The 69,757-nt window shown below is 44.2% G+C and overlaps 1 long non-coding RNA gene across 1 annotated transcript; it reads left to right on the top strand.

Annotated features, from left to right (window-relative positions):
• The first annotated feature begins 12,799 nt into the window (after nt 1-12,799).
• On the top strand, nt 12,800-31,643 carry LOC117520599. Its single transcript, XR_004563700.1, has 4 exons — nt 12,800-12,940; nt 15,977-15,979; nt 23,389-23,395; nt 31,632-31,643. It is a non-coding gene; the product is annotated as an uncharacterized LOC117520599 (long non-coding RNA).
• The last annotated feature ends 38,114 nt before the right edge of the window (nt 31,644-69,757 follow it).

The following is a 69,757-nucleotide window of genomic DNA, read 5'->3' as shown; positions in this document are numbered from 1 at the left end:
CCTAAAAGCCTTCAGTTAATTCAAAATGCTGCAGCTAGAGTACGGACGGGGACTAGAAGGAGAGAGCATATCTCACCCATATTGGCCTCTCTTCATTGGCTTCCTGTTAATTCTAGAATAGAATTTAAAATTCTTCTTCTTACTTATAAGGTTTTGAATAATCAGGTCCCATCTTATCTTAGGTGTTGTGTGGGCCGCTGAAGAGGAGGTACTGCTGGCCCACCACCAACAGAGGGCGCCCTGCCTGGAGTGCGGGCTCCAGGCACCAGAGGACGCTGCCGCATCATGGGAGTAGCCTGGGTGACAGCTGTCACCCATCACCAGACACAGCTGTTCTACTCAGCACCGAGGTATATCAGGAGGACGGCGTCTCCACCTCAGTGCCGAGATATCGCCTTGAGATAGAGGTAAACTACTCTGCAGCATATTCTGTATATTTGATAATACGTGTTAAACCTTTCAGGACAGCTGACTACCGAAAGCCAATTGCTTGGATAAGTACTCACCTTCCTGTTTTAACGTGACGAGAGGTGGAGGCGGCTTCTTCCCTCTCCGTGTTACTGGGTGCAGCCGCATCCACACCTGTGTGTTTGTTGCTCTTTCTTGCCAGCAGTACCGGATCCGACGAGCGGAGGCAGTGGCCACCTGGGACTTCGGGACTTGGCGGTTCCAGTATTTCCAGGGTTCGGTGGCAGAGGAGATCTGGGTGGTTCCGGTTCGACTCGGACGGACGTCTCCTACCTTCGAGCCTGCCCACACGACACCAGCAGAATTCGGCTTAATCTCAAATTGTTGATTGTTGTATTGGTTGTGCTCGTTTCACAACAGTAAAACTTGTTATTTACCTTCTCCATTGTCCGTTCATTTGCGCCCCCTGTTGTGGGTCCGTGTTCCTACACTTTCACAACAGGATATCTCGGCCAGCGTCATGGATCCCGAGGGGCGTCAACCGGCTGTTGAACGGCCAATGGAAGACCAAGGCGCGGCGGAGGCTTCGGGAGGGGTAATCGGTGAGTTGCAGCGGATCCTCACCGCTTTCACCTCTCGGATCGACTTAATGACCGAGCAGCACGTTCTCCTAAACCGCAGGGTGGAGGCTCTCGCCGCACAAGTGGAGGCGCGCCCTTCGGGCGCCGCTGCGGCTCTCCCTCCCGAGGACCCTGCGTGCGAAAGTAACGTTCCACTGGTCGTTCAACGGTCCCTTCCTCCGTCCCCAGAAGCATACATAAGCCCTCCAGAACCGTACGGAGGCTGTGTGGAGACGTGCGCGGACTTTCTTATGCAGTGTTCGCTCGTCTTCGCTCAGCGTCCCGTGATGTACGCGACTGATGCTAGCAAAGTAGCTTATGTGATAAATCTGCTTCGCGGGGAGGCACGCGCTTGGGCTACAGCGCTCTGGGAGCAGAACTCACGGCTCCTTCATACGTACACTGGGTTTGTACGGGAGCTCAGAACGGTGTTCGATCATCCCAACAGAGGAGAGTCCGCTTCAACCGCGCTACTGTCCATACGACAGGGACGTCGGAGCGCAGCTGCCTATGCAGTCGCCTTCCGCATCGCGGCGGCGAGATCCGGCTGGAATAGCACTGCCCTCCGCGCTGCCTTTGTAAACGGACTGTCTCTGGTCCTAAAAGAGCACCTGGTGGCTAAGGACGAACCGCGGGATTTAGATGGGCTCATCGATCTAGTCATACGACTCGACAACCGGTTAGAAGAACGCCGTCGGGAACGAGGCGAAGGGCGTGGCCAGGCACACGTCGTCCCTCTCCCTTCCGGGTCCGATCGAGCTCCGCCCTCCCCACGCTCCTCTGTTCCTGCATTCCGTGGGGTCACAGCTCCCCCTACTGACGAAGCTAGGGACACGAGTAGGGCAACATTTAGGGCACCAGATGCACAGAGGAGATGGACCCACGGAGCGTGTCTTGGTTGTAGTTCAATGGAGCACCATGTGAGAGACTGCCCTGAGCGGTCAAACGCCAAACGCCCGCCCCTAGAGACTGGGCCAGGGGTGGGCCAAAACATTCACGTGGGACACACCCACATTGCTACACGACTCCCAGTCACGATCCTTTCTGAGGATTCAACCCTGAAGGCCCCAGCACTGGTAGACACGGGCTCTGAGGGGAATCTGCTTGACAGTAGATGGGCCAGGGAGATAGGGCTCCCTCTGGTGGCTCTTACCTCGCCTGTGCAGGTTCGGGCGCTAGATGACTCCCTACTCCCACCAATCACACATAAGACACCTCCAGTAACTCTGGTGGTGTCAGGTAACCACCGGGAGGTGATCGAGTTCTTTGTGACTCAGGCCACCTCCCGTGTGGTTTTAGGGTTTCCATGGATGCTAAAGCACAATCCCCGGATTGATTGGCCGTCCGGGGTAGTGGTTCAGTGGAGCGAAACCTGCCATCGGAAGTGTCTAGGTTCCTCCCGGCTCCCAAGCTAAGGAGGAGGTCCGAGTCCCGCCCAATCTGAAGGCGGTGCCAGCGGAGTACCATGACCTCGCTGATGTGTTCAGCAAGGATCTGGCTCTTACGCTTCCTCCTCACCGCCCGTACGATTGTGCCATTGATTTGGTTCCAGGCAGTGAGTTTCCGTCCAGTAGGCTATACAACCTCTCACGGCCGGAGCGTGAATCAATGGAGACCTACATCCGGGACTCATTAGCTGCCGGGTTGATCCGGAATTCCACCTCTCCGATGGGTGCTGGTTTCTTTTTTGTGGGTAAAAAGGATGGCGGGCTTCGTCCATGTATTGACTATAGGGGGTTGAACGAAATCACGGTTCGCAATCGATACCCGTTGCCCCTGTTGGATTCGGTGTTCACCCCCTTGCATGGAGCCAATATCTTCACCAAACTTGATCTTAGGAATGCGTATCATTTGGTTCGGATCCGGAAGGGAGACGAATGGAAGACGGCATTTAACACCCCGTTGGGCCATTTTGAGTACCTGGTCATGCCGTTCGGTCTCACTAACGCTCCCGCGACCTTCCAAGCGTTGGTAAACGATGTCCTGCGGGACTTCCTGCACCGGTTCGTCTTCGTGTATCTGGACGATATACTCATCTTTTCCCCGGATCCTGAGACTCATGTCCGGCATGTCCGTCAGGTCCTGCAGCGGTTGTTGGAGAACCGCCTGTTTGTGAAGGGCGAGAAGTGTGAGTTCCACCGCACTTCTTTGTCCTTCCTGGGGTTTATCATCTCCTCTAACTCCGTCGCCCCGGACCCGGCCAAGGTTGCGGCGGTGAGAGACTGGCCCCAACCTACAAGCCGTAGGAAGCTGCAACAGTTCCTCGGTTTTGCTAATTTTTATAGGAGGTTCATTAAGGGCTACAGTCAGGTAGTTAGCCCCCTGACAGCCCTGACCTCTCCAAAAGTTCCCTTCACCTGGTCGGACCGGTGCGAGGCCGCGTTCAAGGAGTTGAAACGGCGCTTCTCGTCTGCACCAGTTCTGGTGCAGCCCGATCCTAGCCGCCAGTTAGTGGTTGAAGTGGATGCCTCGGACTCAGGGATAGGAGCGGTGCTCTCCCAGAGCGGGAAGACCGATAAGGTCCTTCACCCGTGTGCCTATTTTTCTCGCAGGTTGACCCCCGCTGAACGGAATTATGACGTCGGCAATCGGGAACTCCTTGCTGTGAAAGAGGCCCTCGAAGAGTGGAGACATCTGTTGGAGGGAACAGCCGTGCCGTTCACGGTTTTCACTGACCATCGGAACCTGGAGTACATCAGAGCCGCCAAGCGTCTGAACCCCAGGCAAGCCCGCTGGTCACTGTTCTTTGGCCGTTTTGACTTCCGGATTACCTACCGTCCCGGGACCAAGAATCAGAGATCGGATGCATTGTCCCGGGTGCACGAAGATGAGGTCAAAATGGAACCGTCGGATCCCCCGGATCCCATCATCCCGGAGTCCGCTATCGTGGCCGCCCTCACCTGGGACGTGGAGAAGACCGTCCGGGAGGCCCTGACCCGTGTCCCGGACCCCGGGAAACGGACCAAAAAACAGACTATACGTCCCACCAGAGGCTAGGGCTGCAGTCCTGGACTTCTGTCACGGTTCTAAGCTCTCCTGTCACCCAGGGGTGCGAAGGACCGTGGCAGTCGTCCGGCAACGCTTCTGGTGGGCATCCCTGGAGACCGACGTCCGGGACTACGTCCAGGCCTGTACCACCTGCGCCAGGGGCAAGGCCGACCATAGGAAGACCTCAGGGCAGCTACAGCCATTGCCCGTGCCTCATCGCCCCTGGTCCCACATCGGCCTGGACTTCGTCACGGGTCTCCCGCCGTCCCAGGGAAACACCGTCGTCTTCACGATAGTGGACCGTTTCTCCAAGGCGGCCCACTTCGTGGCCCTCCCGAAGCTCCCTACGGCCCAGGAGACAGCGGACCTCCTGGTCCACCACGTCGTCCGTCTGCATGGCATACCATCAGACATCGTCTCCGATCGCGGTCCCCAGTTCACCTCACATGTCTGGAGGAGCTTCTGCTGGGAACTGGGGGCCACAGTCAGCCTCTCGTCTGGGTACCACCCCCAGACCAACGGGCAGGCAGAGCGGGCGAATCAAGAACTGGAGCAGACACTTCGCTGTGTGACGGCCGCGCACCCGACGGCCTGGAGTACCCACCTGGCCTGGATCGAGTACGCCCACAACAGCCAAGTGTCATCAGCCACCGGCCTCTCCCTGTTTGAGGTGTGCTTGGGGTATCAGCCCCCCTTGTTTCCGGTGGTTGAGGGAGAGGTCGGTGTGCCCTCGGTCCAGGCCCACCTACGGAAGTGCCGTCGGGTGTGGCGGGCCGCCCGCTCTGCCTTGTTGCAGGCCCGGATGAGGGCGAAGAGACATGCAGACCGGCGGCGAGCCCCGGCCCCCAAGTACCGTCCTGGGCAGGAGGTCTGGTTGTCCACGAAGGACATTCCCCTACAGGTTGATTCTCCAAAACTGCAAGAACGGTACATCGGACCTTATAAGATCCTCAAGGTCATCAACCCCGCCGCAGTGAGGCTCCAGCTTCCGGCCTCACTGCGGATCCATCCAGTCTTCCACGTTTCCCGGATCAAGCCTCTTCACACCTCACCCCTCTGCACCCCGGGTCCGGCGCCGCCTCCTGCCCGGATCATCGACAAAGCACCGGCTTGGACTGTCCGCCGGCTCCTTGACGTCCGTCGGATGGGCCGGGGTTTTCAGTATCTGGTGGACTGGGAGGGGTACGGCCCCGAGGAGCGCTCCTGGGTGAAGAAGGGCTTCATCCTGGACCCGGCCCTCCTGGCCGACTTCTACCGACGCCATCCGGACAAGCCCGGTCGTGCGCCAGGAGACGCCCGTTGAGGGGGGGGTCCTGTTGTGTGGGCCGCTGAAGAGGAGGTACTGCTGGCCCACCACCAACAGAGGGCGCCCTGCCTGGAGTGCGGGCTCCAGGCACCAGAGGACGCTGCCGCATCATGGGAGTAGCCTGGGTGACAGCTGTCACCCATCACCAGACACAGCTGTTCTACTCAGCACCGAGGTATATCAGGAGGACGGCGTCTCCACCTCAGTGCCGAGATATCGCCTTGAGATAGAGGTAAACTACTCTGCAGCATATTCTGTATATTTGATAATACGTGTTAAACCTTTCAGGACAGCTGACTACCGAAAGCCAATTGCTTGGATAAGTACTCACCTTCCTGTTTTAACGTGACGAGAGGTGGAGGCGGCTTCTTCCCTCTCCGTGTTACTGGGTGCAGCCGCATCCACACCTGTGTGTTTGTTGCTCTTTCTTGCCAGCAGTACCGGATCCGACGAGCGGAGGCAGTGGCCACCTGGGACTTCGGGACTTGGCGGTTCCAGTATTTCCAGGGTTCGGTGGCAGAGGAGATCTGGGTGGTTCCGGTTCGACTCGGACGGACGTCTCCTACCTTCGAGCCTGCCCACACGACACCAGCAGAATTCGGCTTAATCCCAAATTGTTGATTGTTGTATTGGTTGTGCTCGTTTCACAACAGTAAAACTTGTTATTTACCTTCTCCATTGTCCGTTCATTTGCGCCCCCTGTTGTGGGTCCGTGTTCCTACACTTTCACAACATTAGGGACCTTGTAGTACCATATCACCCCAATAGAGCGCTTCGCTCTCAGACTGCAGGCTTACTTGTAGTTCCTAGGGTTTGTAAGAGTAGAATGGGAGGCAGAGCCTTCAGCTTTCAGGCTCCTCTCCTGTGGAACCAGCTCCCAATTCAGATCAGGGAGACAGACACCCTCTCTACTTTTAAGATTAGGCTTAAAACTTTCCTTTTTGCTAAAGCTTATAGTTAGGGCTGGATCAGGTGACCCTGAACCATCCCTTAGTTATGCTGCTATAGACGTAGACTGCTGGGGGGTTCCCATGATGCACTGTTTCTTTCTCTTTTTGCTCTGTATGCACCACTCTGCATTTAATCATTTGTGATCGATCTCTGCTCCCCTCCACAGCATGTCTTTTTCCTGGTTCTCTCCCTCAGCCCCAACCAGTCCCAGCAGAAGACTGCCCCTCCCTGAGCCTGGTTCTGCTGGAGGTTTCTTCCTGTTAAAAGGGAGTTTTTCCTTCCCACTGTAGCCAAGTGCTTGCTCACAGGGGGTCGTTGGGGTGTACATAATTATTGTATGGCCTTGCCTTACAATATAAAGCGCCTTGGGGCAACTGTTTGTTGTGATTTGGCGCTATATAAAAAAATTGATTGATTGATTGATTGATGTGTGGTTGAGTTTCTTGTTGTTGGTATGGTATAAGATGTTGTTGACTGATGTTGGTCAGTTCATGTTGATGTTGATACTGTGTTTGAGTTTCTTGTTGTTGGTATGGAATAAGATGTTGACTGATGTTGGTCAGTTTCTTGTTGATGTGTGGTTGAGTTTCTTGTTGGTATGGTATAAGATGTTATTGACTGATGTTGGTCAGTTTCTTGTTGTTGGTATGGTATAAGATGTTGTTGACTGTTGTTGGTCAGTTTCTTGTTGATGTTGATGTGTGGGTGAGTTTCTTGTTGTTGGTATGGCATGAGATATTGTTGACTGCTGTTGGTAAGTTTGTTGTTCATGTTGATGTGTGGGTCTGTTTCTTGTTGTTGGTATGGTACATGATATTGTTGACTGTTGTTGGTCAGTTTCTTGTTGATGTTGATGTGTGGTTGAGTTTCTTGTTGTTGGTATGGTATAAGATGTTGTTGACTGATGTTGGTCAGTTTCTTGTTGATGTGTGGTTGAGTTTCTTGTTGGTATGGTATAAGATGTTGTTGACTGATGTTGGTCAGTTTCTTGTTCATGTTGATGTGTAGTTGAGTTTCTTGTTGTTGGTATGGTATAAGATTTTGTTGACTGATGTTGGTCAGTTTCTTGTTGATGTTGATGTGTGGTTGAGTTTCTTGTTGTTGGTATGGTATAAGATGTTGTTGACTGTTGTTGGTCAGTTTCTTGTTGATGTGTGGTTGAGTTTCTTGTTGTTGGTATGGTATAAGATGTTGTTGACTGTTGTTGGTCAGTTTGTTGTTGATGTGTGGGTGAGTTTCTTGTTGTTGATATGGTATAAGATCTTGATGACTGATGTGAGTCCACTTCTTGCTCACTTGTGACTGTCCAGTTCTTCTCCTCTTGGCTGTGCTTCTTTTTGCAGAGGGTTATAGTAAATGCAGTAAATGATGTTGATCAGTGGGAATGATCCATAAATCCAAATGAAAATGTAGCCTCTGGCTTTTAGTCTATAAATGGATGGATTTTCTGAGGTCTCTAAAAGCACAGTCAGAAGAATTATAGGTTCCACAAAGTTGTGTTGCTGTGTGTTTGTGTGCATCTCTGTGTGTGTGTGTGTGTGTGTGTGTGTGTGTGTGTGTGTGTGTGTGTGTGTGTGTGTGTGTGTGTGTGTGTGTGTGTGTGTGTGTGTGTGTGTGTGTGTGTGTGTGATGCTGTGCACACTGAGCACGTCCGACAAAGTGCTGCACATGCCGTGTGTGTGGACATGTGACATGAACATCGCATTGTGACAACAAAGCTTTTATGTTGCCAGATATGTGGTCAGCTGTCAGAATCTGGCCCTTTAGGGCCATTTGTTATTAGTCTGCCTTCGTCCACGTCTGTATTTTCTGCCTTTAGTGTGTTTATCCATGTCTCGTCAGGTTCATGTCATCATCAGTCTTGCTCCTGTTATCCATGTATTTTCCATTCATGTTAACTTAGTCACTCCAGTCCTAGTTTGCTTCTGTTCAGTTCATTTCTTGTATAACACTTTGGTCTGCAGTTCGGTTTATCACATTTTTGGTATTTTGCTTTTGTTTCAGGTATTGGTCATTATTTATCTTCAAGTATCTTCTCTGATTATATTCTGTTTATTATTTATGAGTTTAGTCCTTTTATTTATTGCACTATTTTGTAGTCACCCGTTGTTGTCATTTTGTTCATTATTTAGTCTTAGTTGATGCTGTCATCACGCCATTGTTTATTGCATTCACTTTTATATTTTTATCCCTCTCTCTCCAGTTATAGTTTTGTTTTAGATCATTGATTTCCTTATTTTCTGTCACTTACCTACTTCTGTCAGGTTGGGTTAATATATTATACTGTTTTAGCTTTGTTCATAGTTCAATGTTTCCTTCATGCCTGTCCAAGTAAGTTCCCACTCCATATCACTGCACCAGCTATTGTGTTTTTGTCTCACACTTTGTGTCTGTCTGCTTTGTATTTTCACTCACTCCCGCTCTTGCACTTGCTCACGTGTCTATGTTACTTTCATCACTCCACTGTGTTTTCCTGCCTTCACTCTCTTGCACGTACCTTTGTCTTCCCTGGTCACACCCCCTTCCAGAACCTTCACGAACACCTGTGCCTTGTCACACTAATTACTTCACCAGTTATTTAAGCCCTCACAGTCTCACAGTCTCTTGCTCGATTGTTGAATGATTTCACTTTCCAGCACTCATGACCTTGCCTTGTTTTGCCCTGAATTCAGCCTGCTGGTATTTGACTTTGTTTTGTCCGTGACCACGATTTTGTCTCAGCCTTTGATTGCCACCACGCTGTGTATTGTGACCTCAGCCTGTTTTTGCGACCAAGCCTCAGCCTCGCGTCCGTCTGTACCTTTGCTCTGCTGCTGGACCTTCTGTGAACCGAACCCCTGCCTGTTTCAACGATTAAATCTAATTCAAACCACACCTGCTGTCAGTTTGCATTTGTGTCCACCCTGTTTGTGCCCCGCCTTGACATCAGCAAGCACCAATTTGTAACACTTTAGAAAATGTCACCATAAAACTAGTTTTGACCCTGTTATACAAGTTAATGTTGTTTATATTTACCGGTATAATTGGTGTTAATAATTGATTGTGTCTAATAGATTGCCATTTTATTACTGCTGTACAAGTTTGCTGTGACAGCTATAAACACTCAGTGTATTGACATGTGTTAAATGTTGTATTGCAGAACAATGCCACATATGTGGGAAGTCGAGTATAGATAAGACTGATGAGGCGAGACATTCGTTAATCAGTGCATGATGAAGGGAGAAACAGAAAGGGTCTATGAGACTGATTGGCTTATGCTATGTGATGAAACAAGACATTATTTCATCATGGTATGATGAACGATCGATCAGGAACAGACTTTGAGACTGACTGTCTTATAATCAATCAATCAATCAATTTATTTATATAGCGCCAAATCACAACAAACAGTTGCCCCAAGGCGCTTTATATTGTACGGCAAGGCCATACAATAATTATGTAAAACCCCAACGGTCAAAACGACCCCCTGTGAGCAAGCACTTGGCTACAGCAGGAAGGAAAAACTCCCTTTTAACAGGAAGAAACCTCCAGCAGAACCAGGCTCAGGGAGGGGCAGTCTTCTGCTGGGACTGGTTGGGGCTGAGGGAGAGAACCAGGAAAAAGACATGCTGTGGAGGGGAGCAGAGATCGATCACTAATGATTAAATGCAGAGTGGTGCATACAGAGCAAAAAGAGAAAGAAACAGGCTCTATCATATCTATATACTATCAAATGATTTCACTGAATGGACTTTGGAACACGTTGTGACTGTATATAAGTGGCATGGCATTGTCTTCAGACCTACACTCTGTATGGCATCTACCTTTAAAGCTTTAAATAACAAAAGATCTTAGAAACTGAAACCTGTTTCCTCTGGTGTCTCATTTGTTGTCTGTGTCAGAGTTTTTAGGTAATTTTCCTAACAGCCCCAAATTTTGACCCTAATGTCTGCAGAAATGAAAATTAGTGAAGAAAAGTATTCAGTACAACTGCAACTCCAACAATGACTTTCTGGGGCTTTCTGAAACCTGGCTATCACACACCTCTCCAGATTCAGTGGTAACTATGCCAGAGTATAATGTTTATAGGAATGACAGGGCACATGGGAGGGGTGGAGGTGTTCTTCTCTATGTTAAAAGCACTCTAAAATGTAGACGGATAAACTTGCCAGAAGAAATCCAGCTCGAGTATGTTTGTGTAGAAATTTCACTCTCACCTGCAATGTCTTTCATTGTTGATCAGGTTCAGAGCTCAACTCAAACTATGGCTGAAAACAAACCAGTCATGTGACCACTAGACTTTTAACATTCCCTTGTGTTGATCAATTATACGAGGTCTATTAGATAATAAACTGACCCTTTTATTTTTTTTTAACTATATGGATTTGAATGACGTGCAATTACACCAATCATACTTGAACCCTCGTGCGCATGCGTGAGTTTTTTCACGCATGTCGGTGATGTCATTTCCCTGTGGGCAGGCCTTGAGTGAGATGTGGTCCCGCCCTCTCGGCTGAATTGCTTTGTTTCACACGCTGCTGGAGACGGTGCGCGTTGCTTTATCAAAATTTTTTCTGGACCTGTGAGGAATATCCGAGTGGACACTATTCGAGAAATTAAGATGGTTTTCGGTGAAAAGTTTAACGGCTGATGAGAGATTATGGGGTGTTTCTGTTGGTGTAAGGACTTCCCACAGAGCGGGACATCGTGCAGCACTTCCAGGCGCCGTTGTCGGCCTGTTTCGACCTGAAAACATCCTAATTTAAGGCTTAATTCACCCAGGACATTGTGAGAGAACAGAGAAGATTCAGAAGAGGCCGGCATGAGGACTTAATGCGGACATTCCACTGTTTAAGGACATTTTTTAATGAAAGACATGCGCGCAAATTCGCTGAGTCGTTTCCGTGACGACTCAGCAAATCTGTGTGCGCCACGACAAGAAAAACACCTCCGTGTTGAAAACCATTTATAAAATTCAGGCGGCTTTTGATGGCTTTCAAGAAGTGAGTAACTGAGAAATTGTTTAACAGCTTGGACATGTTCCAACTTGCCCGTTAAGGTTTCCAACGGAGGTGTTTTTCCTGTCGCGACCCCCCGCGGTCGGGTCCGGCCCGACATGCGACTCTGCCCGCACGTTCTTTCATTACAAAATGTCCGTTAACAATGGAATGTCCGAATAAACTCCTCATGCCGACTTCTTCTGAAAGTTCTCTGTTCTCTGACGACTTCCTGGGTCAACAGAGCCTGAAATGTGGAAGTTTTCAACTTGAAACGGCGACACTACCAGACCAAAATCTCTCATCAGCCGTTAAAATTTTTACCAAAAACCAGCTGAATTTATCGAATGGTGTCCACTCAGTTGTGCCTTACAGTTTTGAAAAAAATTTGATCAAACAAAGCAGCAGTCTCTGAGCCATTCCTAAACAATGAAAAAATCGACGAGAAGGTGGGCAACTCCTCACTCAAAGACTGCCCACAAGTGAATGACGTAACCGACAGGCGTGAAAAAACTCTCGCATGCCCACGAGGGTTCAAGCATGTCTGATGTAATCACACGTGTGTTATGTGTGGGACGCGGCTCGAGGAGTGGTCCAGCGTCTGACTGAACCCAGCGCTAAATAACCAGAAGCAGCTCCAAAAGAAACAATTTTATTTTCTTATCACCCATCGGTACTGTACAAGAAATACAAATTAAATAATACTGGTGGGGTGAAGAGGCTGCGCGCTCTCTCAGTGCCTCAACGGACCGGAGGCCGAACGTTCTGGACTCAGGTTTTCCGCCGACACCCCCCAGGTGGCTTTTCCCAGAACTGTACTCTGTGGAGGGGGAACAGAGGTGAGATTATTCGATACTATTACCAGAAAGCTATTAAAGGCACACTTATCAGCAACACGTTCAGTTCAGGTTTCAGAGTTAATTCAGATGAACAGCTGCTCACGGCTTGTGTAGGTTTATTATTCCGCACACCACAGCCGCGAGGAGCAAACAAGACAATTTCTTCAATGTTCAAATTTAGCTGTGCAAAAAACACCACATTATATTCACAAATAAGCCTTTAAAGATAATCACCTCTGACGTGTGCTGACAGCTTTTGCCTCTCACCCTAGTCCTCCTTCACAGATGTAACGTCAAACTCTGGAGCGGCCCTCAGCGTCCCCAACGGTCGATACAAGGTCGTAACAAGGTTGTATTCTCCGGCAAACAGCCCTCATCACTGCTGGCTTAAATGCAACTCCTCATTTCTTCATTGACGCCAGCTGAGAGTCCTTAGTCTGCACGTGAATGTCACAGGTGTTGCAGATCATCCTGATAAAGAGCCGCACAAGGATGCAACAGGTGCAACCAATCATCACAGAGGTGAGAGACTCTTCTGCAGCACAATTTTCCCAGAGGTCAGTCCCAGACCACCTCGGAAGGAAAACAAACACAAACTCAACAAAACAGTGTCCAGCCAAGCCCCCCCAACACACAACAACGTGATTCAAATCCATATGGTTTTTGAAAAAAATAATAAGGTCGGATACTTTTCTAATAGACCTCGTATTTTCTTTCTTATGTATTTGCCTGCCTAGGGACTATGGATGAAAACTAGCTTTGTAGCTATAATCTGGCATATTTACATTTGTTTTTATACTGATGTTCATTAATGTGCATTGTCCCTATTCAAATAAATAAATAAATAAATAAGTTAATCTCTTAATTACTGTTATTTTAGCAGTCACATCAGTCGTATAATCAAAGACAAGCATAAGAAGCACATATCTAATACTAGATTTAAACAGACACAACTCATGTGGATTATGCATATTTACAGAACTCCTTCCTTGTTGCATTGCTTTAAGATTAACCTTTTTGTGTTAAATGCAGCCTAGAATAAGGTATATGCTTTAATTGCCTTTGGTATTGCTCTAAAAATGTAGAACTGTGGGAAAAGGTCATACATTCAGGCTCTTTTCCATGTGGTTGTCTGCTTCCCCTCAGATATTCATCATTGGACTATTTCCACAAACATTAAGGCACCTTCACAAATAACACAAAGTTGGGTGAAAAAAGCAGGAACCAGATGAAAAACCATGACAAAACGAACAGGGCAACCACAAAAAAATTCCATCTGCTGTTGAGAGGGACACACGGTTGGACAAGCATGAACAACACTGTGGTGATGGATTTGTGCACGCTCGTACGAGTACATGAACAGAGTGAAAGAAGGTAGAATGTGTTGCACCACATTGCGCTCCCACAGCAGCAGAGCAATTACATGCTAGACATACAGTGAGGAAAAAAAGTATTTGAACACCCTGCGATTTTGCAAGTTCTCCCACTCAGAAATCATGGAGTAGGCTGAAATTTTCATCTTAGGTGCATGTCCACTATGAGAGACATAATGTAAAAAAAAAAAAAAAAAATCCAGAAATCACAATGTATGATTTTTTAATAATTGATTTGTATGTTATTGCTGCAAATAAGTATTTGAACACCTGTGAAAATCAATGTTAATATTTGGTACAGTAGCCTTTGTTTGCAGTTACAGAGGTCAAACATTTCCTGTAGTTTTTCACCAGGTTTTCACACACTGCAGCAGGGATTTTGGTCCACTCCTCCATACAGATCTTCTCTAGATCTTTCAGGTTTGGAGTTTCAGCTCCCTCCAAAGATTTTCTATTGAGTTCAGGTCTGGAGACTGGCCAGGCCACTCCAGGACCTTGAAATGCTTCTTACGGAGCCCCTCCTTAGTTGCCCTGGCTGTGTGTTTGGAGTCATTGTCATGCTGGAAGACCCAGCCATGACCCATCTTCAATGCTCTTACTGAGGGAAGGAGGTTGTTTGCCAAAATCTCGCAATACATGACCCCATCCATCCTCCCTTCAATACGGTGCAGTCGTCCTGTCCCCTTTGCAGAAGAGCACCCCCAGAGTATGATGTTTCCACCCCCATGCTTCATGGTTGGGATGGTTTTCTTGGTGTTGTTCTCATCCTCTAAACATGGTAAGTGGAGTTTATTCCAAAAAGCTCTATTCTGGTCTGATCTCACCACATAACCTTCTCCCATGCCACCTCTGGATCATCCACATGGTCACTGGTGATCTTCTAATGGGGCTGGACATGTGCTGGCTTGAGCAGGGGGACCTTGCTGCCCTGCAGGATTTTAAACCATGACAGCATCATGTGTTACTAATGTAATCTTTGTGACTGTGGTCCCAGCTCTCTTCAGGTCATTGACCAGGTCCTCCTGTGTAGTTCTGAGCTTTCTCAGAATCATCCTTACCCCACAAAGTGAGATCTTACATGGAATCCAAGACCGAGGGAGATTGACAGTCATCTTGTGTTTCTTCCACTTTCTAATAAATAATCAGAACAGTTGTTGTCTTCTACCAAGCTGCTTGCCTGTTGTCCTGTAGTCCATCCAAGCCTTGTGCAGGTCTACAGTTTTGTCCCTGGTGTCCTTAGCTCTTTGGTCTTGGCTATGGTGGACAGGTTGGAGTGTGATTGATTGAGTTTGTAAACACGTGTCTTTTATACAGGTAACAAGTTCAAACAGGTGCAATTAATACAGGTAAAGAGTGCAGAATAAGAGGGCTTCTTAAAGAAAAATTAACAGGTCTGTGTGAGACAGAATTCGTGCTGGTTGGTAGGGGTTCAAATACTTATTTCATGAAATAATTTTTTTTTTAGATTATGTCTCTCACAGTAGACATGCACCTAAGATGAATAATGAATATGAAAATATGTTTTTTTTTCTAGGTACAGGGAAGGGAAGGGTAATGAGGGTTAGGGTGTTTTTGTTTTTTTGCTTCAGCTTATAAATATATAGTATTTTGTATGTAAGTAGGTATGTGTAGGTGTATATTTATGTTTGTATATATATATATATATATATATATATATATATATATATATATATATATATATATATCGGTTTAGGTGTGTAGGAATCTATGTGTATATGTGGCAAAGGGTATTACTGGTTGTGGGGAAGAAGGGGTAGGGCTAAATAAGATGATGCTTCACCCTACCCCTTTTCAGACATGTTGGGTACACAGTAGTAACTTTTTTGTTGTTGTTTTCACTGATCTATCTTGTATTTGTTGTTGTATCAAATGTTCAAAATAAACAATTTTCATTCATTCATTTTCATTCAAAATTTCAGACCCCTCCATCATTTCTAAGTGGGAGAACTTGCAAAATCACAGGGTGTTCAAATACTTATTTTCCTCACTGTATGTAAATCAACCAATACATGGAAGCCCACAATAATGGGAAGCACAGATTCAGAACATTAGAGAAACAATGAATGTACTGTTTAAATATAACACAATGATGAAACTGGTCATGAATCTGTTATCACTCTAAACAAAAATAAAAGACAGCAGTTTTTAATAATTAATTCCTGTTATAAAGAGCGGAGAACACAAGTATCATCCTCCTGTTCCTCTCTGGACATGGCATGATCCATGGTCATGCACATAAACACGCTGATGGACTGACAAGAATGAAGCCATGCTCACATAATGTGCACACATCAGCCAGCGCTGTATGTCCAGCCGGCCCCACGTATCCAGGTGTCTAGTGAGTGGTGCACCAAAGGACATCGCGTCATATGGCCCATAACTCAAGTGGTGGACATGACAGTCCGATTGCCAGCTGTGTTCACATGATAACATGGAGCTTTTCACATGGGTGATGCTGTGCATGCTGCCATGTTTGCTGCTGCCCATTGCAAAGGCAGTATGTGTATTTGATGTATTTCCACATGAGGACAGCATGCCCATGCACTTGCCTTACGGTGGAGTGTTGTAAGTTGATGTCCTTCATAACACGATAGTAGAGAAGCTTGAATCTTCGACTGGACTGGTTGCTTGACGTGAGGACGTTTTGCTTCAAGTCACAGAAGCTTCCTCAGCTAAAATTCTTGCTCTGGTAGTCTGACTTCTGTCTTGACTCTTATAGAGAAGAATAAACCAGAAGCCAACAAGTCAGACTTGTCAGACTAAAAGTCAGACTAGACATTACAGCCTTCCAGATGTGCACTGTGCTGGACAGCAATCGCACTCCAGTGACCTCAGAGGCACCTGAAAATGTTGGTTCATGGTGGGGGGGAGCACCACACACTCGCACGCCACATATATTGAGGGGGTGACACACTTGCATGACGTGTATTACTTGGTAATGGCACATCATGGGGCACTTAAGCTGTGTTTACACTTAACAATGGCAAGTCACGAATGCCATGAAGTATACATTCTTGGCCGCTGATCACGAATGTGATGATTTGAGGCAGATGCATCAGGTGTCCTCAGGAACTGCTGCAACCTGTTTGCAAGCATTACGATTAATGGCATGTGTTGCAGGAGAATTATCAGGAACCTTTACGCATGGTCGAGAATAATGTTCTGCATTGTTGTGTGCTGTTGTGAGCTATTCAGCGTATCGTTAAGTTCTGTCATGTTGTGAATGAGGCAAATTGTCTCCACATACCCCATATTCATCCAACCGTCAGTTGCTGAACAATTCAGGTCGCTCCAGTTTGCTCCACAGCAGAACTCTGTGACTGCATGCTTAATTGGGCTCTGGGCCATGGATTGGCACAGAGAGGAGGAGGAGATGGAGAGAGCCAGATGTGTGGCTCCACGCGGCTCTCATTTCACTCGTTTTCCCAAAAATCAGGCACATGCAGCAGGTGGAACACCTGCAGAAGTGTGCTGAGGAGCACTGGAATGAGACTTTTAGCCGATTTGGCCTCACTCAGCATACTGCAGCAATGAAACTGAATGCGGTGCAGCAGGGTTTAATTGTGTGCATGTCAGAGAAGAACGCTGTCACGCTCTATTAAGGATCAACACTAATCAAGATGGATCAACATGCTCAACTTGCTACCAATCACTTCAGCAGGTGATTTCATTAATGATAAATTTTCTCAGCAGGTGATTTCATTGATTATCAGGTGTTTAGTTTCAGGGGAGAAGCTCATCAGCAACCCACCTGCTGAGGTGATTGATTGCAAGGAAAACCTGCAGTGTCTCAGCCCTCGTTGCCCACCCCATATTAGCCCACGGAAGAATCCATTAAATTTTGTAGGTGATCCAGATGAGGATTCTGGAATAAAAATTCACTTTTTATAGGTTTTGAAAATTATGTCAAAACTACAACTACAACACAATATTATTGTGCTAACTTACTAAGCCTCAAGCAAATAAAATCAAATTTATTTTCAAAATGAATACGTACAGGACATCCAGTACATATTCACAGCACCTCACTTTTTCCACATTTTATGTTAAAGTCTTATTCCAAAATGGAGTAAATTAATTTTTACCTCAAAATTCTACTCACAACACCCCACGATGACAACATGAAAAAGTTCCTTAGAATTTTTCGCAAATATATTAAAAAAATAATAATAATAATTAAAAAACTAAGAAATCAAATGTGCAAATACAGTCACACCCTTTGCTCAATACTTTGTTGATGCACCTTTGGCAGCAATTACAGCCTCAAGTTTACTTGAACATGATGCTACAAACTTGGACCACCTATCTTTGCACAGCACTGACACTCCCCAAATCTGAGATTTTCAGAGCTCCCCAGGATGGATGGGGAGCATCGGTGCAGAGCTGTTTTCAGATCTCTTCAGAGATGTTCAGTCGGATTCAGGTCTGGGCTCTGGCTGGGCCACTCATTCATTGTTCCCTCAATCCTGACTAGTCTCCCAGTTCCTGCTGCTGAAAAACATCCCCACAGCATGATGCTGCCACCAAGATGCCTCACTGTAGTGATGGCGCCTGGTTTCCTCCAAACATGACGCCTGGCATTCACACCAAAGAGTTCAATCTTTGTCTCATCAGACCAGAGAATTTTGTTTCTCATGGTCTGAGAGTCCTTCAGGTGCCTTTTCAAAAAACCACAGGTGGCTGCCATGTGCCTTTTACTAAGTAGTGGCTTCTGTCTGGCCACTCTACCATACAGGCCTGATTGGTGGATTGCTGCAGAGATGGTTGTCCTTCTGGAAGGTTCTACTCTCTCCAGCAAGGAGTGCTGGAGCTCTGACAGAGTGACCATCAGGTTCCTGGTCACCTCCCTGACTAAGGCCCTGTCTCAGAGGTCTACAGACTATTCCTTTGACTTCATGCTTGGTTTGTGCTCTGACTTTCAACTGTGGGACCCTATATGTAGACAGGTGTGTGTCTTTCCAAATCATGTCAAATCAACTGAATTTACCCCAGGTGGACTCCAATTAAGCTGTAGAAACATCTCAAGGTTGATCAGTGGAAACAGGAGGCAGCTGAGCTCAATTTTGAGCTTCATGGCAAAGACTGTGAATACTTGTACATGTGATTTATTTTCTTTTTTATAAATTTCCAAAAAATCTAAACAAACAAACAAAAAAATCACATTGTCATTATGGAGTGTTATTTGTATATTCTTGAGAAAAAAAAAATCAATCATTTTAGAAAATGGCTGTCACAATAAATAAAAATGTTTGAAAAAGTGAAGCACTGTGAAAACTTTCTGGATGCACTATAACTGTATCACTGCAAATGACATCAGAGACATTCATAACCAGACCGCTTTAAATGTCAGCCCGAATGTCTTCAGTGCTGCTGATAGCAAAAACTACCCCATAACATCAGTTATCTGTTAGGGCGTTTCTTCTGAAACACTGCCAACATCCATATTTTTTCAGCGGTTGTGGAGAAAACACTGACCTAACATACTGTACCTGCCTGAAGAACACAGGTGACACAGGTTCAGAAAGACAAGTTTTTTTTTTTCTTTTTTTTTCATTTAACCTTTATTTAACCAGATAAGAAAACCCACTGAGGTCAAGACCTCTTTGCAACAGCACACACCATCAGGCAAACCAATAATAATACAATAAAAACAACACAACCACCATAAAATACAACCACAAGCAGCTAACCAATGGACACAATTATTTTAAATAACAATGCAAACTCTAACACAGTAAAACTCAGCATTTAAAGACAGCGTTTAAAACATACACATTGTCCAAAAGATTTCCGTTGATGGTTTTCTAATAGTGATTGGAAAGTTGTCAGTTAACCAGCCCAGGCAGTTTCAATTCTGTTTGGAAGGCATTCCAAGAAAAGAGAGAGGCAAAACTAAAAGCTTTCTTTCCCTTTTTTGTTGGAACATCGGGAACAGAAAAATACAAAGTGTCATTTGAATGTAAGGCATAGAAGCTTACAGTTCTCTGCAGAAAATTGGACAGATAAGTCGGAACCAGCCCAACAAGTGCCTTATATACCAAAGTCATCCAGTGCATGACTCGCCTTGCTTCCAAAGAGGATATGCCAGCCCTGGCATAGAGTTCGCTTTGATGGGTAAGGTAGCTACTACCAGTGATAAATCTGAGAGCACAATGATACACAGGAGACAAGGACTGCAAACACATGCTGGAAGCACATACTGTAAATACACAACAAGATCTGACAACTACACCTAACTGTCAACCAGACCTTCACAACCAAATAAGTGAAAAATGAAGAACCTCACTCACTCATTCATCTTCAACTGCTTTTCTGGGTTCAGGTCGTGGGGGCAACAGCTCCACCAGGGGACCCCAGACTTGTGTGGAGATATAATCTTTTCACCTAGTCCTGGGACTTCTCCAAAGTCTCCTCCCAGATGGATGTGCCTGGAACACCTCCCTACGGAGGTACCCAGGATGCATCCTTACCAGATGCCCAAACCACCTCAGCTGGCTCCTTTCAATGCAAAGGAGCAGCAACTCTACTCCGACCTCCCCACGGATGACCGAACTTCTCAGCCTATCTCTAAGGGAGACACCAGCCACCCTCCTGAGGAAGTCCATTTCAGCCGCTTGTACCCGCGTTCTAGTTCTTTTGGTCATGACCCAACCCCCACGACCATAGGTGAGAATAGAAATGAAGATTGACCAGCAGATTGAGAGCTTCACCTTTTGGCTCAGCTCCCTTTTCATCACAACAGTACGGTAGAGCGAATGCAATACCGCCCCTGCTGCACTGATTTTCCGGCCAGTCTCAGGCTCCATTGTCCCCTCACTCATGAACAAGACCCTGAGGTACTTGAACTCCTTCACTTGGGGCAAGGCCATATTCCCTATCTGTAGTAGGCAATCCATTGGTTTCCTGCTGAGAACCATGGCCTCAGATTTAGAGGTGCTGATCCTCATCCAAGCCACTTCACACTTGGTTGCAAACCGATCCAGTTAGTGTTGGAGGTCACCGGCCAATGAAGCCAACAAATCCACATCATCTGCAAAAAGCAGTGATGAGACCCTGAGCCCACCAAACTGGAAACCCTCCTACCCCCGACTACACCTCGATATCCTGTCCATGAATATCACAAACAGGATTGGTGACAAAGTGCAGCCCTGGTGGAGGCCAACCTCCACCGGAAACGAGTCCAACTTACTGCCGAGCACCCGAACACAGGTCTCGTTTTGCGAGTACATAGATTGGATGGCCCTGAGAAGGGACCCCCTCACTCCATACTCCCGCAGCACCTCCCACAGTATCTCCCAGGGTACCCTATCGTACACTTCTCCGAGTCCACAAAACACATGTAGACTGGGAGGGCATACTCCCAGGCACCCTCCAGGATCCTTGTGAGAGTGAAGAGCTGGTTGTTCCATGACCAGGATAGAACCCACATTGTTCCTCTTCAATCAGAGGTCCAACTATCAGCCAAACCCTTTCCTGCACCCTGGAGTAGACTTTACCAGGGAGGCTGGTAGTGTGATGCCCCTGTAGTTGGCACACACTCTCTGGTCTCCCTTTTAAAATATGGGGACCTCCACCCCAGTTTGCCACTCCTTAGGCACTGTCCCAGACCTCAACGGAATGTTGAAGAGATGTCTCATCCAAGAGAATTCCTCCACACCCAGAGCCTTCAGCATTTCTGGACGGATCTCATCAATCCCCGGGGCCTTGCCACTGTGGAGTTGTTTGACTACCTCAGTGACTTCCACCAGGGAAACTGATGAAAATCCTCCATCACCTTCAAGCTATGTCCCTACTATAGAGGGCGCTTTGGTCTGATGCAGGAGTTCCTCAAATTGTTCCTTGAGCAACTCCTCAGTTGCGTTAAACAGAGTCCCATCCTTACTGTAGACAGCTTGGATGGTTCCCCATTTTCCCCTCCTGAGGTGCCTCACAATCCGCCAGAAGCACCCTGGTACCGACCGAAATTCCTTCTCTATGGTTTCTCTGAAATCCTCCCACACCCACTGCTTTGCCTCCCCCACAGCAGAGGCTGCTGCCCTTCGGGTCTGTCGGTACCTTGCCTCTAGAGTCCTCCAAGATAACATATCCCGGAAGGACTCACCTTCAGACATGTGGATATGGCGTGTATGCCCTGTTAGCATATTGAGCCTCACTGCATAGTGGACAGATGGACATAAAAAAAAGCCATTCTACACTCACAGAAACACTCTGGTTCACACACAGCAGCTGCAATTACATCCACTCTTGAAAACATGTTTGACAAATGGAAGATAGCAAAGAGAGTTGTGCACATCGTGAGAGAGAAGTGGACCATTTCAAGCACAGACATTCACCTACAAAATGTACAGAATGAGCTCAGGATGCCAGTTCAAATAACTTCAACAGGATGTTGTCAAGAGGTGGAGTTCAACATTTGATATGAGGCAGAGCTTGGAGGAACAGAAAATGGCATGAGGTGCTTGTGTTGCTGGCCCTGAGCTCTCTGCAGGTTTACAGCAAACCCCTGGAGAATTCCAGAAAATATGACTGCTCTTCTCGCCCCCATGGAGAAGCTGATCATAGAGATTAGCTCTGCAGAGGCCTCTGCTGCTGGTGTGATCCCTGAGGATATGGCACTGACACGACTGCCCAGTGGCATGTGGAGGTGTCCACAAGCTGTGAGGTGTGTGTGTGTGTGTGTGTGTGTGTGTAAGCACTGCAGTGGTGTGCAGCGTGAGGTGCTTTATTCTGTGACAGCCATGCTTGATGCCACCACGAAGACCTGTATGTTTATTTATGAGACTGAGATGGCCACTCCAGATCCTTCAGCAACATTTTTCACTCATGTTTAGTGGTTGTCTGAAGCCATTTATTGTCAAACAACTGTTTGTTCTTTTTAAATAAAAAATGATAACAGAAACTGCCCAAATGACCTTGATCAAAAGTTTACATACTCCATTTATTAATACCGTGTGTTGCCCCCTTTAACATCAATGACAGCTTAGAGTCTTATGTGGTAGTTGTAGATGAGGCTCTTTATTTACTGTGATGGTAAAACTGCCCATTCGTCATGGCAAAAAGCCTCCAGTTCCTGTAAATTCCTGGGCAGTCTTGCATGAACTGCACATTTGAGATCTCCCCAGTGTGGCTCAATGATATTGAGGTCAGGAGACTGAGATGGCCACTCCAGAACCTTCACTTTATTCTGCTGGAGCCAATGACAGGTCGACTTGGCCTTGTGTTTTGGATCATTGTAATGTTGGAACGTCCAAGTATGTCCCGTGCACAGCTTCCAGGCTGATGAGTGCAACTTTACCTGTTACATTCATCCTGCCATCACTTGACTATGTTTTGTGTGTCTTTTTAGCTCATACATTCCAAAAACATCGGCAATCCACCTCTGTGCTTCACAGTAGGAAAGGTGAACCTTTCATCATAGGCCTTGTTGACTCCTCTCCAAATGTAACATTTATTGTTGTGGCCAAAAAGTTCAATTTTGGTCTCATCACTCAAAATTACTTTATTCTCTGTGCTGTTTGACATATTGTAAGTGGTATACTTTGTAACATTTGCATAGTAATGGATTTCTTCTGGTGACTGGATTATGCAGCACATTGTTCTTCAAGTGCTTCCTTATTGTGCATCTTGAAACAGCCACACCACATTTTTTCAGAGAGTCCTGTATTTCAGCTGAAGTTATTTGTGGGTTTTCTTTGCACCCACAAGGACTGAAGGAACAGAAGAGTTATGAACTTTGGATGGAAACAGAGAAGGTTGATGACCATAAACAACATGAAAAGGGGAAAAACCAGAAGATGCAGAAGGTAGGCTGTTATGAGTGAGTTCTATCCAAAGCAGTTGAGATGACCATGAGGCAGGATGCTGAAAGGTGAGAATTCGGAGTCCTTTTTCGAGTTCCTGGTTAAGGCATTCTGTTTGGCCATTGGATTGTGGATGGTAGCCTGAGGTTAAGCTGGCAGTGACCCAGAGGAGGCAGCAGAACGCTCTCCAAAAGTTGGAGACAAGTTGAGGACTCCGATCAGACACGATATCCTGGGGAAAACCATGCAATTTAAATACCTGAGAGAGCATTACCTCAGCTGTTTCTTTAGCCGAGAGAAGTTTATGCAGAGGGAAAAAGTGAGCCATCTTAGACAATCTATCTACTGCAGTTAACACAACAGTATACGCCTGCCTATATCTTGTCTTATGAATAGCACACATTTGGCAAGCATTAACATAATCAGTTACATCTTTTAATAACCTGGGCCACCAGACTGGCTGCATGGGCTCTTTGGTGCTGCAATGTGGTGATTCGGCTCTGACGTGGTTGGAGGAGGATGAGCGGTTCAGTGGTGTGGCAGGGCATTGAGCAGATAATCGAGTTGCATGGCAAGGACGATCCAGTAGATGTCGCTCAGTTTGGATGGCCAGTGCTATGAGCTCATCAAGATCCTCGGGGAGGTTTACAGGGAGGAGCTGGTCTTGCATGTTGTTTGACAGCTCCTGGAAGATGCCTAGGAGTGCTGCTGGGTTCCACTCACTCTTAGCCACCAGGATTCAGACGTCTATGGTGTAGTCTGTGACTCCAAGGCTGCCCTGCTTAAGCCTCATAAGGGAGCGTGCAGCTTCACGCCCCATAGACGTGTTGGAACAATGGTTGCAAGTGAAGCACCAGTGGGGTATTGATGACCCCATTCTGCTGTGGCCCACGCTGCAGCACACCTGGTCAGGTGAGTGATCATGAATGCTGTCTCCGTCCGGTCAGTGACATACATCACACTGACAAAGTGAGGAACCTTGGGGTAATTTTTGATCCTGCATTGTCCTTTGACCCCTACATTAGAGATATTATGAGGACTGCTTTCTTTCACCTTTGAAATATAGCGAAGATTCGTACCATCCTATGTATGGCTGATGCTGAGACCCTGATTCATGCATTCATTTCTTCTAGGCTGGACTACTGCAATGTTCTATTTTAAGAGGGGGGCCGAGAGCCAAAACCATTGACAAAGTGACCAGAGAAAAATAAGATAAGAAGATAGATAAAAAAGAATGAGATGAATAATGCTGTGATATGAACAGACATGATACACTGGAGAGACGACAGGGTGTGGTACAAGAAAAAGAAACTGGGACTGACTGTGAACAAAGCATACACAAGTAAGAAATGAAAGGGAGCGAGAGAGAGGGAGAGAAAGGGGGGGGGGATGCTCACTCATACACCAGACAGAACAGACACATGATCCAAAGACCTAAAAGAATGAGGGGATCCAGACCACACGAACCAAATCCCAAAAAGAACCCGACCAAAACATAACCCTAACACACTGATTACAAGCAAACAGATCACAGGTTGTTAACATGCAAAAATCACCAGATTATGTAAACTTATAATCAGGGTCATTCGGTTAGTTTCTGTTGCCATTATGATTTAAAAAGAGCAAACACAGTTGTTTGGCAATAAATGGCTTCATGCAATCACTAACCATGAGTTAAAAAAGAAAAGGAAAAAAGAAGACTTTTGTGTTATTCATGTTTGCTGAAAAATGGCCAAAAAAAAAAAAAAAAAAAAATCATACATTCTGCTGGGGTATGTAAATGTTTGAAGACAAATGGAGACACCAGCAGTTCATATTAACTCATCATGTCATTCTTATTTTGTGCTCCTTTTAATTTGGTGAGTTAAAAGACTTCTTGTTTTCGAGCTGTTGTCTGTGCAAGGTGGCTGACCTGGACTCACTAACTCACTCGCTCACCCACTTACTCACTCACCCACTCACTGACTCATTCAGTGTAATTTTTCCATTGTTGCCTTTGCAGCGAATATGTTGCTTTGTCATTATTTTATAAAGACTACTGAATATATGAAGTGTTAAATATAAGAAAATATAAGAAATTAAAATATCTCATTCAAGATAAAATTAGTTCACTATGAACTAAAGTTGTCTTTTCAGAGTATTTCCTCCTTCTACATCACACAGACAGCACACTGAAAGAAAACAGGTTAGCAACAGAAGTTTTTTATTGCAATGATTTTCTTTGGGAGTGAAGAGGAAGGACATATTAGGAATGAACATATAGAGACAGTATGGGTAGGAAGGTTTGGGGACAAACTCAGAGAGTGTGGACATGTGCAGAGGAGGGACCCAGGGCACATAGGGAGAAGGATGCTGAGGATGGAGCCACCAGGCACAGGGAGAAAAGGAAGGCCAAATGGGCCTTTTATTTTCAAAAACTGAGCTAAAAGCGATATTTCACCAGGAGCATGCATTGCCACTGGTTGTCAAGCCGCCTAAGCCGTCAAAGTTCAACCCAATCCAACTTTCGCTGATGTGCGCTGTGGCGTACCTTCGCACTGCTGAATAGAAACCAGGCATCAGGCCAAAACACAGAAGACTGCAGTGCAGAAACCACTGATCTGTATAAAACACTGTGTTATATACAGATCACTGCAGAAATGTCTCACAGAACTGCTCATTTATACACAGCGGTTTTCTGAAGAAAATCCAAATCTTTTTTAACCTCAAATTAATTTATAATTACTGTAAAATAAGTTTATAATATTTAAAATTGTAAAACAATAAAATATTCTTTAGAAACCTTTCTTCATTTGTCAATTAAAACCATAAATTACCTATTATCCACCCAATCCATCATGGACAACTCCTCTCACCCTCTGCACCAGACTGTAGTGGGGCTGAGCAGCATCTTCAGTGACAGACTGAGGCACCCTCAGTGCAAGAAGGAACGATACCGCAGGTCGTTCATCCCTGCTGCTGTCAGACTGTACAATAACACTGTAAAATAACCATATGCAATAATATGTCCACAAATCACGTGCAATATTAATGTGTTCACAAATCATGTGTAATAACAAGTTGTTTACAAATCCCAGCACTAGTGTCACCTTATCACATCTAAATTCCACTTCACATATTGTAAATAAGATGCTCCTATTTTTTTCAATTCCAATCATTATATATATATATATATATATATATATATATATATATATATACATACGAGGGCTGTCCGTAAAGTATAGGTCCTTTTTATTTTTTTCAAAAACTATATGGATTTCATTCATATGTTTTTACGTCAGACATGCTTGAACCCTTGTGCGCATGCGTGGGTTTTTCCACGCCTGTCGGTGACGTCATTCGCCTGTGAGCACTCCTTGTGGGAGGAGTCGTCCAGCCCCTCGTCGGAATTCCTTTGTCTGAGAAGTTGCTGAGAGACTGGCGCTTTGTTTGATCAAAATTTTTTCTAAACCTGTGAGACACATCGAAGTAGACATGGTTTGAAAAATTAAGCTGGTTTTCAGTGAAAATTTTAACAGCTGATGAGAGATTTTGAGGTGATTCTGTCGCTTTAAGGACTTTTCACGGTGCGAGACGTCGCGCAGCGCTCTCAGGCAGCGTCATCAGCCTGTTTCAAGCTTAAAACCTCCACATTTCAGGCTCTATTGATCCAGGACGTCGTGAGAGAACAGAGACGTTTCAGAAGAAGTCGGTTTCAGCATTTTATCCGGATATTCCACTGTTAAAGGAGATTTTTTTAATGAAAGATGTGCGGACGGGTCCGCGTGTCGGGACGCAGCCGACGCGGCGCAGGGGCACAGGAAAAACACCTCCGTGTTGATAACCATTTGTTAAAATCCAGTTGGCTTTTGATGGCTTTCAGTGGAGTGAGTATATGAGAAATTGTTTAACAGCTGGACATGTTCCAACTTGTCCTTAAGGCTTTCAACAGAGGTGTTTTTCCTGTGACGGAGCGTCGCGGCGGCTGCAAGCCGATGCTGCAATCCACCCGCACGTCTTTCATTAAAAAAATCTCCTTTAACAGTGGAATATCTGGATAAAATGCTGAAACCGACTTCTTCTGAAACTTCTCTGTTCTCTCATGACGTCCTGGATCAACAGCCTGAAATGTGGAGGTTTTAAGCTTGAAACAGGCTGATGACGCTGCCTGAGAGTGCTGCACGACGTCTCGCACCATGGGAAGTCCTTAAAGCGACAGAATCACCTCAAAATCTCTCATCAGCTGTTAAAATTTTCACTGAAAACCAGCTTAATTTTTCGAACCATGTCCACTTCGATGTGTCTCACAGGTTTAGAAAAAATTTTGATCAAACAAAGCGCCAGTCTCTCAGCAACTTCTCAGACAAAGGAATTCCGATGAGGGGCTGGACGACTCCTCCCACAAGGAGTGCTCACAGGCGAATGACGTCACCGACAGGCGTGGAAAAACCCACGCATGCGCACGAGGGTTCAAGCATGTCTGACGTAAAAACATATGAATGAAATCCATATAGTTTTTGAAAAAAATAAAAAGGACCTATACTTTACGGACAGTCCTCGTGTGTATATATATATATATATATATATATATATATATATATATATATATATATATATATATATATATATATATATATATATTCTACAGTATTTATACCTCATTTTCTTATTTTATTGTATTGTTACAAGTATTATTATGTATTGCTTATCCTTGCACACGCTGGTTGATGCACATTTTCCTCTACTCACACCCATCTTGTGTGTTTTTTAAGAGCTGACGTGAATTTCTCCACTGTGAGATCAATAAAGTCTTATCTTATTTCAGATTAGATGATTTCTTGTTTAACATAAGGAAACTTGGACATTTATTTTTAGACAAATAAAATAACATGGAAATGTGTCAATTTTTAAGTCTGGTAGATTGTTATCTGCATTTCAACCGGAAAAACAGACACTGTAAATAAATACAAATGTTTATTATAAATGCAACAGATGATTTAACAATGACTGCAGTGTGATTATAAAGTAAGATTTCTTAATGTGACATTAACCTCATGATGAAATCATTTTTTTTTTAATTGAGCCATTAGGGCCCAAGTAGGACAAAGTCCTATGAGGACCCTATTATAATTTCAACGTATAATTAAATCAGAATATGTGATTGCTTTTAATGTTGTGATCAGGACAGAGTAATTTCTGAAAAATATAAATTTGTTTTATTTAGATGCGCAGAAGCAGGTGTTGGTTTGCTGGATTTGCGGGACATTTAATCAGATGAATGTCTCTTCTGCAGCTTCGACCTCTGGTGGAGTTGTTGAAGACACTTTTCTCCCATTTTGAAGAGCACAGATGTTTTCTTCTGGCTGGACTTCATGGTGTTCAGCTCATCAATGGAAGTTTTTGAAGTGTGTCTGAATTTCAGTTGCTTGCACAGCAGCCACTTCCGACATGACTGACGTCACTGATGCGCATTAAATTCCGCGGCTGATGCCTTCAATCTGAAAGGCCCTAAAGAGGAGGTTTATATAGATGTGCTGAGGGAGAGCATGCAGGTGCTTGGTGAGACATAGAGAGATGCAGAGGACAGGGTGGGACGGAAATGATTGATTTGATGTCGTGGCCTCGAACAGGAGCTGCTGAAAGAAAAAAAATTATACAGTGGTTATTTGAAAACAGTTTGACAACCATTGTCACACGCACACAGACACACAGATCAATATGACACATGCAGTAAAAGAGCTGAGGGCTGGGAAACCTCCAGTGGTCTGCAGGATCAGAGCTGAACTCAGGTGGGCAGACCTGCTGCTCTCCTGGCACTGAACCATCTTTGTTTCATTCTGGGAGACGGGACCGGGACCAGGGTGAAACCCGTCCATGCTCACAGACTTCACCTCATTTATGACTTTCCCCCGATACTCTGCCTGTGCTTCAGCTTCTACAAGTATATAGAAAATATGTTCTCACTGCAGTGTTGGCAAAAAGCTCCTTAAATACATAATAACAGCAGTAGCAATCCATTAAATGTGCCACTTTATGTGTTCTAATGTGTAATCAGAACCATGGACAGCTCACCTTGAGAAGCTCTTAAGAGCAGCATCTCACTCTTAGCAGCTACTTTGGAAAATGCATTCAAACACACACACACACACACACACACACACACACACACACACACACACACACACACACACACACACACATTCTCATAAGCATTTGTTGAAAACACTCAACATTTAAGACCGATCCTTTCAGAAAATGAGGCTCTGGTCAACACCAGCTGTGGAATGTGGCACAAACACGGTGATAAGAACAACTACACTGTAAAAGCTGTTAATTTAACTCAAACAGTTAACTTTAACCACTGAAGAGGAGTTCATGCAAGTGAGCAGCAGAGGAGTGAGTGAGCAGCAGAGCAGATGATCAGTGTTTGTACCAACGGCCGTACTATTTGTTACAACCCGCCGCCACGTCCGGAGTCCGCTGGCAGGGCAGCCGTGTTGGTGTCCCCATCAAGTCCCGAGACCCGTTGGAGGCATCCAGCCAGAGGTGCCCAGCCAGGCACGAGGCTTGTCGCAGCCCATTAGAGGTGTCCAGCTAAGCCCGCGGCTCATCGCTGCCCGTCGGAGGTGCCCAGCCAGACACGAGGCTCGTTGCGGGCTATCGGAGGTATCTACCCAAGCCCGAGGCTCATTGAGGCCCGTTGGAGGCTACACTAAGCTAGCTTAGCCTTGGTAAGCTAGCTTTTGGAAGTTCGGGAACAGCAGTAGTGTGATTTGTCTTTAATCAAGATCTACTGCATCCCATAGGCAACATGGCCGTAAAAAATCTTCAAAAAGACATGGACGAATTAAAGGAGTCCATGAACATGTTATCTGCAGAAATGGATTCTTTGATAAAGCAGAACCACATCATCACAGAACTGCTGGGTGAAATCAAACAGCTAAAGTGACAAAATACTGAATATGAACATAAAATTTTATATCTGGAAAATCGGGTGTCCGACTTGGAGCAGCATTCAAGAATGAACGATGTCATCATCTCTGGATTAAAAATCAAACCAAGGTCCTTTTCACAAGCGGTAATGGGAGTTACTTCTGAGGATGGCGATCATGACGAAATGGGAGGAACAGGTGACTGCATTCCTCCATAGTAAACATATTGACATTTGTATTTGTAAAGAGGTTGAACGATTTCATAACTAAACATCACATACTCATTGAACAACAGTATGTTTTAGAAAAAAATTGTGCTACTTCACTGGCTTTAATTGATTTTGTTGAACAAGTTACACACGCAATAGAGAAGAAGAAATACACTGTAGGAATTTGATTTGCAGAAAGCATTTGATACCATAGATCACACGTTACTATTGGACAAATTACAGAAGTATGGTATTAGACGACTGGCCCTTGATTGGATAGCTAGCTGTTTAAGCAACAGGTATCAGTGTGTCCATTTTGGGGGGACATATTCTGAATTTTTGAGGATTACATAAGGGGTGCCCCAGGGTTCAGTCCTTGGGCCGTTACTCTTTCTGTTGTGTATTAATGCTATAGGTTTGGTTTCCACGTCTGTGAGATGTATTTTGTTTGCTGATGATACAACTGTGTTTGGTACTGGGGATCATTTGGGACAACTCCTGGACATGATGGAGAGAGAACTACAAAAAAATAAATGCTGGTTTGATTCAAATAAATTATCGCTTCATTTGGGTAAAACAAAATGTATTATATTCAGAAATAAGTCCAGGAACTTAACTAGAAATGTATTATTGAATGATGCTGAAATTGAAATAGTAACCAAAACCAAGTTTGTTGGAGTTTTTATCGATGATAAATTAAGTTGGAAAACTATCAGTTATGTTAAATCCAAAATGTCAAAAGTTATCGTGATTCTGTATAAAGCTTTCCCAGCATTCATTGGTTACACTGTATCATTCATTGCTTGTAACATACATGACCTACTGCATTGAGGTTTGGGGAAACACATATAAAACAAACACAAACCCAATATTTATGTTACAAAAGAAAGCTATAAGAGTTCTAAGTAAAACTAGGACTGCAAGCAGTCATATACGGGCTCTTGTTCCGCGCAACCGCCTGCCGAGGCCAGCGCATCCCCTTGTTGCAAGATGTGGGCATGTGCATACAGGGGCAACCACTCATCACACAGTTCAATGTATGAAGGAGTTATGACATGTTGATAGTTCATCCACTCAGTGTACAAACAGAGGGGCAAGGTGTGGTAAGCGACTGACCCTCATTACACATGTGAAGTTTCAAGTCAGTCAGGTAAAGCTTGAAGGAGTTATGACCAGTTGATTGTTTATCCACTAGGGGGCACTCAGAGCACAAACAGAGGGGCCAGGTGTGTTCAGGGGCCAACTGTCATCACACATGTGAAGTTTCATGTCAATCAGGCAAAGCATGAGGGAGTTATCATGACTTGATGTTCCATGGCGAAGGGTCAAAATGGCGGCGCCATAGCGGACACACCCTTCGACATAGAGAAAAGCTTTCGATAATTTTTGATCAGTATCATCTCTGGATGCTGAGAAAGAAATTTGAAGTGCATTGGACAAAATCCCTAGGAGGAGTTCATTCAAATACAACGTGTAAAAATGACCGACTTCCTGTTTGGAGTAGACCAACGGTGCAAGAGACTTTTTTGTACATCTATGCAAGTCACACATGTACCAATTTTCATCTCCCTACTCCAAAAAAAAACTCTATGGGGAGGGGTTTTTGAACGTTTCAAGGGGGCGCTATTGAAGCATTTTGACCCACCTATGGGTGACGCCCCTATGAATTGTAAGAGGTTGTCATGCTTGACATGTCTATCAATTTTCATGACGATATGACAACATTAAAGCTGTCAAAAGGAAGAACGTAATTTCATGGCGAAGGGTCTATTTTCAGCACACTGCCACACAGATGCCGTTACTCGTAACTTCACAGCGATCATCGCCTTCATTCACCAACTTGTTCTGCATGTTTTAGAAGTGGAATGAAGTTGATTGGGTTAACTATGTGACATCAGGACCTGTTAAAGTAAAAATAACCCTACCCCTAATAAATAATAATAATAAACAGCGCAATTACAATAGGGTCCTCGTAGGACTTTTTCCTACTCAGGCCCTAATAAAAACCATATCATGAGCAAACAAACCCACTGTTTGCTTGCTTACACATTTTGAAATTTTGGGACTTGGTTGATTATATTACGATACAGACCATGTATAAAGTTAACAATAAACTCTGACCTCAACATGTCCAGGAACTGTTTAAAATGAGGGAGTCCTGAAAGGAACATTAGTATTTGACAGCTTAAAGATTCAAACTACTGTAAAAAGTCACTCCGTCTCTGTAAAAGGTGTTAAAATCTGGAATAGCTGTTCCGATAGTATTAAATTATCTGGTACTTGGTATAGTACAATAAATCAGGTTAACTGACTTTGTTACTGTTCTTCTGTTTTATCAGTGCGTTATACTGCTGTTTGTTCTGCTGTGTACAGATATTTTAGGTTACTGATTAATCTATATTGTCTCTGCTTGTCTTTCTTGTCTTTTTTTTTCTTTTTTCTTATTTGTTGTTATGCGTATACATATATGTATATAGCAACTGATGAAGGGGGGTGGGCGTTTATAAGCTTATAAGCGTTTATAAGCCTACACCCTTTCGGCCACACAAAACTCCGAAAAGACGTGGATATCAGCACTTTTTCGGCACATTGAGACAGACGTGCAGAGGAATTCCGCTCGTCGCGGCGGTGCCGCATGGCGCACAGCAACGCCGTGATGAAGCCTCACGGGACATGTTCTGGCATGTCCAGGCACATCCACAATTTCTCGGATAATCACTCGATGGAAAAACCACCGACAGCTGTCTGAACGCCATCTCAAAGCCGTCCTGTGAGACCAAAACGGAGGTGGTTTTGTCTCGCTCCAGTAGCGAATCCATCGTGACGCGCGAAGCCTCCACTCGGCTTTCCATGACAAAATCTCTTGTTAAAAGTGAAATCTGCCGGAAAATGGTTGATGTCCAGCTCTTGTGATAACCAGAGAAATGGCACACGATGGTCACGGATCCAGACAGCCATCCGTTTAGAAATAAAATGGTCGTTCAGCCTGTCGATGGCGGCTTTGGAGCGCGGCGCGCCCCACAGCTGCTGGGGGCCATCCTTAAAGCGACAGTAACACTCCTTATTCTCTACCAAGCCTGTAACATTTTCACCGAAAGCCAGATAAATTTTTCTAATGGTTTCCAGCTGCCTGTCTCTAACAGTTTCTGAAAAAATTCTGATGGAAAAAAGCCCAAATCATTCCACCATTTCCTGACAATGAAAATCTGACGAGTGGGCTGGACCACTCCTCACTCAAAGCCTGCTCACAGGCGAATGACGCAACCGACAGGAGTGGAAAAACTTACGCATGCGCACGAGGGTTCAAGCTTGTCTGTTGCAATCACACGTGATTCAAATCCATATGGTTTTTGAAAAAAATAATAAGGTCAGATACTTTTCTAATAGACCTCGTATATGGTTTAGTAACGTAAAACATTGATACAGCAGTGACCACGGCACACCAGATGTTTTTTTTTTTTTAATTGGAGCAAGACGGAAGGCACAGCGTGTTGACAGACAGTGTGGGTTCTGATGAAGGAGACAAGCCCTCTTTTGTTCTGGATGAGGAACCAAAGCAGGTGTGTCCACCGACGAGCACAGATCTCCACAGCTTCTGTTTGCAGTTTCTCCAGGACTCAGGCACTATGAGCTCCGTCCTAGTGCGAGTCCTGGAACTCAGAGATGCAGACACACACTGCACCAGCTGTGGCTCCAGGCGCATTTCATTTAAAGCATTGAGATCGCTAGCTTCGGTTTTGTTTAGTTCCTCTTTCGTCCCTTTTGCACTCTTGCTTCGCAGGCTGTTTGGTGATAAAGCTCTTTGTCCACCTTTTTTCAACAAATTGTGACTTGTTTTACTTTTTTCCCTTCGTTCAGGAAGCGTCATGTGCCGTGTGAGTGGGCCATAAATAAGTAAAAAAATGATGAAATTCACCAAAATTATTTTTGGTGCTATACGCACAGAGAAATTAACTCATAAACATGGGGAAACCAGCATGATTTCACCTGCCTGTGATAAACGCTCAGAAACCTCAGGCTGTGAGGAATAAGAATTTTGGTGACACCATCTCAGGTCATGTCTCTAAAATGAATGGGAGAAGCCATAATTTTTTATAGTGTGAAGTCTGTGTTTTTTGTGGACTTCGTCAGTGAATAAGAAAAAAAAAGGTTAAAATGTTTGTTTTGCAAGGATGTAGTCATATGACTGGGTGGAGAGATTTTCCAAAGATAATATTTTGAGGAAAAACGTGAAAGTTTTTTATAGTGTGTCTCAGACAAACTGTGTTGTTGTGGTTGTTGTGGACTACATATTCCCTGAATGCACTACTACACATAACACAAACAGCAGAATTGAAGCCCAGCACAGCATGAGAATGGTCTTCAAAACATGATGGATCTAACCGTGGATTTTATCCTTTCCTTTTGTGTGTACAGGAGAAAATTCTTAACAAAATGTGTTTCCTCTCCCAGCTGGGACCCGGACGCGTTTGTGGTTTGCGCCACAGCGTTGCATCACGCTAAGCTAAACTAAGATGCTATGTGCTGCACCACCAGCCGGTCTCGCTGAGAAAGATGCTTGCGTAATCACATAGTCTGACACAACAGTGACAATGAATGATCGCTTTTAACAGGACAGCCAGGACATGGACCAGCTTCAGTCTTTGTGGGCAAGCTGAGTTAAACCAATGGCTAAGCTAAGGTACTGAGAGCCCCACAGTACATCTGGAGAAGGAAGCCAATGCAGGGAGCTGTTTTTCTGTGGACAAGACAGTGTCTCACAGCAGAACATACAGTGCATCCTGAAAGTATTCACAGCACTTCACTTTTTCCACATTTTATGTTACAGCCTTATTCAAAAAATTGATTTTTTTTTCAAAATTCCACACACAATACCCCATCATAATGACAATGTGAAAAAACTTTTATTGAGATTTTTGCAAATTTATTAAAAATAAAAACAGAACTAAGAAATCACATGTACATACATTCACAGTTTTTGCCATGAATCTCAAAATTTAACAATGGTGCCTCCTGTTATCACTGATCATCCTTGAGATGTTTCTACAGCTTAACTGGAGTACACCTGGGGTAAATACAGTTGACGACATGATTTGGAAAGACACACACCTGTCTACATATAAGGTCCCACAGTTGACAGTCAGAGCAAAAATCAAGCATGAAGTGAAAGGATTAGTCTGTAGACCTCAGAGACAGGATTGTCTGGAGGCTCAAATCTGAAGAAGGGTACAGAAACATATCTGATGCTTTGAAGGTCCCAATGAGCACATTGGCTTCCATCATCTGTAAATAGAAAAGGTTCAGCTCCACCAGAATACTTCTTAGACCTGGCTACCCGTCTAAACTGAGCTATCGGGGAAGAAGGGCCTTAGTCAGGGAGGTGACCAAGAACCTGATGGTCACTCTGTCAGAGCTCCAGCATTCCTCTCTGGAGAGAGGAGAACCTTCCAGAAGAACAACCATCTCTTCAGCAATCTGCCAATCAGGCCTCTATGGTAGAGTGGCCAGACGGAAGTCACTCCTTCGTAAAAAGACACATGGCAGCCACCTGGAGTTTGACAAACGGCACCTGGAGGACTCTCAGACCATGACAGACAAAAATCTCTGGTATGATGAGACAAAGATTGAACCCTTTGATGTCATGTTTGGAGGAAACCAGGCACCATCCCTACAGTGAAGCATGGTGGTGGCAGCTGTGTTTTTCAGCAGCAGGAACTGGGAGACTAGTCAGGATTGAGGGAAAGATGAATGCAGCAATGTACAGAGACATCCTGGATGAAAACCTGCTCCAGAGCGCTCTTGACCTCAGACTGGGCGATGGTTCATCTTTCAACAGGACAATGACCCTAAGCACACAGCCAAGATATGAAAGGAGTGGCTTCAGGACAACTCTGTGAATGTCCTTGAGTGATCCAGCCAGAGCCCAGACGTGAATCTGACTGAACATCTCTGGAGAGATCTGAAAATGGCTGTGCACCGACGCTCCACATCCAACCTGATGGAGCTTGAGATCATATGATCAGTGATTGAGTAGTTGTCACTGTAATGCACTGACTGATGAAGTCCTATTATTAAGTAAGAATTATGATTTCCTTTAAAAAGTGTTCCAGTCTAAAAATGTGTTTCAAATTTTAAAATATTGCATCCCCCCAAAAAAATCACATTATTATTCAACCAAAGCTAAAAGCTCCCTCCATTTTTATGTATTTTGTTATCGGTGCACAGCATGTTACATGTCCTTTAAAATATTTTTTTGTAGTTTACTTTACATTAATAGGAAAATCAAATGGAATTTTGCAGATTGCTAAAGAGAGGAAAATGTTAATAGCTAAAATAAAGGAAGAAGAAGTGGAGAAGAATGAAAAAGTAATATCAGTCAAAAACTGTTGAAGAAAAAGATGAATCCCTGTGGGATAAAAGAGAAAGTGCATCCAAACTAAGGAAAGAAGAGGTTCATCTAAGAAGTGCCAGACAAAGAGGTGCTGACATCCTTCACATGAAAGACAGTGGAACAAAAATATTGTCTGTAAATAGTCTTTAACATGATGAGCTCTCTTTCTTTTTATTAGTTATGAACATTAGTAGCATTTACTATCATGTAGTTATGGGTCATCAGAACACCAGGAAATCAATAATTAATGATTTTATTTCAAACAGTTTGTGTTCTAATCATCATTTCTTACAGTAACAGTGTCGGTGAAAGGCTGAGTCTTTGAGGATCAAAGATGAGCCGAGGATCTGCAGTTTGTTCTCAACCATGTGACAAAATGACTGAATTGTTTAAAAACAATCTTTGAAGACTGGATGAGATTTGCATATTTCTCTCTCCCCACAGCATAATTCCACCTATAATTTGTGTTGTTTGTACGGATGCTATCCTGCCAACTCCTCTCTGCAAACGGGTCCAATCGCTGCCAAACTCTGCCAAAGAATGGATTATTATCATTGCAGTCTGGTTTGGGGATTTTCAAGTTGAAAGCCTGCGCCACTGTCAAACGCTGTCAAACTGTCAAATGATTATTCTGTCTGTCTAACATCTTGCTAAAGTTCTGTGTGGCTGCCAATGTCATGTCTAAATTCATCATGAATCGCTGCCTTTAGGCGCTCACTTTGACATGTCAGTGGCCACAGTATGGAAATACTGTTAACACCCATCAATTAAGAGCAAATATGAAGCTACTTCTTCCTGTTTATCAGTGGATTGCAAACCAGCTTCAGGGGTGCATAGCGCCACCTACTGCATAAAATACAGAATAAATCTGAAAACTAAGATGATCAAAATGTGCCATAAATATCTTAACATTTAGGAAACAGCACACATTTGATAATTTACTACAATTATACAGGACATTTAAAAGACTGAACCACTGTGTGGATTCACTGATGTCAAAAGTCTGCTTCCATTATGAAAAACTGACAATTTTGCAAGTAATTCTTCACTCAGGTGAATACGGGTACCTCTGCTCAAATCATTAAATGATTCAAGGAAAAGGGAGGAATTTCAGTGTGTAAAATGCAAAGGCACAACCCTTAGATGAACACTCATGATCTCTGAGCCCTCAGACAGCACTGTGTCAACTGTCAGTCATCAACAGCTGATATCACCACACAGGAAAGATATGTTACAGTACTTATCATATACCTATCAATGATACACCAATATGATTGGATAAAATACTAAAGAATAAATACGAGGTCTGTCAATAAAGTAACGGTCCTTTTTATTTTTTTCAAAAACTAGATGGATTTCATTCATGTTTTTACGTCAGACATGCTTGAACCCTCATGCGCATGCGTGAGTTTTTCCACGCCTGTCAGTGACGTCATTCGCCTGTGAACACACCTTGGGAAGGAGTGGTCCCGCCCCCTCGGATTTTCATTGTCTGGAAATGGCAGAATGAAAAGGACTTTTTTTCCATCAGAATTTTTTCAGAAGCTGTTAGAGACTGGCACCTGGAAACCATTCGAAAAATTTATCTAGCTTTTGGTGAAAATTTTACGGGCTTCACAGAGAATAAGGTCTGTTACTACAGCTTTAAGGACCCCTTTAAGGATGCTCGGCACGTCACGCTCCGAGCTGCGACGACGAGGCACAAACCACCGGACCATTTCTAAATGGATGGCTCTGTGGATACGAGACTATCGTGTGCTCTTTCTCTGGTTATCACAAGAGCTGGACATCAGCCATTTTCCAGCAGATTTCACTTTTAACAAGAGATTTTGTCATGGAAAGCCACGCGGAGGCTTCGCGCGTCACGACCAATTCGCTTTGGAAGCGAGACAAAGGAACACCTCCGTTTTGGCGTACCTCATAGCAATACACCCTTTTCGCAGACGGGTAATATTTTTCATACCACCTGAGTAATCAGCCAATCAAGTGTCATGTAAAATTCTTTCCGCCTCGCTTAGAAAACAGTGCTTGGAACTTGAGGTGGATGGATGATGAAAGAAGCAAAACACCTTCTCAATTTATGTCGATATTTTGATGAATTTCTTCATTTACAGCAGCTTCATTAAACAAATGCACTCGAGTGATTATCAGCACGGCAGCGAGCTAACACTAGAAGACAGTTGCCAGTTATGGCTTCTGAAACAAGGGAGAAAAAAAGAAACAGCACCGTTCAGCTGAAGCATTAGTTGACATAAAATATTCTGTCTGTTAAGAGCTTCAGCTCTTGTTCCACGAGTGTATTTCCCTTCGGCCTCAGGGTGTATGGTTTTCTTCAGGGTGTATAAAGCCATATTCATTGGTGAACAACTTGATAACTGATAATATTGTCGTAGGGCATATATTGTCACCACAATGATATATGCTGATGTTCATGGCCACACTGCAGCACATATTGGTGCCAGTGACAATATGTGTCCAGCAGCGTTACTACCTACAGTCCACTGCACCAGCAACAGTATGTGCCGTGAACATTGGTACATTTTGTCACAGATATGCCGCAACAGTTGTGTGTGTGTGTGTGTGCATGTGAGTGTGTGTGCATGAGTGGGTGTGTGTGAGACAGAGAAAAAAAAACAATTAATAGTTAAACATCATGTTGTTTTACTTCTTGCTGTAACGACCAGTGACGATATGTACCTTGATTGCCTATATATATTGCGGGTTGGGATGATATGTGGAGGCAACATTACATGTTGGTGCAATTGAACGTCTGCATATATCATCGTGGCAACAATATATGTCCTGCGACAATATGTGCCAGAACAAAGGCATGACTTTTGGAACGCTACAATGTGGAGATACTTTCACAAAAAAAAACATTATGTTAACCTTGTCCAGAAGCAGCATCTACTTCTCTGGGCTTGGAGGCATCTGGGTTGGACCGTCATGCAGTGCAAATATGTACTGTGGTCAGATGACTCAGTAATCAAGATCTGTTTTAGAAGTAAAGCACCCTGGACCAAAGATGACATAGACCATCCAGACTGTTATCAGCAACAAGTCCAAAAGTTAGTGTGTGTCACGGTATGGAGTTGGAAAATGTAATTTACACTCTGAGATGGCAGCATTAATGCATAAAAGTATGAGTTTTTAGAGCAACACATGCTGCCTTCAAGGTGGCATCTTTTCCAGGAATATCCATGCATTTTTCAAAAACTCAGTGTAAAGCCACATGTTGCACACATTACCAAAGGCATAGCTGCAGAAGAAGAAAGTGTGGGTACTGGACTGGCATGCCTGCAGTCCTGACCTGTTTCTAACAGAGAATGTGTTGAGGATTTTTAAACATACACACAATAAATGCAAAAACCACAACATCTAAAGCTCTTCATCAAGTATCCTTAATGCCAAAATGTCTTTTAAGTGTTATGAGAAGGAATGGCTACATTACAAAGATGAGAATGTTTGAGTACCCCAACTTGCTTTGGAATGTGTTTCAGACCTAAAATGCATGAACAGAAGAACTGGATGAAATGGATGAATATTAACAAATGGAATGAAGATGACTAGAATTTAACAATAAACTAGGACTGCAAGCAGTCATATACGGGCCCTCACGCCACGTGACTGCCTACCCAGGCCAGCGCGTCCCCTTGTGACTAGATGTGGGCAGGTGCATACAGGGGCCAACCCTCATCACACAGTTCAACTTTCAAGCAAATCAGACAATGCATGAAGGAGTTTTGAAAAGATGATTGTTCATCCACTAGGGGGCACTCAGTGCACAAAGAGAGAGGTCAGGTGTGTTCAAGGGCCATCCCTCATCACACGTGAAGTTTCAAGTCATTGAGGCAAAGCATGAAGGAGTTATCATGACTTGATGTTCCATAGCGAAGATTCAAAATGGCAGCGCGATAGCGGCCACACCCTTTGACATAGAGAAAAGCTTTCAATAACGTTTGATCAGTATCGTCAAAAACCCCTATGGGGAGGGGTTTTTGAAAGTTTCAAAGGGGCGCTATTGAGGCATTTTGCCCTACTCATGGGCGACGCCCCTATGAATTGTAGGAGGTTGTCCTGTTTGACCTGTGTAACAATTTTCATGATGATATGACAAAATTAAAGCCGTCAAAAGGAAGAACATAATTTATTTTCTTTTAATTTTATTTTCATTTGGAAAGTCATATACACAGAAAAACAGAATTCTTCCTTCCTTTCCCCATTTTAAAAGGGCCTTTTTTCTTTTTTCCCATTTTCCTTTTTTAAATCGAAAAACAGTTTTATTACACCCTTGATTAAAAAAAAAATCTCTATATTGATATGAATAGACAATAACCAAGGAACTATATACAACAAAGGGGAGCCCTCTCAGTAGGGGGATGTGGAAAAGAAATACTCACAGGTGATACTTGAAGCAATTAATCTGGGCATAACAGAGAAGTCATGAAAAAGCTCCTCTTGTTGGGGTAATATATGTAATCCATTTGTTCCAAATACAATAGAATTCCTCCCTTCTGATATTAATTAGATAGGTTAATTTTTCCATTTTGAAAATTTCAAGGACTATGTCGGTCCACTGAGGGAGGATTTGGTAATGTCTTAGTAATATTTTTTTTACTTGCTGCTAGAAGGGCTTGTAACAATTTTTTTTATCACTTCTCTGTTGTAAATAATCTGCATTGCCCAAATAAAGATTCCCACAATTTAATTCCTAGTTGCAACCAAAAACTGAAATCAAACATTTATGAATTTCTTTCCAGTAAGAGCCACACTGTCTCCAGCATACTGAGGTATTGGTATATTTACCGCTCTGAACAGGAGTCTTAAAATATCTACCGTATTTTCCGTACTATAAGTCGCACCGGAGTATAAGTCGCACCAGCCACTTTATCCATTATAAAGAAAAATAAACCATAAATAAGTTGCACTGGACTATAAGTCCCATGGACATACAGGTATGTTAACTTAACATGAAAAGTTCAGATGATAATATTGTGACGGCTACCGTTTTCAGATGCATATTTCACCAGTCGCAACTTGTAATCTGCAGAGTATGATTTTCTTTTTGGTGGCATTTTTTCGGGCCTTCTCCGTTGTCTTGTTAAGTTATCAGTAACATTGAAATTTTTATTTTTCTATGGTAGTCAGAAGTCGCAGGAACAGTCACACAAGCCTCGAGTGCCCTCTCGTGAGCTGCATTTTACCTACGGATATGTTTGTATTTTGCGGACCACATTGCGAGCCGAACCATGCAGCACCTACCTGCGCAGCTCATGACCACCCAGCGGTGTCGATCCAGCTCCTTCCAAGTGCAGACGCTAATCCTCCGCCGTCGCTCAGTGCTCCCATGCAGCTCTCAGCGTCAACTCTGCTCACACTGATATCCAAGGGTTGAAGCTGTTTTGTTAGCCGTCCCGGAATAAACACCATGTTCGTCTGCTTCAAACGCTTTTCATAATCTTCGACGCCAGCTCCTTCCAAGTGCACACGCTAATCCTCCGCCGTCGCTCACCCGGTGCTCCCACGGTGCTCCCACGGAGCTCTCAGCGTCAACTTAAACACTCTGCTCACACTGATATCCAAGGGTTGAAGCTGTTTTGTTAGCCGTCCCGGAATAAACACCATGTTCGTCTGCTTCAAACGCTTTTCATAATCTTCGACGCCAGCTCCTTCCAAGTGCACACGCTAATCCTCCGCCGTCGCTCACCCGGTGCTCCCACGCAGCTCTCAGCGTCAACTTAAACACTCTGCTCACACTGATATCCAAGGGTTGAAGCTGTTTTGTTCGCCATGCCGGAATAACAGCAAGCACCGTGTTCGTCAGCTTCACACGGTGTGGGTGAGGTGAGGAATACGCGTCCAACGTTCTGTTCTCTGATTGGTTATCGCGACCAGCATGACCTATAGGATGGCCGCCATACTACAGTGCCCATGATGCATTGCATTTCCTTTTCCGGTAGCCATTTTAAAACATAGATCGACTCTGTCACGTAAAATTGTTTTGTTACAGTAAATTAATTGAGATCCTACCGGTATATTTTTCATTTATAAGTCGCACTGGAGTATAGGTCGCACCCCCGGCCAAAACATGTAAAAAAAAGTGCGACTTATAGTCCGGAAAATACGGTAATTATATTTTTCCAACAGTGTTCTCGCCAAAATAAAGAAGAAGTTGATGACGACTGAAATTCCCAAATCACCTCCCAGTTTTCCTCTGAGATACTGACAGTTGCCTCTTTTTCCCATTTCTCTTTTATGTACAGTGTTTTACATTTGTCCATTGTAGAGAGAGCATTATATATTGTGGAAATCAATTTCTGCTTTAGTAAACCATGTGCTGATTTCAGTATTTTATAAAAGGCTGTCTCGGTCTGTGACAATTCTGAAAATGGAATTTCTGAAGAACGTAATTTCATGGTGGAGGGGCGATATTTGGCATGCCGCCACAGAGACGCCATTACTCGTAACTTCACGGCGATCATCGCCTACGTTCACCAACTTGTTCTGCATGTTTTAGAAGTGGAATGAAGTTGATGGGGTTAATTATGTGACATCAGTACCTGATTAAGTATAATGTTCCATGGAGAAGGTTCAAAATTGCATTGCCATAGCGGCCACACCCTTCGACACAGAGAAAGCTTTCGATATCTTTTGATCAGTATCGTCTCTGGATGATCTGAAAGAAATTTGAAGTGCATTGGACAAAATCCATAGGAGGAGTTTGTTCAAATACAACATGTATAAATCACGCCAAAATGACATGAAAATTTAAAATGGCTGACTTTGAAGGATCAATGATTAAGTATGTGGCGTGACAGCCGTTGGAAGTGAAATGATGTACTGTGAAATGGCATCATCATGACCATGGGGTCATCATCATCATGACCATGGGGTCATGATGATGATGACCAAATTTGAAGACGATTGGATGAAATCCCTAGGACGGTTTGTTCAAATGTAAGTACTGGAAATGGCCAAAAATGTCTGTCAAAACACGATACGTCCATGATCAGAGATGTCAACAGCTGCTGCTGTTGGCAGTCAGCCATGCCCCTGTCCGTTCAGCACACAGACCAAGGTGTCACTCTGTGATCAGATGAGAGGTGCCAATATGAGGGGGTCAATACACACGCATGCCATGTGTTGGGGTAGTGCACGAAACACACACACGTTTTGTGGGGGGAGCCAACACTCTGGCATGCTACATGTGTACTTTGCATCTCCACAGTCACCACAGCGATATATGTTTTTATTTATGCCCACATGATGATAGCAAGCAGACACACGTGCGTCAGAGTGGGCAGTTGTTCGTCCATGTCCGTCCAAACAGTACATGTTGTCCAGCTGGGATGTCCAGAATGACAGATCTCCACAGCTGCTTCTGTCAGCAGCCACAACCTCCTGTCAGTTCAGTGTACAGACCAAAGCCACACTCATGGGGCACTTACACAACTTTCACATCCAGCTCGAAAGTGACTGTCTGCAGACTGTTTTTGTGCTGACAGCGTAAATGGCCACACATTTTCTAAGTGCCAAGTGAGCGGTGTTAGATGTTCGTGTGTCACCTGGAATTTGGCTGACACCTGCCGCAAGAGGGATTGAATGGGCTCTCACAGAGCACTCTCTTTCAGCCACTGGTGTGCATGAATAGTTGTAGCAACAGTTGTACGAGGCATTGGAGGCAGCTCTGATTTTTCACAATTGGCATGCAATTGCTTCTTCATGCGCTAGTCGACTTAAATCATCTTATGTGTGAATGGGCCCTTAACACAGTCAGTAAAATTAATAAGATGCACCTAATATTATTCTGCAGTCCTTCAGTTTACAATAGAAACTGAAATAATGTTTTTACTCAATAAGCTTCAGGTCTTGGACAGGTTGACTTTTTGGAAGTCTTATAATGTTGATGTAGCCCTTTATAGCAAACTGGAGCACATTCCACAGCATCTTTTACAGCCTGACACTTCTGAAATCATCCCACGCTTTGCTGCTGGAAGGGCTCTATGATGACTCTCCATCATTTCTTAGGTGGGAAACATTGACTTACCTGCATCAGACTTCAGATACACTCTGGTTCTGGCCTGAATCAGTCTGGCTGTGCTATGTGCCTGTCTTATGGCTGCTGTGGCAAGCTTCTTAGGGGTGGTGTGTGTCCTCTTAATCCCTACTGACGGGTCATTTCCCACCGATGCCCACTCTGCACTGCCACAAAAAAAAAAAAAAAAAAACATCTCCAAGCCTAATGGAGTGGAGATGGTGTACCTCCACTCCTGCAACAGCAGGTGTGTGGCCAAAACGACAGAGACAATGAAAGAAAATGAGGAAGAGAAGTGGAGAGATTAAACTGAAAGAGGAACAGTGGGGGAATGAAGAATCAGGATATGAATCAGAGCTGAGGATAACAGTGGTGAAAGAAGAGGGAGATATTTGGTGAATAAATTGGAAAAGGAGACAGCAGACAGAGAAAGTAGTGATTTGGGGAATCAGACAGTCTGGGTCTACAGCGGCTCATGGGTTAGTCAGAGGGACGACTCCTCAGAAGACTACCAAAAACTGCTGCAGTTTTGCTGACATTGTGTCCTCCAGAAATGATTATTTTTATCTTTTTGCCACTTGATCTTTGACTGGAATGACGAAATCTGATGACAGTGCACCCGTGCTCCTCGCTCTTCACTGGCTTCCGGTTCACCTGAGAGTAGAGCTTAAAGTTGTCTTCGGCCCAGTCCCAATGCTTTCCTGTTGCCCTGTCACTTCACCGTTTCCCTTCATTTTGTACATTCACACTCATGTGGATGTGGGCAGTATTGGGCTTGGGCCTTAATGACTGATAACTTTGTGAAGGGCTGCTTGGCGACTTGAATTGGTTGAGTTTGTTCAGCCATATGTGCCCCCTCATGCCCTGTCCAGTTGAAAAGGACCATCTGGACTGTTATCAACAAGTCCAAAAGCCAGAGTCCATCATGGTGTGGGGATGTGTCAGTGCCAGAAGACCCTCAGTTAAAAACCTTGTCTGACTCGTAATCACTCAGTGCCCCTGGGCAAGGTCCTTAATTTGTCCTAAAAATACTTACTTAGGAGACATTTGCTGTTGCTAACATAAGCCATTAGCATCAGGCTATGTAAAAGATGGTGTCACTTTCAATATGTGAGTGAATAATTCATCATGATTCACTGCTTTAAGGCAATCACCTTGGTCCTGTCATCTGCAACAGTGTCAAAATAAAGGTAACACCTTTCACAAGTCCCTTTGGCTGCTCCCTTGTTTTGCAGTCGGGGTCGCCACATCAAATCTGAGGTGGATCTGCATGTTGAATTACCATACAAGTTTTATGCCGGATGCCCTTCCTGACACAACTCCACATTACATGGAGAAATGTGGCAGGGGTGGCGTTTGAACCGAGACACTTCCACATGGAAACAAAGTGCACTAACCACTTGGCCACCACCCCTGCCCAAAAGAAACTTAACACCTATAAATGAATAAAAGTAAACTTCTTTATATTTCTCAGAAGATTACAAAGCAGCTTTAGAGGTAAATACCGCCTCCTCATAGGTGTCAACCTGACTGAAGAGGGTGCAGGTTGATGAACTCATCATGTCTACTGTTAATCAGACAAATCACCTGGTGGAGTTGGTGGTTAAAAAGAAACCTGCGCACACATGCTACCTAATGTATCAGAGTATGCAGAATCATGGCATTGATTATTCAAAATCAATACAATACAGAACATGAAACAATTAAAAATGAACAAAAGGTTAAAACATACAATAAATATGTTAACGCTATTAGGAAACAACACAAGATTGATAGATTTAGCACAATCATACAGACGTTTTATAAAAGAGAACAAGAGCTTTCTGTGTGTGCTGTAGTTTATTTAAACCACCACACTGATACACTGATTCCAACTTTGTGCTTACATTTTTTTTTTTAGTTTGTCAATGTAAAATGCTTACAACTTAGTAATCTTTCTCAGCCAGGTGAAGATTAGGGTGGTCCTAAAATACAAACTTCAACTTTTTCAAGGTGCTTCTTCATTTTTTTGTTCCATTTGGTGAAATAATATATTGAGTGAAATTTCATAAGAATTGAAAAATATTAACCACTGCAGCTTGACCCCTGTTTTTGCACCAGGCGAGTAAAATTTTGAGTTCTTGAATGGATACAGCAATGGGAAGACAAAACACAGTTCAGCAGTTATTATAAGTAATGTTGGCACCATTTAGTCTTGCACTTGAGTCTATTCAGTATTCACATAATTAAAATGGCATGTGCTACAAGAAAGAAGAAGGCAGTGTGGCTGATTGGCTTCCTCTCAGATGAACTACCTGGAAATCGGCTACCATCTTGGGCTGAAGTTCTTCAAAGATACTTCAAGCTGCACCGCGATGAGAAGCTAGAAATCAGGAGGGCAGCAACTCAAGTTGTTAGTGAGGTGTTAAGCATCTGGAAGAAAGCACGGATTCCAACTGCTGAAGAAAGAAAACATTATTAAAAAGCTTGAGAGAAAAGTGGAACAGTATCGATCAATAGCTAGGGGAAAGACGAAGCAATCTGCATCTCAGATAAAAAAAGAGGAGGAGTTCAAGGCAAATTTAAATGACTTGTTTGACATTGCTCATGTCCAAGCATTTCAGTTGATTAAGATACCAGAGGATCGCAAATTCCTTAAAGCACAACGGGAGCCAGGGCGACGTGGCTTTATGGTTGGTGTTGACAAAGTGCTGGAAGGAAGGGAAGAACGGGCTCTTCAACAGGCTGAGATGTCAACTGCAAGGGAGCAGCATGAAATGGCGCTGAAGGCTGCACGAGAAGAGACTGTTGAACTGATGTCTTTAACAGAGAGCAAAACTGATGTCATGGATTCTGAGGACAATGCGGCTCCACCTCCTCCAAAAAGGTCATGCCGGCGTGCACAGAACATTGTTACACCAGAGCTGACTGCAGCCCTGGACAGCACAAAAATAGCCAGGTGCCCTTCATTGTGCCAGGTGGATGGCACATGTCATTTATGGGATCAAGATCTTTCTGTTTCAAGAGCAGTTTAAGTTATCTGCTAAAGAGCTCTCTGGCCTGAAACGCTTCACAGCTTTCACTGGAGCACTGTATGTCAAGGCCTGGTTCAATGCTCCCTCTGCAGTCACTGCTCCAGCTGGGGATCTGTCATTCTTCTCTCCTATCTTGATTCTGCCATTGCCAAGGCCACCAGCAAGATGTTTGCCAGACATCTGTGGTACCTGAGCGAAGAGTTGGCCAGACTTGCTGTATTTGACAGCAGCATTGCACATGATGTGAAGCGTAAGATCGTGGCTGCTCTCAGGGAGGGAGGTGATGATGATCCTCAACCACGTGCTACAGTAGACCTAGAAGCAAAGGAAGCTATTGCTACCAAACTGTGGCAGATTTTGTTACATCTGCCTCAAATCGCATTTTTGAGGCATTCAAACTTAACATCGACTTCCTTGTCAAGGGCTCATCAGAGTGGGAGGATGACCCATCATTCCAGTCATCACAGCAGGTCCTGCATGGCATTGCTGCTGTCAATGATTTTGCAGAGCGGGGAGTGGCCCTTATTCAGGATTACAACCAAATCTTGACAAAGGATGAGCAGCAGCGGCAATACCTTCTGCAGGTTGTTGAGATGCATTGACGTCAGTTCCCAGAAGCAAAGAAAACTGTAACCAAATTACTGTTTGTTCCTATCAAATATGTTAACAGTGTCACTTCATGTATTTTTATGTAACCTGTATGCTAATTTAAATAAAATAAGATTGTTCTTTCAATTTGTATTTCATATCTGAACAGGCACATTGTTATTGTTGGTTTGCACAATATACTACAACCCCTGGCAATAATTATGGAATCACCGGCCTCGGAGGATGTTCATTCAGTTGTTTAATTTTGTAGAAAAAAAGCAGATCACAGACATGACACAAAACTAAAGTCATTTCACATGGCAACTTTCTGGCTTTAAGAAACACTATAAGAAATCAGGAAAAAAAATTGTGGCAGTCAGTAATGGTTACTTTTTTAGACCAAACAGAGGGGAAAAATATGGACTCACTCAATTCTGAGGAATAAATTATGGAATCACCCTGTAAATTTTCATCCCCAAAACTAACACCTGCATCAAATCAGATCTGCTTGTTAGTCTGCATCTAAAAAGGAGTGATCACACCTTGGAGAGCTGTTGCACCAAGTGGACTGACATGAATCATGGCTCCAACACGAGAGATGTCAATTGAAACAAAGGAGAGGATTATCAAACTCTTAAAAGAGGGTAAATCACGCAATGTTGCAAAAGATGTTGGTTGTTCACAGTCAGCTGTGTCTAAACTCTGGACCAAATACAAACAACATGGGAAGGTTGTTAAAGGCAAACATACTGGTAGACCAAGGAAGACATCAAAGCGTCAAGACAGAAAACTTAAAGCAATATGTCTCAAAAATCGAAAATGCACAACAAAACAAATGAGGAACGAATGGGAGGAAACTGGAGGAAACTGCAGTCAACGTCTGTGACCTAAACGAAAGCCATTATTAACACCTAAACAGAAAAAAACAAGGTTACAATGGGCTAAGGAAAAGCAATTGTGGACTGTGGATGACTGGATGAAAGTCATATTCAGTGATGAATCTCGAATCTGCATTGGGCAAGGTGATGATGCTGGAACTTTTGTTTGGTGCCGTTCCAATGTGATTTATAAAGATGACTGCCTGAAGAGAACATGTAAATTTCCACAGTCATTGATGATATGCGGCTGCATGTCAGGTAAAGGCACTGGGGAGATGGCTGTCATTACATCATCAATAAATGCACAAGTTTACGTTGATATTTTGGACACTTTTCTTATCCCATCAGTTGAAAGGATGTTTGGGGATGATGAAATCATTTTTCAAGATGATAATGCATCTTGCCATAGAGCAAAAACTGAAAACATTCCTTGCAAAAAGACACATAGGGTCAATGTCATGGCCTGCAAATAGTCCGGATCTTAATCCAATTGAAAATCTTTGGTGGAAGTTGAAGAAAATGGTCCATGACAAGGCTCCAACCTGCAAAGCTGATCTGGCAACAGCAATCAGAGAAAGTTGGAGCCAGATTGATGAAGAGTACTGTTTGTCACTCATTAAGTCCATGCCTCAGAGACTGCAAGCTGTTATAAAAACCAGAGGTGGTGCAACAAAATACTAGTGATGTGTTGGAGCGTTCTTTTGTTTTTCATGATTCCATAATTTGTTCCTCAGAATTGAGTGATTCCATATTTTTTTCCTCTGCTTGGTCTAAAAAAGTAAGTTACTGACTGCCACAATTTCTTTTCCTGACTTCTTATAGTGTTTCTTAAAGCCAGAAAGTTGCCATTTGAAATGACTTTAGTTTTGTGTCATGTCTGTGATAATTTTCACCCCGCGTGCGGCAGTGGTTAGAATTGCTGTACTGAAGTAAAATTTTGAACAAAATATTTTCTTACCAAGATGAACAATTTTGTCAGGAAGCACCTTAAAAAAGTCACATTTTAATTTTTGGCATGTTGTAGAGGACCGCCCTAGTGAAGATGCGTACTTCTGATACCAGTAATATAACACTATATACACAATATAACCAACACTGTGGAGCAGCAATCTGTGTCCATGTGTAGCGGCTGCACTCTGCGTTGTGTTGTTATGACTCCGCCCATTCGCTCCCCTCAGGACGCGAACTCACGAGCTCCGGCATGGGAGTGCCAGAAGGCTAAAACCCAGGGCTCTGGCCTAGTGACCAGAGAATCCTTTTGAGCTGTTGGGAGTGAGATTTACTAACTACATCTGCACAGCGACACCTGCTGGCCTCCGTTACACATATGCTGTTATTTTGTCCAAACTGCATTATATAGCATCTAATATGTTGTTCCACACACGTTCATTTCTCCAACTTACTTATTTTTGAATTAAAAAGAACTTATGTTAAGTAAGAGTACAGCCTGTGGTGTGCACATGTGCTAGTACACTGAGTTCCTGTCCATTGTTAAACTCCCCCCTTGAAAAGCAGTGTCAAAAAGTCAGTTCCACCTACAGGAACAAAGGTACAACTTGTACTTCGGTGCAACTTACGAGGTCTATTAGAAAAGTATCCAAGCTTATTATTTTTTTAAAAAAACATATGGATTTGAATCACGTGTGATTACATCAGACATGCTTGGACCCTTGTGGGCATGCGAGAGTTTTTCACGCCTGTCGGTTACGTCATTCGCCTGTGGGCAGTCTTTGAGTGAGGAGTCCCCCACCCGCTCGTCGTTTTTTCATTGTTTAGGAATGGCTCAGAGACTGCTGCTTTGTTTGATCAAATTTTTTCAAAACTGTAAGGCACAACTGAGTGGACACCATTCGATAAATTCAGCTGGTTTTTGGTAAAAATTTTAACGGCTGATGAGAGATTTTGGTCTGGTAGTGTCGCTTTAAGGACGGCCCATGGTGCCTGACGGCGATCTGCACTTCAAGGCCGCAGCGTCTCACCGTTTCAAGTTGAAAACTTCCACATTTCAGGCTCTGTTGACCCAGTAAGTCGTCAGAGAACAGAGAACTTTCAGAAGAAGTCGGCATGAGGAGTTTATTTGGACATTCCATTGTTAACGGACATTTTGTAATGAAAGAACGTGCGGGCAGAGTCGCATGTCGGGCCGGACCCGACCGCGGGGAGACGCGACAGGAAAAACACCTCCGTTGGAAACCTTAACAGACAAATTGGAACATGCCCAAGCTGTTAAACAATTTCTCAGTTACTCACTTGTTGAAAGCCATCAAAAGCCGCCTGAATTTTACAAATGGTTTTCAACACGGAGGTGTTTTTCCTGTCACGGCGCACACAGATTGTGTGCGCCTGAGTCTGAGTCTGAATTTGCGTGCACGTCTTTCATTACAAAATGTCCTTAAACAGTGGAATGTCCACATAAAGTCCTCATGCCGGCCTCTTCTGAATCTTCTCTGTTCTCTCACGACGTCCTGGGTGAATTAAGCCTTAAATTAGGATGTTTTCAGGTTGAAACAGGCCGACGACGGCGCCTGGAAGCGCTGCGCGATGTCCCGCTCCGTGGGAAGTCCTTACAGTGACAGAAACACCCCATAATCTCTCATCAGCCGTTAAACTTTTCACCAAAAACCAGCTTAATTTCTCAAATAGTGTCCACTCGGATATTCCTCACAGGTCCAGAAAAAATTTTGATAAAGCAACGCGCGCCGTCTTGAGCAGCGTGTGAAACAAAGGAATTCAGCCGAGAGGGCGGGACCACATCTCACTCAAGGCCTGCCCACAGGGAAATGACATCACCGACACGCGTGAAAAAACTCAGTCATGCGCACGAGGGTTCAAGCATGATTGGTGTAATCGCACGTCATTCAAATCCATACATTTAAAAAAATAAATAAAGGTGTCGGTTTCTTATCTAATAGACCTCGTATGCATGCTTTTCCTTGTCAAGATGCATTTTTACGGGTGCAATTTATACCCTGGAAAATATGACACACAAAAAACCTAATTCCAAAGATACATACAGAACTAAGACACCAGTAACACTGGTTTAATGTGTTCTTTATGCACTTCAAATTTTGATGATCTAAAATCTATCATCAGTATTAGTCAATCAATTTATTTTATCTCTATGTTTTAAACTAATATCTCATGTTTTTCCTGTTTTGTTTATCATTACTAATCAATCAATCAAATTGTTTATATGGTAACTTATTGTTCTTTATTACTGTATTTTCTTTTGTTATATTTTATTTTGTGCAACACGTTGTATGTAAAGCAGGTAGACAGGAGTCGGACTCCGAGTATGTAGACCTGGGTTTGATTCCTGGTCATGATTAAGTGTCTGTCCTTAGACAAGACACTTAATCTGCATGTTCCCAGACCACCCAGCTGCAAATGGGCAGAAGCCAAGGCTGGGGAAGTCAACCTGTGTGGGACTGGTGTCATATTGAGTTAAAGTCATAGACTCTAATCTGCTTCACACTACAGAATCTGTGCATGAGTACCAGCATGAATAGGCCTCGGGGCCAATGTAGGTCTTTGGATGTACAATTCAAAGTGCTGTATGAGTTCATGTTGTTGTAATTAACCATGTGGTTCAAACTTCAGCCTGACTGGAAACTCACAAAGGGCCCTTGGGCAAGGTCCTTAATCACAGTATGTACTCGTAATGTAACACCTTGCATGGCAGCACCCTGACATCAGTGTGTGAGTGTGTCTGTGTGAATGGGTGAATGTGAGGCATAATTGTAAAGCACTTTGCGCGTCTGATTCAGATGGAAAAGCTCTATATGAATGCAGTCCATTTACCATTTATGTCTTGTACTCTCTCTCTCTCTCTCTCTCTCTCTCTCTCTCTCTCTCTCTCTCTCTCTCTCTCTCTATATATATATATATATATGACATGACATTATTTTATATTCACAGATGGTATATGATGGCGAGGCAGAAACATTCACAAAACAGTGACATTGACGTGATTAAAGGCATGGTATCATGTTCTTTTGCAATTGTTGCCATGTGTTCTCTCAATGTTGTTTAAACTGCAGCGACTTTCTGGCGCACAGGAAATTATGAGATATCTCAATAGAGCGACACCAGAACCGTGACCGTGCATCCATCTAACACTAGACTTCAGGTTTACAAGCTGAAGCCCGGCAGAAATTTGAAGGTTTTCTGCTTACCTTGGTTGTGGAGTCCAGCGTCACAATCACTCATCAGATTCGGTAAAACACCATTGAATTTGCCAAATTTTGCTCAAACCACATCTGGGTCACAGCACCATATGTGTAGGAGATTTCTTGCGTGGCAGATCCCCTCCCAGTAATTTTATGTGGTGAGCAAACTTGAAAACTCAGAGGCTGACAGGAAATGGACTTGAAAAACCAGTTGTATTGAAAAGATGCCTTCACAGAATGAACAGAGAGTCATTATGACAGCACTGGACTATTACAGAACCCCCCCTGCCGGAGATACATGAGCCCTGACAGAGCGCCCCATGCTACATTTTTAAGCCTGTGCTCGACTGGCCCCCAGGTGGGCGGGTCTTGCCCTGTTGTGTGGATCAGTACAGCTATGTGATTTGGATGGAGAGTGTTGCATTTGAAATTTGTATGTGGGTGACATGCTCGTGTTGTTTATCTGAACAGTATGTGTTATATCACAGCCTTGTACTGCCTGTGTCTTGTGTCAGTGTAATAAGCAAAGAACAGAATATTTCATGGTGCCTGTCTGCCCCAGATGGAGATATGAAGACCTTCACTTTTATCAGGTACAGTGGAGCCAAAATGCATTTACGAGGTCTGTCCAAAAAGTATCGGATCTTTTTATGTTTTTCAAAAACTATATGGATTTGAATCATGTGTGATTGCATCAGCCAAGCTTGAACCTTCGTGTGCATACGTGAGTTTTTTCATGCCTGTCGGATGCGTCATTCGTCTGTGAGCAGGCTTTGTGTGAGCAGTGGTCCACCCCTCTCGTCGGATTTTTATTGCGAATCAATGTCTGAACGATTTGGAGCTTTGCTGCATCAAATTTTTCCAGAAACTGTGAGAGACCTCCAGCTGGACACGATTCGGAAAATTTAGATGGCTTTCAGCGACGATTTTATGGGGATTACACAGATTAAGGAGTGCTCCAGCTGGTTTAAAGACCGCCCACAGCTGCTGAGAATGCGCCGCGCTCAGAGCGCTGATCGACAGGCTGACACCCCGCTGAAACAACCAGATCATTTCCAACGTGAAAGCTTTGTTGATCCGGGACATCGTCTGACTTTCACAGAAAAGGCAGAAGGCGTGGACATCAGTACTTTTTCGGCACATTCTACTGTTACAGGAGTTTTTTTCATGGAAAGAGAAGCAGAGGATTGTGCCACCGTGCCGCTCATGGCGCGGGACAAAACCACCTCCGTGTTGGTCTCACAGGACGGCTTTCAAGTGGCTTTCAGACGGCTTCCAGTTGCTTTTCAGTCATGTGAGTATCCGAGAAATTGTGCATGAGCTGGACATGCCCCAACATGTCCTGTGAGGCTTCATCACGGCGTTGCTTTGCGCCAAGCGGCTCCGCTGCGATGCACGGAATTCCTCCACACATCTGTTTCAGTGTGCTGAAAAAGTGCTGATGTCCACGTCTTCTGCAATTCCTGTGTTAGTCAGACGACATACTGGATCAAGACAGCATCCAGGTTAGAAATGAACGGCACATTCCACTGTTACAGGAGTTTTTGTCATGGAAAGAGGAGCGGAGGAATTCCGCGCGTCGCGGTGGAGCCACATGGCGCAAAGCAATGCCGTGATGAAGCCTCACAGGACATGTTGGGGCATGTCCAGCTCATGCACAATTTCTTGGATACTCACATGACTTAGAAGCAACCGGAAGCCGTCTGAAAGCCACCTGAAAGCTGTCCTGTGAGACCAACACAGAGGTGGTTTTGTCCCGCGCCATGAACGGCACGGTGGTGCAATCCTCCGCTTCTCTTTCCATGAAAAAAACTCCTGTAACTGTAGAATGTGCCAAAAAAGTGCTGATGTCCACGCCTTATGCCTTTTTTGTGAAAGTCAGACGACGTGCCGGATCAACAAAGCCTTCACGTTGGAAATGATCTGGTTGTTTCAGCAGGGTATGAGCCTGTCGATCGGCGCTTGGAGCGCGGCGCGCTCTCAGCCGCTGTGGGTGGTCTTTAAACCGGCTGGAGCACTCCTTAATCTGTGTAATCCCCATAAAATTGTCGCTGAAAGCCATCTAAATTTTCCAAATGGTGTCCAGCTGGAGGTCTCTCACAGTTTCTGGAAACATTTGATGCAGCAAAGCTCCAAATCGTTGAGACATTTATTCACAATAAAAATCCGACGAGAGGGGTGGACCACTGCTCACACAAAGCCTGCTCACAGGCGAATGACGCAACCGACAGGCATGAAAAAACTCATGCATGCGCACGAAGGTTCAAGCTCGGCTGATGCAATCACACGTGATTCAAATCCATATGGTTTTTGCAAAAAATAAAAAGGTCCGATACTTTTTGGACAGACCTCGTAGTCAGCCGCTGATTGTGCAAGTTCCCCTACTTAGAAAGATGAGAGAGGTCTGTAATTTTCATCATACGTACACTTCAACTATGAGAGACAAAATAAAAAAATAAAAAATCCAGAAAATCACATTTTAGGATTTTTAAAGAATGTATTTGTAAATTGTGGTGGAAAATAAGTATTTGGTCACCCACAAACAAGTACGATTTCTGGCTCTCACAGACCTGTAACTTATTCTTTAAGAAGCTCTTCTGTCCTCCACCTGTTACCTGTATTAATGGCACCTGTTGGAACTCGTTATCTGTATAAAAGACACCTGTCCACAGCCTCAAAAAGTCAGACTCCAAACTCAACCATGGCCAAGACCAAAGAGCTGTCAAAGGACACCAGGAAGAAAACTGTAGATGTGCACCAGGCTGGGAAGAGTGAATCTACAATAGCCAAGCAGGTTGGTGTGAATAAATCAACAGTGGGAGCAATTTTAAGAAAATGGAAGACATACAAGACCATTGATAATCCCCCTCGATCTGGGGTTCCATGCAAGATCTCATCCCGTGGGGTCAAAATGATCATGAGAACGGTGAACAAAAATCCCAGAACTACACGGAGGGACCTGATGAATAACCTGCAGAGAGCTGGGACCAAAGTAACAAAGGCTACACACTATGCAGAAAGGGACTCAAATCCTGCAGTGCCAGTCGTGTCCCCCTACTTAAGCCAGTATGTGTCCAGGCCCGTCTGAAGTTTGCCAGAGAGCATATGGATGATCCAGAAGAGGATTGGGAGAATATCATTCAACTCGCTGTGTTTGGAGGAAGAAGAATGCTGAGTTGCATTCCAGGAACACCATACCTACTGTGAAGCATGGGGTGGAAACATCCTGCTTTGGGGCTGTTTTTCTGCAAAGGGTACAGGACGACTGATCCGTGTTAAGGGAAGAATGAACGTGGCCATGAATCATGAGATTTTAAGCCAAAATCTCCTTCCATCAGTGAGAGCATTGAAGATGCAATGTGGCTGGGTCTTCCAGCATGACAATGATCCCAATGATCCCAAACACACCGCTCAGGCAACAAAGGAGTGGCTCCGTAAAAAGTATTTTGAGGTCCTGGAGTGACCAAACCAGTCTCCAGACCTCAACCCCATAGAAAATTTGTTGAGGGAGTTGAAAGTCCATGTTGCCCAGCAACAGCCCCAAAACATCACTGCTCTAGAGGAGATCTGCATGGAGGAATGGACCAAAATACCAGCTACAGTGTATGCAAACCTGGTGAAGACTTACAGAAAATGTATGACCTCTGTCACTGCAACAAAGATTATGTTACAAAGTACTGAGTTGAATTTTTGTTATTGACCAAATACTTATTGTCCACCATTATTTACAAATAAATTCTTTAAAAATCCTACAATGTGATTTCCTGGATTTTTTTTTTCTCATTTTGTCTCTCACAGTTGAAGTGTACCTATGAAAATTACAGACCTCTCTCATCTTTCTAAGTAGGAGAACTTGCACAATCAGGGGCCGACTAAATACTTTTTTGCCCCACTGTATGTAGGCTGTATCATCATGTTGTCCGAGGACAAGCATCACAGAACATTCTGTCCAACAGTTACCTGACACCACTAACGTGACTGGCTCTGTTTGATGGGTGATGGCAGGCATGGGAGTGCCGTCTAAAGCATGCATCGGAAGGGGTGACGAAAGTGCTTTAATCAGAATGCATGCATAAATGACAGTCCTATGATCCAAAAAGTTGGCCCTGCTGAGCTCATCGGCAAGGGGAGCTGGTGGACTGGTGAGTGGGTTCCCAGCAGGGTTCAGAGAAGAAGGACCAGGACCTGCACTCGTTATCCAGATTAATAAATGGTTGAGGGAGCATCAGTGGGAGAAGAGCCTAAGGGCTGACTGTGTCACTACCACACCAAACCCTCCATGACTCAACCGTTTATCGATCTGGATAACAAGTGCAATGAGCTGGTCAAGGGTTTGAGGTTTATCCCGATCACCAGTACTTCTTCGAGGGTCTCGGATTTAACCTCAATGAATTGCCCTTTCAGGGATCAATAAAGTTGTTTGAATCTTGAATCTTTAGACAATCAATATATGCACTTCGCAATGGTATGGGGTTCCAGTCAGGTTCTGCGTAAGTCAACAGGATAATCTGCGGTGCTGCGATGCTCCCGCCGGAGGGACAACAAAGGGTTTGAGATGGAATGCTTATGTATCAGGTGATCGAAAACTAGTCTGAATTTTTTTGTGAATGCCATGTAGAACTGGAGTACGGGGGAGTTGTAGCTCCAGAGGGCAGTAGCCCACCTGAGGGACTCCCCCCGGAGCAAATTGATGATGTACGTACTCGTACTGGAATTAGAGGAGTACTGGGATGGATGCTGCAAAACAACCAAAAAACATTGCATCAGAAATGATGCCGACGTATCAACACTACCGGCAAAGGGTTTTGGGTGACAGATGTGGTGTTCAGGTGGCTGAGCTGTCAGGGCAGGTGTCTGTAATACGGGGACTGGTGTGGGCAGTGCTGGAGCCGGTGTGACAGTGACCTGATGTAACTGAGAGGACAATGTAGTTATGCGGGTGTGTGAGAGTGAAACCTGCTGGGAGAGGGTATGGATCTGGTCAATGAGGGTTTCCAGATATTGCTACTGCTTTTCCAAAAATGCTCCCTTCAAGCTGAGGGCTTGGCAGATGTGGTCTGCTCCCACTGGGTCCATGATGTTGGCCAGAAATCCTGTTATGGCTGAACCCAAATGAAATGGAGTGGACCAAAAGTGGAAGGCTGAATACAAAGCAAACAAGGATTTATTGTACTATGAATCGTTGAACAGCAATACAGAGCAGTTTGGAAATGTGCAAGGAGGCCTGGAGCATGGAGAGCCAGACTGGACCTATGTTGAAACAGTGAATCACAGCCCAGTGGAACCAGAACCAGAGATGATGAACCAAAGATGACCATCATGACTAATGGGGTTGGAAAACCCAAGCCAGGGATGAGTAAGAATGTGATGTTTGAGACCGGAGCCAGGTGGTCCTCCACGGAGCTGATGGAGTATAGGATGTCTGTGGAGTAACAGAGGCACAGGTGAGCAGCGTGAAAACATACCAGAGCACAAAAGTGGGTTCAGAATGCACACCAGGCAAAAGATTCAGAAAGGTTGTGTAGGAAGGCATTAAGCACAACAGCCTGAACAGGCTGTGTCGGAATGCACAAAATCTCTATCTTGGAAAATAAAGGAGCTGGATACCATGTAGTGAACACTGAGTTTCTGGCGAAGGTGGAAGTGTTGAATGGGTTTAAATGCTGCTGTCGGTGATGTCAGGTGAGGCAATCAGCTTTGCAGCATGCCACCTGGAAACACACATTAAGAAAAGGCAGGAACCAAGGCAGTACACAATAGTGGGTAAAGATTCCAGTGTCTTTTACCTTCTGTAAAACAATCCATATATAACCTCAGATAATATTAATCACATGTCAAAGACATCTGTAATGTTCTCTGAAAAAGGAGTGTTCTACCATTTATATCAAGTACAAAGAGGCATCTGGAAGACACATCAACCCATCATCAGCAGAGACTTTACATTAACACTTGTGCTTCATTTCCTCCATGTAGATAAATAAATTAAAGGGACTGGATTTCTGTAGCACTTTTCCATCTGAAATAGATGCTCAAAGCACCTTAAATGAATCCTCACATTCACCAGTTCACACACCTATGTCAGCGTGTTGTTGGACATGGTACACCACTGCACAACAGGAGAAACTTGGGGATTCAGGACACTGCCCGAGGGTTCTTAGTACTTTCCCAGTTTGATGAGGCTTTGAATCAAGGATCCTTTGAAAGGAAGGCACAAGATGTTGGGGAGACGTGTTGGATTTCTGGTATCATTCAGTTCACGCAAAATGCCGATGAAATTGTGATCATGTTCACATCAGTGCCTCATCACTGCGCACCTTTAGAACACGTGCTGTGCTTATGGCACATGTACAGCATGCTCAGCCAACAGCCTGCGCACCTCTGCATGGAAATAAAAAACATGAAGGCACATGGTTGGAACACATTTGTTTTGTGCTTGTATTGGGTGTGTTTGGACCGTTTGCTTTAGCAGATTGAGTGCTTCTCCACAGCAAACAGTGTTTGTGTGTGTGTGTGTGGGGGGGGTGACCCAAGAAACTGACAGATAACTAGACAGAATATGGACTATCGAGACAAACTTTTTTTTTTGGAGGAGTGACAGTGGTGCATCAAGTCTGTTTGTTGTGTAGCTCCTCACCTCTCACCTGTCTTATCCTGTGAATCCCCATAGTCACATGAACTACAAATGATGGTGACAAGCAATTGGCTCTGTGGCTTGATGGGCGTTCCCAGGGCGTGCAGGGTAACATTTCTCGAAGATCTTTGTAAATCACTTCAGAGGTGTTAACTGGTTTCAAAAACAACATTTTTAGTTTTAGATTTATTTCTTGCTAACTTTTACAAAATATATGAGAAACAGATTCTTGCAGAAAGCAGTTTCAGAGTATATTCCACCAGCTTGGATTATTTTATTTGAGTGAACAACCATCTGATGTCATGCTGCCTATTCACTGGGATTGGCAGTCGCCATATTGTGTCATTGGGTTGGTGAGGTTAGATCTTACTTGTGTGAAGCACCTTGAGGCAACTTTGTTGTGATTTGGCGCTATATAAATAAAATACACTGAAAAAAATGAAAATTGTGTTGCTCAGCATTTGCATAAAATACACGCCTAGTCTATTTTGGCCCCACCTAGCTGGTGACAGCTGTCTCTTGCAGCTGCAAACACTCACTCTGACTCAAGATGAATGAGAAGTCATCGCTTTGCCGCCGTCGCGTGGTGCTGATGTGACCGTAGAGTAAATAATACTGACATCCTTTGGTGACATTACTTTACTTCACCTCCCCATCTTACATTAATCCTCTTCAATAGGGCTTCTGCTATGTAAATAAAGTGCTGGTGTGTATTGCTGACCCTCTCTATGTAACACACACACACACACCTCTGCCACCTCCAGAGAGTGTCCAATTTACATTGTTGCACGGGTTCTTTAACATCTCAGAGTACATGCACAAGCAGATATGCTTGTAAGGTAGGAAAGGCTGAGCTTTCACACACTGCCTGCTTTTGAGGCTTTTGCCCTCCGAGCCATGAAATGGGATATTTTGTTGTGCCAAACTGAGTGTGTTTATGTCACTGTGTGCGGCTCTTGGTGCATGAACATATTCTTTTCTTTTCACATTTCAGTCAACGGACGTGCTTTGGCATGTCCTTGTGAAGATGTATTTTTGTCCCCAGTGCTCTCACATTGCTACATTAATCCATCATGTGGTGCTTTTATTTGCACTCTGGCTTTGATTCCAGGATGTACCCGTGACTCTCTCGCTCATGTGAGGTCGCTCATGCAGTTGCGTAAAAATTGATGTTGACTGAATTTTCTTGTTGCTGGAATCAACATGTATTTTGTTCGTCCATTTAGCCCACTTTTGTATGACTGTGTGTGTGTGTGTGTGTGTGTGACACACGCACACACACACACTTCTCCAAACATGATCCACTTCTTTGACCTGACTCAGAGCCCAACAATTGCTTCTTTACACTTTTCAGCTCCCTCGAGGATTGTCTAATTATTTCCTCGGCTTTAGTGAAGGATGGCTATCTGTGCTCAGGCTAAAGCGAGCACATTCACAGGAAGCTGAACGATGAGGAAAAAGACATCTGGCCGGGTAGAACGGGACCAAGGTTGTAGACTGTTTTTCCCTTCAGTTTGATCTGTTAGTCCCCGGCACTAAGCACCGCTTTCTCCAGCCTTATCTTCTCAGCCGCTTGCACCTCACTGCTGAAATCTCAAATCCCAGCCATACCCAGAGGCAAGGCAGCCAGCACTAACACACAAACACTGCACACCATTCAACAGTGGTATCCTAGCAACCGCCTCTGCTAGCTTCTCAAAAAACGAAAAAGGTATTTGTGTCTGTTCATGAATGCCAATGTCTCCAGGTACAACATCAGAGGTCTCTGTCCAGTCCTCAGAACAGCTGAGTACTGTGCATTATTATCACTTACTGAGGCGTTGCAGAGCCGGTAGCATAGATTTAGATTCACGCTACCTGGCTATACCTGCCCATAGCGGGTGAGTATCCCAATACCCGCCCGCTGTGCATAAACTGATGATGTCATAGCGCGTGCAGCCCAAGAACTGTCTGCAGAGGAAAAGATGAAAAGGCAAGAAGTGTGTGTTGGTCCCAATATGGATATTCCGGATGATTTTCTCATGGAGAGTACGACAGTGAGCAGCAGCCAAAGCATCCAGCTTGATGAGGACACTCTGGTGAATTTGGAGAACAGCGCGGTACCAGCCAACACGACAAAAGTTAAAGTGAGCCAACTTTTTATGTACGCGTTTGCTGGGTGTCGTGCGTTTTGAAATGACATTAAATATTGTTAATGTGATTCCACGTGTTGTGTATCTCAGTAAGTGATAATAATGTACACTCAACAAAAATATAAACGCAACACTTTTGGTTTTGCTCCCATTTTGTATGAGATGAACTCAAAGATCTAAAACTTTTTCCACATACACAATATCACCATTTCCCTCAAATATTGTTCACAAACCAGTCTAAATCTGTGATAGTGAGCACTTCTCCTTTGCTGAGATAATCCATCCCACCTCACAGGTGTGCCATATCAAGATGCTGATTAGACACCATGATTAGTGCACAGGTGTGCCTTAGACTGCCCACAATAAAAGGCCACTCTGAAAGGTGCAGTTTTATCACACAGCACAATGCCACAGATGTTGCAAGATTTGAGGGAGCGTGCAATTGGCATGCTGACAGCAGGAATGTCAACCAGAGCTGTTGCTCGTGTATTGAATGTTCATTTCTCTACCATAAGCCGTCTCCAAAGGCGTTTCAGAGAATTTGGCAGTACATCCAACCAGCCTCACAACCGCAGACCACGTGTAACCACACCAGCCCAGGACCTCCACATCCAGCATGTTCACCTCCAAGATCGTCTGAGACCAGCCACTCGGACAGCTGCTGAAACAATCGATTTGCATAACCAAAGAATTTCTGCACAAACTGTCAGAAACCGTCTCAGGGAAGCTCATCTGCATGCTCGTCTTCCTCATCGGGGTCTCGACCTGACTCCAGTTCGTCGTCGTAACCGACTTGAGTGGGCAAATGTTCACATTTGCTGGCGTTTGGCACGTTGGAGAGGTGTTCTCTTCATGGATGAATCCCGGTTCACACTGTCCAGGGCAGATGGCAGACAGCGTGTGTGGCGTCGTGTGGGTGAGCAGTTTTCTGATGTCAGTGTTGTGGATCGAGTGGCCCATGGTGGCGGTGGGGTTATGGTATGGGCAGGCGTCTGTTATGGACGAAGAACACAGGTGCATTTTATTGATGGCATTTTGAATGCACAGAGATACCGTGACGAGATCCTGAGGCCCATTGTTGTGCCAACATCCAAGAACATCACCTCATGTTGCAGCAGGATAATGCACGGCCCCATGTTGCAAGGATCTGTACACAATTCTTGGAACCTGAAAATGTCCCAGTTCTTGCATGGCCGGCATACTCACCGGACATGTCACCCATTGAGCATGTTTGGGATGCTCTGATCAACTCTATGCGAAGGAGATGTGTTGCACTGCATGAGGCAAATGGTGGTCACACCAGATACTGACTGGTATCCCCCCCAATAAAACAAAACTGCACCTTTCAGAGTGACCTTTTATTGTGGACAGTCTAAGGCACACCTGTGCACTAATCATGGTGTCTAATCAGCATCTTGATATGGCACACCTGTGAGGTGGGATGGATTATCTCAGCAAAGGAGAAGTGCTCACTATCACAGATTTAGACTGGTTTGAGAACAATATTTGAGGGAAAAGGTTTTAGATCTTTGAGTTCATCTCATACAAAATGGGAGCAAAACCAAAAGTGTTGCTTTTATATTTTTGTTGAGTGTAAATAACATGCAGTTGTCGTGTGGTAAGCATTTTCTGAGTCCCTCCGTCCATGCTCAGTCACCCAAAATGACTGATATTCACCCTCGTTAATATCTGTCATTTTGGGTGACTGGGCATGGACGGAGGGACTCAGAAAATGCTTACCACACGACAGCTGCATGTTATTGTATTAATATTTTCTGAGTTCACTTTACATTTGACTGTGGTTTCAGTTCAGTCCCAGTGTGTGTACATACTGTGTGCACGTTGCACACCCATCTGTGTCAGATATACGAATACTGTGCCATGTTAATACGAGAAAAATTCTGCACTCAACTTAAGAGCAAGTTTTTACTTCACTTGCACTTTCTGCAGCCTCACAGCAGCAATATACCCAGAACGCACCTGAGCACACCTTAATTTTAGAGTAACACGCCCATCGGTGCAAGTACACATCATGTGCACTGAGCATGAAAATGAAAACAGCATCAATTGGAAGCTCACAATGGCACCTGGACAATGGGACCCAGAGAGATTACATGCATGTGTTCGGGTAACAACACTGTCCTTCTCTGGAGGTGACATAAGAAGTCCAATTGTTTTTGAATAAACTTCTGGAAGAAAATAATTGCACAGATAAGGGAAATAGATTTCCCAATAAACACATGAAATGAAAACATGAAGATAATGGCCCAGTCACATGGCATACGACAATTCCTGAATGAAGGAAAAAAGTAAAAAAAAGTCACAAATTGTGGAGAGAAGGTGGACGAATGAGCTTTTGACTTTTCCCATCACCAAATAGCCTGTGAATCAAGATTGCAAAAGGAATGAAAGGAACAAAACAAAACCGAAGCTAACGTTGATCTCAGTGCTTTGTGAAAGAAACGCTCCTGGAGCCACTGCTGGAGCAGTGTGTGTCTGCATCCTGCTCTGTGTTCCAGGGCTTGGCACTGGGATGGAGCTCTGTAGCGCCTGAGTCCTGCAGAAGCTGCAAAGAGAAGCACGTGATCCAACCCACTGTGGAGATCTGTGCACACTTTGGTGGATCCACCTGCTCTGGTTGCTCATCTAGAATAAAAGAGGGATCATCTCCTTCATCATCAGAATCCTCACTGTCTGGTTCAGACTGATGGATCGCTGAACTGAACTGAAAAAAAAAAAACTCAAGCACTTGCTCATCATTAATAAGACGCCTCAATTTTTACTAAACAGAAACACCAACACTAACCACACACACTAAATACTCCACCAAAATAATACACACTCCAAACACAGCAAGAATTTCTCAAATCTCTCAAATACAAAAACTCTGATCATTGTCTGTACACCTGAAATGTGCACATACTCAGTATTTTTCCGCGCGTCATTGTGTTCATAGAATTGCTTGCAGCTGTGTATATTTGCTTTTAATGTATGCATTCTGTCATGTGTAGCCCACTCCTGCCTACATTTTTTTTTTTTTTTTTTTTTTGCACACTGCTTCCTTGTCAGGGCTGGGAACATCCTGGTGTTTCTGATCACCGATCAAAGCTGTTCACACGCAGATTCCTGCTGCTGCTCACACTTGATGCTCAAAGTCACGCTTCTGTTTGCACCAACCGAGGCGCAGTTCGCTCTGAGAGATCACCGCAGATGACACAAAATATTATTACGTCGTTTGCCTACATGGCAACAAGGCTGATCACGCTCCTGCAAAGCCCCCTGCTGTGAAGAAATATGCAGCAATCAAGGATCACCTCCTCCTCAAACCTTCTGAACTGTCAGATGCTGAAAGGGCCAGCAGGCTCTTCTCTCTGCATAGGCTTGGAAGAAAGCAAGCCCTTCAGAGTTCATGGACAGAATGCTGCAGCTCCTGAGAGAATACCAGCCAGACTTTTTGTGCAGCAACCACCCCCTCAGGTACGCGCAGCGCTGGAACAACACCACAATCATGGACTGTTGTGCACTGGCGGAGAAGGAGTGACAGCAGCCACACTCGCCTCATCACACGCAGCGGCAGAAGCCTCACACCAGCACTGCAAGCAGAGGAGCTGCATCTCTCCTATATGGCAACGCTCACAAACTGTCGTCTGTACTGTGTGAAAACATTCAGCTAGTCAAATGAAGTCAAACTAAATGCTAATGTTACAAAACATTATCTTTTTGCTGTCAAGAACGACAGCAAAATATGGACAAATTGAGGTTTTTGGTGGCATTCATTCAAATTTTTCGACATTTTAAAAATACTGACAAAGCCTGCAGGAACGAAGCTGCGCGAAGGTTAAACGATGCCAAGGGAAGTCAATGAAAGTCGAGATTTCTTGTTTTATTTGGGCTTCGTTGTCCTTCATTAGTGCCGTGTGACCGGGCCTTAAGAGGAACAACATTCCACAAATGGCATTGAGCAGTGAAGAAGACGTGTGTGGAGGCCCCGTAGTGCCAGCATCCTTTCTCCCTCTGTCACAATGAAAGAGTGCTGTGTCTGTGCGGCATATGTTTAGGTGGTGGGCTAAGTTAATTGCAGGTAATTAACACGGTGCTAATCGGCACATCAAGAGCTGCTCTGAGTGATTTTCATGATAATACCACATAAAGCTGATTCTCTGCAAGCTGTTGGCTGCTGTACAAACAATTCATAAAATATTTTGTCTTTTTATCCTTTGACCTTTGGAGCATTACACCGGTGGGTTGTTTCTGCTTTGTGTAACTGGGAATTAGGGCTTTAATGTGAGCAATGGATGTGGAATTATATTTCTTGTGTCTCAGCTTGTCAGGCAGTTAAGATTTACTACAAATGAGGGTCTAAATGGTTGACCTTTGAGATAACTGGACGTGTGTCATAGTGAGTTCACTGCCTTTGGAAGCTCAAATATCTCGTGTCTGAGCTCAAAAATGTGACCTGGGTGTCTGCGGTCCAGTGACTCACTGGCAATGACGACATGCTGCACACATGTATCGGCACAACACGTGCACTGGGCACCGGACTGAAAGGACAAGTTCACTTTTTTTTTTTTTTTACAAGGATAATATATACAATGATACTGTGTCAGTGTATTGTTTTTTGTTTCTTCTACTGCCTGTGTACAAACCTCTTTTGCACGGATAACTAGCCATCACCCGCACAGTAAGGAGATGGCCTGATGAGACTGATGAGGATCGGGGAGATTGTTTTGAAACTACTTTGTGGAAGGAACATTTTGATCATCATGGGGAGGACACCGATGGTCTCACAAACCGCATAATGGGCTACTTAAACTTCTGGGTGGAGAACACCGTACCCACCAGGTCTGCTGTGTGTTTTTCCAATGACAAACCCTGGATCAATCCTGATGTTAGGAGCTCAGGTCGAAAATCAGAATGAGAAACGAGCTACAGGAGGAAGATGGAGGACCAGCTGCAGCAGAATGACACCAGGGGAGTCTGGAGAGGCCTAAAACCATCTCTGGTCCCACAGAGCCCGACACCCAGACTGCGGGAGACCTGAAGTGAGTGAATGACCTGAACCTGTTTTTCAACAGGTTTGATCAACCACCCACCCTGCCCCAACTCAGTCACCCCTGCTGCACCCCCCTCCCCCCATCTGTGCCCCTGGTTAACTGCTCCCCCCCCTCCTTTCTACCTCTGTCCCACTCCACATAATCCTCAACTCACAACCACACCCTGCTGCCCCTCCGGCCAATAGTCCCACCACTTCACCCCCGCTGACCAGCACCAACCCCCTGCCTCTCATTAACCCAGGTGAGAAATGAGCTCAGAAAGATGAAGGTGAAGAAGGCAGCTGGTCCTGAGAGGCTCCTCAAATCCTGTGCAGTCCAGAATCACAATCAGATTTCAATTTATTGCCAAGTAAAGTTCTCAGATACAAGGAATTTGATTTGGTGTAACTGGTGCCTTTACTGTTCTCCCTGTGCGTTATGTAGCTTAAGCCACGTTAGCACAATTTAACAGCAAGCCAAACTCAGGTATTCTGAGCCAGGAAATGAGCGTCTTGCTCCTTAATTTTCTCAGTAAGTGGTTAAATACCAAGAGTGAAACTGTAACAGAAAAAATACAAAAACGTAGTTCTGAGAAGTACAGCAAGTCACTCTACTAATCAGCATTGCATCAGGATATATTTAGACTGTGCATGAGATCATGCAAAAAGCTAACACTACGTATGCTAGTCTACCATGACATTAACATGACTGATGATGTGACTTTGCAGTCGAATAAACCATCAAACGTTACTTTGTACAATGTCAAAGTATCAGGGGCGGCTGGCCCATAGGGGGCGCTCGGGCGCTGCCCTCCTAGATGTGGAGGGGAAAAGTCATAATATATATATATTTAAAAAGTATTATCAATGTCAGTTTTATTTAATAGTATGTGCCTACATGTAATATGAACGATTAAAACAACACTTCCTCCAACTGACTCTCATTCAACAGTGCATTTCCACCGACAGAAGCAGAAAACCTATCATTCCTCGTCTTGGGCGCTCATTCAAAGCGCCCTTGAAGTGCAGCGAAATAACCAATTGTATGTGGTTGCTAGGGAAAATTAATAAATATTTGGCAAATCAGCATTGCCAAAATTAATGGCTTTGGGGCGCCGGAATTTTAGCTCTTGCTACAAAAATGCGGGAACGTTAGATTGCTACAGTCAGTGATATACGTGATGCTGCAGCTGCTGTCAGTCAGTCAGTCAGGCAGGAAGAGATGATGGTGACGACGATGTTTGGGTTATATTTATTTATTTTTATTTTGTCTCCGTGTGTTTTGCTGGAGTAAGCTGAAGAACTCTTTGGAGGTTTAAAATGGGACAAAACTAAACAAATCAATGACACCAAAGTTTCACTGGGATCCTTTTGGAGGCGCACGCACATCAGATCTTTCTCGTGGTTTAATGACAAATGCACATCCCGGTTGGAGGAGAGACGTTTGTCTGACTCGTTATAAACCGTGTCAGGCTTCATTCACACTGTCAGCGCGCACACGTCACGGAGGCTGCTGATCTGCGCTCTTTACTGCGGGGTGGAAAGGAGCGCATCCACCTCTGCCAGCTGCGGACTGACTCCTCTGGATCCACTTCAGCTCAGGTGACGAGCGTGAAAATTTTAGGACGTTCACTGTCTGATCGACCACACATCTCTGGAGCAGCTGCCAATCACAAGAAGTACAAACTTACCATGCACCCTGCACTGACGCTTCAAAATAAAAGTCCAGCCCTCTGTAAGAGATAAGACTTTATTGATCTCACAGTGGAGAAATTCACGTTACGTCAGCACTTAAAAAACACACAAGACAGACAGCGTGTGCAAGGATAAGCAATAATAATAATACTTGTAACAATACAATAAAATAAGAAAATGAGGTAGAAATAGAAAAAAAAAAAAAATAAAATAAAAAAAAAAAATATATATATATATATATATATATATATATATATATATATATATATATATATATATATATATAAAAGTACATATGTATAAATAAACATGATTGGAATTGAAAAAAGGAATATCTTAGTGGAATTTAGATGTGATAAGGTGACATGAGTGCAGGGATTTGTAAACGAGTTGTTATTGCATATGATAGCTGACAGACTAACATAGTGTCCATCAACTGCGATGCAGAAGCTGACCTGGTTGCTACGTCAGCTGGGTTCTGTTCTGATGGGGAGGAACTGATTCAATTTTGAGAGAGTTCTGTAGGATGGCATCTTTTATCCACCGACAAAGTTTAATTTGGATCTGACCTGGTTTACAGAGTTTGTGGCCATTTATATTTAACATTGAAAACCTCATTTATTGTATTTTTCACATTATATATTAAACAAACTTTCCCCAGTCACTCTCATAATTGAAGTGAGGTGCAGACTGGCACTTACTATTGCCTGACAATGTTTGATATGGATTGTGGATTTGGTGGACATTTGAATTTAACATTGAAGACCCTATTTCTTTTGGATATTTT

This window comes from Thalassophryne amazonica, chromosome 11, assembly GCF_902500255.1.
Source record: "Thalassophryne amazonica chromosome 11, fThaAma1.1, whole genome shotgun sequence".
NCBI lineage: Eukaryota > Metazoa > Chordata > Actinopteri > Batrachoidiformes > Batrachoididae > Thalassophryne > Thalassophryne amazonica.
Note: the sequence above shows the minus strand (reverse complement) of the source record. Positions and strands in the feature narration are given on the sequence as shown.